The 60,994-nt window shown below is 38.2% G+C and overlaps 3 protein-coding genes across 3 annotated transcripts; 2 read left to right on the top strand and 1 right to left on the bottom strand.

Annotated features, from left to right (window-relative positions):
* Nucleotides 1-5,631: 5,631 nt before the first annotated feature.
* Nucleotides 5,632-26,406, top strand: LOC147323249 (integrin alpha-M-like). Its single transcript, XM_086303502.1, has 30 exons — nucleotides 5,632-5,736; nucleotides 8,703-8,805; nucleotides 8,968-9,071; nucleotides 9,427-9,497; nucleotides 9,898-10,012; nucleotides 11,842-11,969; nucleotides 12,091-12,236; nucleotides 12,654-12,804; nucleotides 13,589-13,733; nucleotides 14,314-14,387; nucleotides 14,557-14,677; nucleotides 15,441-15,580; nucleotides 15,700-15,840; nucleotides 15,949-16,161; nucleotides 16,286-16,419; nucleotides 17,064-17,206; nucleotides 17,308-17,462; nucleotides 17,544-17,669; nucleotides 22,291-22,364; nucleotides 22,533-22,674; nucleotides 22,764-22,862; nucleotides 22,965-23,044; nucleotides 23,116-23,202; nucleotides 23,319-23,388; nucleotides 24,466-24,564; nucleotides 24,697-24,777; nucleotides 24,885-24,995; nucleotides 25,133-25,246; nucleotides 25,322-25,432; nucleotides 25,612-26,406. Exons 1-30 carry the CDS (start codon nucleotides 5,700-5,702, stop codon nucleotides 25,711-25,713), a joined length of 3,417 nt encoding a protein of 1,138 aa, XP_086159628.1. The 5' UTR covers nucleotides 5,632-5,699; the 3' UTR covers nucleotides 25,714-26,406.
* Nucleotides 26,407-28,648: 2,242 nt separating this feature from the next.
* LOC147323248 (integrin alpha-M-like) lies at nucleotides 28,649-46,141 on the top strand. Its single transcript, XM_086303501.1, has 30 exons — nucleotides 28,649-28,726; nucleotides 30,670-30,772; nucleotides 30,897-31,000; nucleotides 31,152-31,222; nucleotides 31,307-31,421; nucleotides 32,704-32,831; nucleotides 32,982-33,127; nucleotides 33,431-33,581; nucleotides 34,180-34,327; nucleotides 34,999-35,072; nucleotides 35,194-35,311; nucleotides 36,048-36,214; nucleotides 36,322-36,468; nucleotides 36,577-36,786; nucleotides 36,895-37,028; nucleotides 37,263-37,405; nucleotides 37,516-37,670; nucleotides 37,794-37,919; nucleotides 38,289-38,362; nucleotides 38,438-38,579; nucleotides 38,669-38,767; nucleotides 38,862-38,941; nucleotides 39,021-39,107; nucleotides 39,188-39,257; nucleotides 39,358-39,456; nucleotides 39,566-39,646; nucleotides 39,763-39,873; nucleotides 45,171-45,281; nucleotides 45,355-45,465; nucleotides 45,647-46,141. Exons 1-30 carry the CDS (start codon nucleotides 28,690-28,692, stop codon nucleotides 45,734-45,736), a joined length of 3,432 nt encoding a protein of 1,143 aa, XP_086159627.1. The 5' UTR covers nucleotides 28,649-28,689; the 3' UTR covers nucleotides 45,737-46,141.
* LOC147323247 (zinc finger BED domain-containing protein 4-like) lies at nucleotides 46,056-49,670 on the bottom strand. The gene is made up of 4 exons (XM_086304881.1): nucleotides 49,617-49,670; nucleotides 46,773-47,370; nucleotides 46,359-46,577; nucleotides 46,056-46,069 (listed from the first exon to the last, which is right to left on the bottom strand). The coding sequence occupies exons 1-4, from the start codon at nucleotides 49,668-49,670 to the stop codon at nucleotides 46,056-46,058; spliced, it is 885 nt and encodes a 294-aa protein (XP_086161007.1).
* Nucleotides 49,671-60,994: the final 11,324 nt, after the last annotated feature.

The raw sequence follows: 60,994 nt of genomic DNA, 5'->3' as shown, positions 1-60,994 counted from the left end.
ATTTTGGTTGGTCTTCCTTGAGTTTGGCCTCATTGGCTCAGTGGGCATTATAACCTAAAATTCAATTCAATTCAATTCAATTTTATTTATATAGCACCAAATCACAACAAAAGTCGCCTCAAGGCGCTTCATAGATACAGAGAAAAACCCAACAATCATATGACCCCCTATGAGCAAGCACTTTGGCGACAGTGGGAAGGAAAAACTCCCTTTTAACAGGAAGAAACCTCCGGCAGAACCAGGCTCAGGGAGGGGCGGCCATCTGCTGCGACCGGTTGGGGTGAGAGAAGGAAGACAGGATAAAAGACATGCTGTGGAAGAGAGACAGAGGTTAATAACAGATATGATTCAATGCAGAGAGGTCTATTAATACATAGTGAGTGAGAAAGGTGACTGGAAAGGAAAAACTCAATGCATCATGGGAATCCCCCGGCAGCCTACGTCTATTGCAGCATAACTAAGGGAGGATTCAGGATCACCTGGTCCAGCCCTAACTATATGCTTTAGCAAAAAGGAAAGTTTTAAGCCTAATCTTGAAAGTAGAGATAGTGTCTGTCTCCCGAATCCAAACTGGAAGCTGGTTCCACAGAAGAGGGGCCTGAAAACTGAAGGCTCTGCCTCCCATTCTACTTTTAAATACTCTAGGAACAACAAGTAGGCCTGCAGAGCGAGAGCGAAGTGCTCTAATACGGTGATATGGTACTACAAGGTCATTAAGATAAGATGGGGCCTGATTATTTAAGACCTTGTATGTGAGGAGCAGGATTTTGAATTCAATTCTGGATTTAACAGGAAGCCAATGAAGGGAAGCCAAAACAGGAGAAATATGCTCTCTCTTTCTAGTCCCTGTCAGTACTCTTGCTGCAGCATTTTGGATTAGCTGAAGGCTTTTCAGTGAGTTTTTTGGACATCCTGATAATATTGAATTACAGTAGTCCAGCCTGGAAGTAATAAATGCATGAACTAGTTTTTCAGCGTCATTCTGAGACAGGATATTTCTAATTTTAGAGATGTTGCGCAAATGGAAGAAAGCAGTCTTACATATTTGTTTAATATGTGCTTTGAAGGACATGTCCTGGTCAAAAATGACTCCAAGGTTCCTCACAGTGTTACTGGAGGCCAAGGTAATGCCATCCAGAGTAAGAATCTGGTTAGATACCATATTTCTAAGATTTTCAGGGCCGAGTACAATAACCTCAGTTTTATCTGAATTAAGAAGCAGAAAGTTAGCGGCCATCCAGGTCTTTATGTCTTTAAGACATTCCTGCAGTTTAACTAATTGGTGTGTGTTATCTGGCTTCATGGACAGATAGAGCTGGGTGTCATCGGCATAGCAGTGAAAATGTATGCTATGTCTTCTAATGATGCTGCCTAAGGGAAGCATGTATAATGTAAAGAGAATTGGTCCTAGCACTGAACCCTGTGGAACTCCATAATTAACCTCAGTGTGTGAAGAGGACTCTCCATTTACATGCACAAATTGGAGTCTATTAGATAGATATGATACAAACCACTGCAGTGCAGTACCTGTAATACCTACAGCATGTTCTAATCGCTCTAATAGGATATTATGGTCAACAGTATCGAATGCTGCACTAAGGTCTAGCAGGACAAGCACAGAGATGAGTCCACTGTCAGAGGCCATAAGAAGATCATAAAACTCTTGCACCAATTTTGAACATAACAATGAAGCTGAAAAAATGTAGTTGTTCACCAGCATCGCAATTCCATTACTTTTTATCATACCTTGGTGTGGTTTGCAGAGTGCTTCAGAAAGATGAGGAAATCTGTTTCTTGCACCCATCCTGATTTATTTCCACTACCAGTACTTCCTACTGGTCCATCTCTGACACAGTGGTCTGCATAATGTATGTGTGGGAACACAAACAGTGGAGGAATTGTGTTGCCAATGGCATTAACCACATATACAAAAGTGACCAGTGAACCTCTCTCTGCTGATGTCGTTGCCCCAACTTGTTTAATATAAGTTAAAGTAATAGTGTGGTAAGTTGTAACATCTGCATTATTGTTACAACTAACCCAGACTGTTGCTGTTACAACTGACCCAGACTCCTATAGACATGAACTAGCTAACATTACAGCCAACGGCTAAAACATAAGCAGTAAAGACTTACACAGAATATATCCCCATAGACATACAAATAACACAATTTAAGTTTGATGAGTTTAACTGCAAAGCAGATAATGCTATTAGAAATTGAAATAAAGTAGAAAAACTTACTTTTTGGCATACAAATTACTTTTTTTCGTGTTAAATTGTCTGTGTTTGACAAAATGTGCTGATTTTTCACATGTGATAGCAGAACTGAATTGGGCATGCACAGGATGAGTCACATCATTTGAAACTTAGCCCTGATTGGAGAAATTGGAAGTGTTACAACTGACCCACGTTACAACTATCCCTGGTCTCCCCTAAATCGGTTTGGCTGAGATTAAAGTTATTAGATTAGATTAAATTAAATTAAACTTTATTAATCCCTCGGGAGGGTTTCTCCGGGGTTTTCACACAGCTGAATAAACATTAAACAGAAAACTAATTAAACAATGTGTGAGACGGTCGAGAGTTTACGCCAGCGCCCTGTTATATTTTAGATAGCAAGGAGCAGACGGCAGTTTCACTCCACCGAGGGAGCCTGTGACGTACTGCCCAGCTTTCTTTAAGCCGCGATGGCCGGGTCCTCAGGTGGAAGCAGCCTCTGAATTTGGACACCCCCGCTGTTTCCGGGCCGGCCAATAATAACGGTGACATTTAACGTATTTTATCTGATAAAGAAACACTGTAAAATGTATTTATCACCCCAAAACAGCCCTTTTGAATGTCTCCCTAATTCTGAGGTCTCAAGGTTGGCAAGTATGGCCACAACACCTCATTTTTTTGCCACATGTATCGCAAACCACGTCTCAGCTGTTTGTGGAGGTAAAATACGTCCGCACAATTACGCTCAGCCATTGTCGTGAGTGCGCACGCCAAGGGGCTGCAAGACATTTATACAGCCGTATTTCGAACATGACTATGAAATGCGGAAGAGGAAGTAGTTCCTTTGAATGTAGACAATCCGAATGTTATAGTTTCTTTCCACTGTGTTCCTGTTAATGATAAACTACAAATTTACCCTAAATTACTAAAATATCAATATTTTAATGTGAGAATCGTTTCTAGAATATAAATGACTGGTATCGGAGGAATCGATATTTCAGGATCGATCCGCACATTACTGGAAACCAAGGTAAAGAATATAGAATGAGACCATTGTGAGCTCGCTTCCTGGATCCTGTTAATATTCTTGCCGTAGCATTTTGTATGATAATCTAGATTTTTTTTGTTTAATAATCTGAGCCATTAAATAAGGTATTAGATTAATCTAATAATGACAAAAAGGCATGAATAATTTTCTCCATTTCTCCTAAAGAGACAATATGTCGCAATTTAGAAATGTCCCTTAAATTAAAAAACAGGAACGAAAAGTAGATGCTACATGAGTATAAGAGGTTAGCATTTGAACCATTTAAGAGCCAAATTTTAGACTATAAATCAGGAAGAGCTATGATCATGGTGCTAGTTTTGTTTGCATTTAGGACATGTGTCAGGTCTGTCATAAAAGCAGAATCCAAACCCAGGACTTCAAAAATAAAAGGTTTCAAATGAGAGACATGTAAAGAGTTATGAATTTTCAAGTTTCGAGGCAGGTTTAAATGGACCGACGTAAAGCCACGTCTCCTTGTCTGATCATTTCTTTCCTGTTTACAGGTTCGTATCATGCCCGAAATAGAATATAACAGCAATTACATCCATTATATAGCATAGATTAACCATGATGGTTGGAAACTGAAAGCGCACAACGTTGTGTAGTACAATAAATTAGACTTTTGTAAGTATTTGTTTCCAGCTTTAGCAGCATGCTACGGTTAGCATGTTAGTTTGGGTCACACACCTCCTATGCTCTGTGATGTTAGTGATCGGCTCCACCGTTATTGTGTATTGTTTTAGTCTCTTGTTTTCTGCCATAAAGTGTTTCCGTGAATTCAGTGCACATGTCAAGATGGTGCTGATTATGCCATTCTTTCAAACTATTTGAGATTTATAGATTTGTCTTGTTGGAATTCATTTTTAACAAAGTCTTTTCAAGAATATTGGTCATGTTTATGACGTTGGAATGTGTTCCCTTGGCAGTGCCAGGATTGTGAGTGATTGCTGAAAATGTTGAAATGTATTCACTCACTTTTTATTATTATTTGTAAATATGTGTGCAAATGGTTGGTTTTTTGTACTGTTTTCATCAATAAATCTCAGCAACAAAGGACATACACCCATGTGTGTTGATTTCTCCCTAAGATGGCAAACTGAAACACTCCAAGTTGGTGACTTTTGGAGATTTATTTCCCTGGATGATTGAGAATGCTTCAAGATGAAACACAAAAGGAAGTAAGTTCACAGCTTTTAGCAGCTCCCCCACCCCCTCAATCACACACCCCCACTCCCCTCCCTCCAGAATTCCCAGGTAACAACCTAATATACATATGAATGACTAGCCAATTTAGCTTCCACTTGGCTGAAGCTAAAGCTTAGCTAAAAGCCTACCAGCCATTTGGCTGCTCTCCGGCTTTTAAAGGTTGAAAGGTAGAAGCCTGGCAGTGCTAGTTTAATCAGTCTGTGTTTATCAGGTTACACATTCGTATCGTCAGGTTTTACTACACATTACATCGCTTTCAGTTTCTCTCATTCAAATAGCTTATGAAACAAAACACACATTTAAAAACATGTGAAATGTTGCACCTTGGATATGCTCAGAGCATCACGTGTAAGTTTGTGGTGTCAAAAATATACTTTAACACTGGTGGGGAGTTCGCATTAGGGGAGAGTGACTTCTTGTAGACTTCCTCATACAGCAAGAATCAGCTGGTTAGTCATCTACCAGTGAGGCGAGGCTCTAAAATGAACTATTTTTAGATGTTCAAAGTGATGCTAAGTACTGAAAATGTATTCACTTTATGTGCATATCAGGATAATGTGCTCACAAAAGATCCACACTGTTCAAGATTAGGATTATTAGGGTATGAAGAGTCAACCACACACATGAAGTAGGAACATAATAAATCCAGGCCTCTATGTCGCTTGCAAAACTGCCACGATACCAAATTTTCTCACTCATAGATGTTTAGAGGAAGTCGCATGAAAAGCAGAAACTGAATTTTTATTTTTAGATTTCTTTTTCTTAATTACAATTAAAAAATTGCTTTTAAATTTGATTAAGACCAACTTTTTACCAAAAAAAATATTTTCACACCAGCAAATAACAAACTGATAGAACCTTAGATTGAGGGTTTTTGTTTTGCTATTTCTTATCTTCATATTCATAATCACAGGGATTTTATCTTGTGGCTCAGAAACTAATAAACTATCCAATGTGTTTACTGTAAGTGTCAGTATTGTTTACTTAAAAAATAAGTGTTTGATTCACATTAAACAACAACATCACAGTGTAGTTTGGCATCAAACAGACAGTGCTGTCACTATTGTAGCTCCTCCCACATAACCAACCGTTCCTCTAAATAAAACTCTTACCCTTGAGGAACTCTCTTATGATTTCTGCATTTTGATTTCATCTCCTCCTCTGAAACTTTCAAGAGAAGTAACATTGAACTCCTGTGTTGTTTACATTTTCCATGTGAGTGACAGAATGGACTGGATAGTTAGTGCTACGCTATTCTTGTCAGGTAAGACAAGCTTGCGCATTTTGTGTTTGTTTTTTATTCATTAATAATAAATGTCTGAAAACAGTAAAAATATGTAAGTACGTTTTTCTACTAAATACACACAGCACAGTGACAAAGTGTCTTTAAAAAATATATTTCTTGTGGAATTAAAAACAAGTAGACACTACAGATTAGCAAGGGAAAGCAAATCATTTATAAATACCTTTGTAATGGCAATTTCCTTATTTGCATTTTTCTCCTTTATCTCTGCAATCAACTCAGTTAACTTCTGACTGCATCAATAGTTTAATTACTAAAATGTTTATGAGTTTATTTCCTGAATAGTCAAACAAAACAAAAGTAAGTTCTTACTTACAACCCAAAACCAACTGTAGAACTGGACATAAAATCCAATATACTTATTACTTCTTGTGTATATATCCATTTTCCATGACCATGTCCCTCAGTGGCAAAGCTCAGCGAGCCCCAGATACAGATCCAGCCGTGTAGGCACACACCCACACACACACACTTGCACACACACCCAAGCCATTCACTTACTTGCTCACACATATCCACCCATTAACAACACAAGCAGTGAACCAGATGCGAGCTCGTGATCTGTTTTGGGAAGGACTTAGTCCTAACACATGCATTCGGAGAGCTGTATAGATCCAATCTATGAAGAATGTGCCAAAAATCTAAATTTGTATAGAGCGGCTAAAAAAATTTTAGAGTTTACCCGGTCAAAGACTTTCTCTGTAGCTAAAAAGACAACTGCGGTTTCTAATTTATTGATGGAGCAATAATCTATTATATTTATATTATATTTATTAGTCTGTGTGTTTTTTTTAGTGTTGGAGTGTTTACCCTGTTTGATCAGGATGTATTATGGATCAAGTGATTTTATTCTAATCTTCTGACAAGGACTTTGCAGAGTATTTTAAGGTTAACATTTATGACTGTAATTGGGCGGTATGTTTGGAGATTACTCTGAATCTGAGTTACCATATACCAAAAAAAAAAGTAGGTGCTATCATAGGCCAAAGTTCTTTGTAACCCTCAGCTGGAAACCCATCTGGATCTGTGGCTGTGCCAGAGAGACTGGCACTGGTGCATAATCTCTGATAGTGATATAATGAAGCTGCTAACTAAAAACTAGTCCAAGCAAGAGTGTGAGTACTGGAGTACTGGTTATAAGAAGGTGTAATCCCTGAGAGTGGGGTAATGTTAATGCCAAGCATTGCAAAGACCAAAATCACTCATCTATTGTTTAAGAATGTCTGTGGACTGCTCATTCCTTTGACTCACTGCTGTACTGAGCCTTTAATTACTAGAAACATTTGATTCCTAGATACTGGCAATACATAAATACTGAGCCTGGATCTAAGTGGATCTAAGTTTTACAAATCTACCTTCTGGATCTGTAATAACAGTTGCTAACAGTAAGTTTATTCTTCTGCTTATTAGTATGGCTACACCTCTGGTTTTTGAGTTGTAACAAAATGAAAATGTGTGAGGAAAATGTGGATAAGTGTGTGCACAGATGTTTCGGACCAATGAGTCCACAATGTAGAAAGACAATGTTTGCCATTTAACGGGTTAGAAAGCTTAAGCCTCTTTTACTTCAAACCAACTTCCCATAGATGCCATGCGACAAATCTCAGTGTGGTCATGTATAACCTATCCTAGTACTAACTAGGATCAGTACAGCCATTGTGTGGTGTTTTAGTCATGATAAAGCTGCCCTTTGACATACAGCTTATTGACCACGATGACAGCCTGGGAGCCTCCTTGAATGAGCCTTTTTTAGACAGAGAACAGGAACTTGCATCACTCCAGCATTTCCTTTGGAAACTGCAAACATTCAAGTCTGTTCCTCTCAGCTCCTGGCTGCGGCTTTTTACCAGTGTTTGAATTTGTCCACAAAAGATCGGGATCTGCATCCATCTGCTCATTTACCTTCAAAACAATGAGCACGGTGTATGCTGATGTTTTTAACTACATCCACCCAGAGTTTCAGATAAGTCTGGATATCATGACTCACTGTTGTTTCTGGATCCTCTTCTGCCATCTCTGGTATTCCTGAAAACACCAAGCTATCCATCATGCTGTGAGCCTGCAGCTCAATAATAGTGTCTTTGATCTTTCAGTTTTCTCGGGTCATTCCTTCTCGATGGATTTCACCAACTCTCTGAGGATGGTGTTTACAGCAGCAAGTGTTTGCAGCCAGCAGCTGCTGTCTGAATTCCACTGACTCATTCAGCACTTGAAAGTCTTTTTGAAGGATTACCAAAAGGGCTAGCCGTGAATCACAGCTGCAGAGTTTTGTGCTTATTGACTTCAAAATGCCCACCATGTCACCGGTCTGTGGAGAGACCGGCTACAGGGAATCTTCATGGATGGTGCTGGTTTGCTGCTTGAGCAAGTCAGTGCGTTTGGGTTCCTGATAACAATGCGCTGAAACGCTCATAAATATAAGTCTGAACTGTCCAGATGTAATTTGCAGTCTTCCAGAGTGCTGAAGTTGATTAAAATATAGTTATAATTCTCATTTTTTATGACTTTTAAAGCTTTCTAGGTGTAAACTGGCAGAGAAAATTAGTGGAACGTTTGCAATTAGCAATTTAGCTCAGCTGCACACGCTCAGTGCTGCTGAGATTCTTGTTGGGTCTTGCATGACTACAGCATAGCCCTTTGACTTTGTTACGTATGGATGTTGTGGTATGAAATTTTCACTGTATGGTAATCAAATCAAAAAACGTTTAAACTTTCACAATGAAATCTAATAACTTCCAAGCAAGTAACTGCTTTGAGCACAATATTCTGAGCTTTTTAGTCGCTAGTGCTAATGAAAGGTTAAAAAAAAAACCACAGCCTACTTTTCTTAATGTGATTTGTAATTAGAGGCGCTATAACCACATTTTCATTCTTATGAAGGCTTTAAATAAAACTTCTGATATTCTTCTTTCTTCTTAAATTTTCAGTGTTTAGTGCCACACTTTGTTTCAATATTGAGCCCGTGGCTTGGAGAGCCCTGAGGAGCTCTGCTGCTGGTTTTGGTTACCAGGTGGTTCAAAGACAATCAGAGTAAGTGAACATTGGTTTCCATCTGTGTGTTTAAGATTATTGCTATTTATGTATTGATTTTGAACTACCATCTCTGTTATGCACCAGAGCAAAAAATAAATATATAAAACACTTGTAGTTTTGTAGTTTAACTTACATCATTGACTGAATTTATTTCCTCAGTCTGCTGGTCAGTGCTCCACTTGAACAGTATTCACAAAATGAAAGAGGGAGAATATATAGGTGCACCACATCTTCCCAAACCTGCCAAGATATCCAATTTGAAGGTAGGTAACTGGTAACAGTAAATATTTTGCTGTCAAAGAAATTTTGCACAAATCCAGGCACAGGAACTCGTTAAACCGGTTCATAGAGTACATATATCCAGGTATCTTAGTAGGTACCTTTCACTCTTCAAAAACAATATTGATTTACCAGTTAATAAAATTAAATAAGCAAAGAAAAAAAATCATTAAGGTTTTTCTTTTCTATTGTTTTCAACATTTTAAAATTACATAATAGTGAAATTTTATTCTGTTTTTCTTTCAATTTGTTACCTTCACCCTTGTGCTCTTACTTTTACAGTGTATTTTATGTTTTGTTTAAAAAAAAACAATAAAAAATGTAATGTTTTCACTACAGCACCAGGTTTCGCAGTCAACATGTCGCTTGGTTTGACAATGAAAAGCGATCAAAGAGCACAAAACACTGTGGTGAGTTACTGAACTGCAGACATTGCCAGTGCTTTGTTAAATTCTCTAAGGATCAAAATCTTCTGTCCTCTGTGTGTCAGATGTTTTGTTATAATCTCAAAATGCATGAAGGTCAATTCATAATGTACTTAATAAGTTGTGAAGGCTCTAAAGTGCTGTAAAAATGAAAAAATTAAAATCATGTTTTAAAATGCTCAAATTTGTCCCTTAACATAGAAATTATTAATCATATCAAGGTAAAAAAATTGCACGACTTCTTTAAAAGACTAAAGTTGGTTTTTTTTGTTTTTTTTAAATCACCATTTCTGAGCAGCCATATAAGAATTTGTTTTTTGTCAAATTGATTGATCTCAAACAATAAACCATTGTTTAATCACATCTTGGCTTTGTCTCCTCTCAGGTGTGTGGTCCAACCATTGCAAAGGACTGCAAAAGCATCACCATGTACAACGGGGTGTGCTTTCAGTTGGACCGTTACAATAGGCTTGGACCACCCGTACCTTCTTCTATTCAAGGTAACAGTAAAAGGAGTTTGGCAAAGAGACACTCTTTAACACATACTCTCTTATACATGTCAGCATAAATTAAGGCTGATCAGAAAAAGCAGTGGAGCAAATAAAAAAAAATTTTTTTGGAAGATGAGATTGCTGCAAAGGTAGAAGTGACACCAGGCTACATGTATGACTTGTATGATTTGGTGTAAAAAAAAAAAGAGATGACAGTCAAGGCCAAATATGAAGCCACACCCCTAAAAAATTTGCAAGAGAAAAACCCATATCAAGTTTAGATATTGCTTAGAAATCATTTCCTTCTCTTTTTTTAAAATTATTTTTTTTGAAAAGGGATTGTTACAGTAAAGTGAATTAATATTATTTAGTCAAAAGGAAAAAAAAAGACTTTTTCTTAGTCCTTTTGTTTTACATTCACATAACAAAAAGTGAACTCGGTGGCTTGACAGTGTATACATAATGCAACATATTTAACTTATTTACTTAAAGTACATTTAATACATATTATGAAGTAGAGGGTTGACCTGGCATTATACAATACATGGGAGATACACCAATTCAGGGTTGATGTTACCTAAATTCAGGGCGGATGGGGGACACAAAGCTAATCCATTTATTCCATATTTTGTAGAATTTATCTTTTTGAATTTTTAAGGAGAATGTCAATTTTTCCATGTTAAATATTTCAAAAACCACATTAAACCAATCCTCAAGTGTTGGAGGAGTTGGATTTAGCCAATTTTTCGTTACTGATTTTTTGCTGGCCACTCATAGTGCTTGTAAGAGCTTTGTGTCCCATCCCCAGACCCATGTACAAATTTACAAATTACAAGTTTTATCTTAAAGACCTCGCACAGAGTTTAATGGATTGCCTTGATGTGCCTTTTCTGATCCATATCTTCTCCAGCTTCTTGCTTTCATTTTCGTTGGTCTCTCCAAGATAGTGAACTTGTTGAGTACCAATGAAAATTACAAATCCTCTCCCAGTTCTTGTTTGTTATACCCATCCCTGATTCCAATTCCCATTTGGTCTTAATGTTTTGAGTAGTATCCTTCCTTGCCCGAAGAAGCACATTATATAGTTTGGAGATTGCCTTTCTCAGAGAAACAACATATGTTAATTTAACTATCTTAAAAATTCCTGACTCAACCGAGTTTGGGTTTGGGATATTGCAATATTGGTTAAAATAATCCCGCATTTGAAGAAACCTGAAGAAATCTACTTGTCTTAGGACATTTCTTATTTGTAAAGACTGAAAACTCTGTAGTGTCCCTTTATGTGTGGAGAAATGTTGTTAGCCCACTCTCTATCCAAGACTGAAATCTTTTATCACTTTCATTTGGTTTAAAATCTGTATCGTATGCACACCATCTAAATTCTTTTAGTATCCGTTCACTAGAAACATCACAAATTAGGTTTGTAATTATTTTCCTTTTTGAATGCATACTTTAGAGAGTCTATTTAGAGTTAAAGTTGAATCTTTTACATCAACTTTATTAAGAATTTACATTAAAGAGAAGCTTGTCTAAATGAGGTATTTATGGTAACCCCCACCCACAAAGTCCCAAGTCTTGTACTGCATTCAACCACTTCAAGCAACTTCTCCTTTTAATGTGTGCCTTCCTCTTCTTTGTTATTTATTTTTGTTGTCTTAGTATTTATATGTCCTGCACAGTTGGTGTGAGCAGCCATAGTTTCATTGTACATGTACAATATGCAACAAAGGGTTATTCTTTTCTATTCGATTCTATTGTTTATATAATATGAGTGTGAGGAAAATGTTAAAATTAACCCTTTAAAATGTATTTCATTCTGAAATTAATCTCTTTGATAGGGTGCCCACTGCAAACAGACATTGCCTTTCTGTTGGATGGTTCAGGCAGCGTGTCTCAGCCTGATTTTCAAACAATGAAGAGATTTGTGAAAGAGATAATTCAATCATTTCTCTCAAGTGAAACACAGGTAAGCAGCTGTTGTCACTCTGTCAGTAAAATCATGGCACATATATAAAATAGTTCCATTGTTATTTCTATTAAGTCCCATAAAAATAATGTTTTACATGTTTTAATTTCTGCCTTTTCAGTTTTCTGTTTCCCAGTTCTCCACTTATCCAGAGGTTCACTTTAACTTTAAGAAATTTTCCTCATCTGGATCAGTGGAGACTGACATCAATGGAATCAGACAGCAGGGGGGATCTACTTACACAGCTAAGGCCATCACACATGTTGTGTAAGTAATACAATGATATTACTGAAGCACTGCAGTTACCTCATTGTTTGGACTTCCTGTCCAGATGACTTTTTTTCTTTGAATCTGACCACACTAATTTGACTGTGACTGCAGGAAGCCTTTTAAATGGGACACTGTACTCAGACTTGGGTTTTAAAGCATCTTCACCAGAGTCATGGCACCCAAAAAGGCTAAATTCAAATGTTTGCAGATTTAAATTTGAAAAAAACAAACAAACAAACAAACAAACTTGTATTACATTGATTTGTACAAAAGTAAAAAAAAAAAAAAAAAGCAAAACAGAATGATGTATGCTTAAATAACAACCATGCAATTTACCTGATAGTATATCATTTACAAGATCAACTGTAAAACAAAACAATCTTTAGAAATTCGATTTTTTTTTTTATTTGACAGGAACAACGTTTTCACACCACAAAGTGGTTCCAGACCAAATGGGAAGAAGGTCTTGATAGTAATTACTGATGGACAATCTACTGACCGGTATGATCTACGAGATGCAACAAAGCGAGCAGAGAGTAAAAACATTGTTCGATTTGCTATTGGGGTAAGTACTTTCATTACTAAACTTGCAGAATGTTGCATTTTATACTAGTACTTGGTTTTGTTCACTTGTCACACTACACTCCCATTATAATGCACTATAGGGAGACAGGTCCTGAGCAACTCATTCACTACACCTTCAGAAGCTGCTTGGCCATAGAGACCCAGTCTATGAAGCTCACAATCTTTGTGCTGCATTAATGCCACAGGAGGTTAAAAGTGTTTTCAACTTTTACACTGAGTTGGCATGGCTCTAAAGCAGGGGTCCCCAATCCCAGTCCACGAGGGCCGGTGTCCCTGCAGGTTTTAGAGCTCACCCTGGGTCAACACACCTGAATCACATGATTAGTTCATTACTAGGCCTCTGGAGAACTGAAGACATGTTGAGAAGGTAATTTATCCATTTAAATCAGCTGTGATGGATCAAGGACACATCTAAAACCTGCAGGGACACCGGCCCTCGTGGACTGGGATTGGGGACCCCTGCTCTAAAGGCTTCCACTTTGAAATAATACCATTTATAGTCAATCGTGGAATATACAGGAGGGATTAAATTTCACAAACTGACTTGTTGCAGCAGTGAGATCATATTACAGTATCACACTCATATTAGCTAAGGTCTTTAAAATGACAAATTCTTTCTCAAATATTTGTTAAGGCTAAGTAATGGCTTAGTGATGTGTGTAAATTTTACTGTAAATCAGGTGAAGTATAAGGACTGTATTTTACTAAAGTGAGCAAATAATCTTGCTTAATATGAGGACTCAAACATATCTGTAAAATCATAGGTGGGCAGCGCTTTTAGGCTCCCTGATGCAAGAAAAGAACTGCGCACCATTGCATCCACTCCCTCATATGTGTTTGAAGTGGAGAACTTCGACGCACTTGAAGTAATAAGACAGAATCTGCAGGACAAAATTTTCTCCATCGAAGGTATGAACATGAATTTATTGTTTCAACTTAAAATTCCTGTAAATGTTTCAAAAATTCAAATAATTACATTATGTTAAATATTATTTTACTGCCTACCTATTCATAAGAGTTTTTTCACATCAGATGTCATTCCTAACATGATGATAATCTGTGTGTTTTACTGGAATTGAAGCAGTGAACTTTCATTTGTTGTGTAAACTGCTACACTATGAAGCAACTAAAATCACCACATTGTATCAACTTTATTATATTGTATTCATTAGAGTCACATTTTAAATTGAACATCCTGTAACTTTACATTAGAGAAATGAACAACAAATGCGGTTATAATAAACAGTAAAAATCATTTGAAATTATTTGTTATATTAATGAATGTAATAATAATGCTAAATTTGATGCTAAGCATGCTATTACTATAACGTTTTGAAAGGAAGAATCCATTTTCAGATACTTTTATAATAAACAAATTATTTGAAAATTGTACTTAGCATAATGAAGCATAGTGAGAGAATGAACCTGTATGAATGTATATGTTGTATTTTGTCTCTCTTTTACCTTCTCATTTATTTTTCTGACACAGGATCTCAAAGCAGTGGAGAGTCACTGGAAATGGAAATGTCTCAAGAGGGATTCAGTGCAGTTATTGTGCCTGAGGTAATTAAAACTACCTGAAACTCACCAGACAGCCGAGTCATAGAAAGAAAGATTCACATGTGCCTTGTGGGAGTTTTTAAGTTCTAATGGCAAATACAGGTTAAACACATTCCAGATTTTAAAGGTAAAATAAATTGGTTATAAAATGTATTTCCTGTCTGCACTGTAGGGAATTCAGATGTCTATTGTTGGTGCAAACCAGTGGAAGGGAGGCTACGTGCAATACACAACAGGAGGCCAGAAGGTGAAAACATATGAAGATGTGTCTTTGGAGCCTGACAGTTATCTTGGTAAGAATATTACAGCTTTAACAATCTAACTCATACACATGTGATCATGTATATACACAGCTCTGCTCCAGTTCTTTCACCCAGAAACACTAATGAGTTTGCAAAACGGACACAATTTTGTCATGAAACTGCTGTGTCAGGCAGGAGAAAGGACCCAAATGCAGAACTCAAAACACAGGGATGAACTGAAGGAGGCTGCTTTATTGCAGTGGCAAAACTTATACAAAAAACACTTATAAAACCAAACCAAAACCCAGAAACTGGCAACTAAAAACAAAACACTGGGAAACTCAGGATTGCAATCTCTGGGAGCACAACAGGAGAAACCCACAAGCATGAGGGGACGATGCAACGCTGACTGAGAGAAACACAGGGCTACAATACATGGAGGGATAACAAGGGAATAGGACACAGGAGGACACACACCTGGGAGTAATCAAACACAACAAGACAAGGGGAAGCCAAACTAGACACACTACCATGAGACACAGATTTACAAAGTAAAGCAGGAAACATAACACATAAACGCAGGCTTAACAAAGGGATAGAGCTGACAGGGGAGACAAAGCAACCATGGAACACAGAGACAAAAACCAGAATACTAAGAGCGCTAACACCGAAACCAAAAGACTAGAAATGATAAATACTGACAGAATCAAAGTTCAATAATAATGCAAAACACTGGGTCACTGACCCAGGACCATGACAAATTTAAATGGAGGCATCTTAATCTTTCTTCCCCCTTTGAATACCTAAATTCTAGGTTACTCTATGGCAGTTGCTAAAACCCAACGTGGCTCTCTGACAGTTGTTGGTGCTCCAAGATATAAACACAGAGGAGCTGTGTTTGCTGTTAACAGAGAAAACTTGAAAAACCAAAAGATTGAGTCCTTTTCGACACAGGTATGTTTTTGCAGGAAGACAAACCTGAATCATATTGTAAAATTATTTTCTCGAAAATAAAAGCTGTTTCAGTTACACAGTTTTTCTAATTAATAATTTTATTGCTTTAACATTATCAGACTGGTGCATATTTCGGGGCAGAGGTGTGTACCATGGACATAAATAATGATGACATCACTGATCTAATCTTCATATCTGCCCCAATGTACATGGAGCCTGATAGAGAGGGAAGAGTTTATGTTTGCAGATTAACTGGTCCGGTAAATATATTTAGAATATTTATAATATTTTATATCCTACAGTTAAATTAATCAGTTTATTTGCCAACTTTCTTAATGTTCATAAAATATTCACTCTCTTCCTTTTAGTTTGTGGAGTGTAATTTTGATGATCCATTAGTACTAAGAGGACGTGCAGCTGTCAAAGGAAGGTTCGGCTCTTCTCTTGCTGTGCTGCCTGATCTAAACTCAGATGGATTCAGGGATTTGGCAGTTGGAGCACCTTTGGAGAATAATGGTGAAGGCAGCATCTACATATTTAATGGCGAAGGAGGAGGAAGAATCAGTCCTACTTACTCACAGGTACACAACATCAAAGAACTCACAATGATGACTAAAATCATCTACCACGTAATTCCAATATCTATACAATCTACAGTTGGAATATATAATCTGATTAAAATATTATGTATATATATGTACACAGAGAATAACTGGCTCTGAGGTCCAGTCAGGACTGAAGTTCTTTGGCCTCACAATCAGTCAGTCATCTTTTGATCATAGTGGTGATAGACTGCCTGACTTAGCGGTGGGTTCAAAGGGTAGAGTTGTCTTACTGAGGTAAGTCAAAGATAGTGTAATCATACATTACTGTCGTTTATGATAATTCTATCATTTTTGTTGATGGTGAACCTTAATGAATTCACTAATGTATAAAAGTTTACATCAGTTTGAAATATAGAACAGGGTAAAGCATATTTATTTTTCAAAGGTCAAATTATATTAATGAAAGTTTATAATTTTCAAAACGTAACTAATGAATGGATTTCCTTTTTCTAGTTATCTTAACACTTGATTGAAAATGCTCTACTGGTTAAAGAAGCAATAAATGTGGTTGCTTAAGCATCTAGAATTATAGTCTGTGTTCAGTCTTGTTGTAACAAATGATTTCCATTCAGAAATTGAAATGCATGCATTACCCCAAAACAGAGGATTTAATAAAATAGTGTGTAGTAAAGTCATGTTAACAATATGAAATAATTATCATTTAGTAAGCCAATTGGTATGATAAAGTTACTTAACTGAAACACTATTGTTCTAGAGTTATGAAAATTCAATCAAAAAGCATTTCCTTAAATGTTCATTTAAGATTTGTTGTATAAATAATTTCAGCTTGAAAAAGGACATTTTTGGGTGACTCAAAATTCTGTAGCTTTAAGTTAAAACCCCAAATGTAATTTACATGTTTCCCCCCTACTTTCCAGATCAAGACCTATAGTAATGGTAAAAGCTGAGGTGTTATTCAGCCCAAACCAAATTCCTACTCAGAATGTAGACTGCTCAAAACCATTGGAGAACACAGCTGCAATCTGTTTTACCATGAGCAGAGTGTCTACAGTCAACACAGGTTCATCATTCACCTCACTTTTTGTAAAACAAAAAAGCCAGTGTCCATTATTTTAATGTTAATGTCTAAACATTTGTAACATGGAAATGTATTTGTTCCAGCTCAAGCAAGGATTGATTACACTTTAACACTGGATGCTTCTCGCAAATCTCCAACCAACCGGGCTTACGTCAGTGGGAAACAACAAGAGCAGTCTGGATCTGTTACTCTTGACTTACGAAACCGACAATGTTCAACTGTAAAATTCATTATCGAGGTAAAAAATAAAACATCTGAAAAAGTACTAAAACCAAGAGAGATTCAAGTCAGCAAACTTAACGTTGTTCTCTTCTTGCAGGCCTGTCCAGAGGATGCTCTTAATGTACTTTCCAATGAGCTCAAATTCATATTTGATGGGTTGCCATTAAACACAAACCTCAGGCCAAGTCTTGCCCCACAGAGTCAAACAGCAACTATTTTTCCTGTAAGTAACCCAAGAAAAAAAATACCAACCAACTAAAAAACAAACCCAAAGAATATTTGACTGGATAACTGAGCCTAGTCAAAGTTAAGAAACAGTTTTAGTTTTGCACTTTCATTTTCAAATGCCTTGTATTATTGGCATGCAATTGACTTATACCTATTGGAGACACTTCTACTGAAGTAATGGAAGTAAATGGGTTATATTTACCCCAGTGGTGTACCCCTACAATACATGCAAGTTGTGCAAAGAACAGCTTTCTGTGTGCAATTTCTTTTAGTCTTTTAAAACACGTTTTTAACACAGAAGAGAACCTATATAGTTCTCAGCTGCTTCCACAGTAGTGACAAATTTCAAGTTTAAAAATAAAAAATGTCACAGACTACCCGTCTGCCTGCAGCCATTGTTTGTTGTCAGATGAGGACAGCGTCAGAAACACATGATACATCCAGTCTTTAGGCTAATCTTGCGTGCTGTTGATAGTCCATCAGTCAACTACTGAGAAAAGCGAAGTTATGACATCCAAAGAGCTGAAGTGAAACCAAGTGTTAAAAACAAAGTCAAGTGTCCATGGCAGCCACTGTGTGTACTTTGCACAATCTATTTTTGACCTTTTATGACTTTTTTTTCTCTTTTTTTGCATATTTGATCTATTCCTGGTGAACTCTACTGTTTCCCCTTTCCCTATTCTGGACCACTTGTCAACAAATCAGCATTCGACTGATGCATAGGTGATTAGGGCTGCTCAATTAATCGAATTTTAATCACGATTACGATCTGGGCTTTCAACGATCATTAAAAATGACTGAGCCGTTTATTAGCCCCTCCCTCGTGCCTTACTCTCGCGCTGCTCCGTGTGGCAAAGCGAGCGCACCTCTCTGCATTTCGAACACGTGTCACAACAATTAAGAGCAGAGGTCCCCAACCATTTTTGCGCCACGGACCGGTTTGTGCCCGACAATATTTTCACGGACCGGCCTTTAAGGTGTCGCGGATAAATACAACAAAATAAAACTAGTACCGGTACCGAAAAAAAGAAAATTTATTCATAACACACGTGAAAAGACACAGGAAAACCGAGTAAACGATAAAAACGATAACAAAATAACGCTGAAAACCGATAAAAACCCTGAAAACTATACATTTCACACCTGAGCTTCAACTCTCGCGGCCCGGTACCAAACGACTCACACACCGGTACTGGTCCGAGGCCCGGGGGTTGGGAACTGCTGATTAAGAGGACCCAAGGGAAGCTCGGAAAGCTAAGCAGAAGTTATTTGGAGAGGAGAGTGACTGCCGTTGGTTGAAAAGAGAGGTAAAAAAAAACTTCAGTGGTGTGGAAGCATTATTGGTTCGCGGAGTCAGACGTGGATCAAGTAGACATAGTGTGTAAACTTTGCTACGGTGTCGTAGCTGCACCACAGAGCAACACTGCAAAGTTCACTAAACATAGATGTTTACATTTTTCATTTACTTTTTATATTGCAAACATTTGCACTGTTATCAGTTTTTTTCACACTATTTTATGACAATCTTTAAAGTCATTATTCAATACATTGTTATTGTTAAATAAATATCGTCAAATAATCGAGATCTCAATTTCAGTGAAAATAATCGTGATTATCATTTTTGCCATAATCGAGCAGCCCTATAGGTGATTTTGTCTAGCGATATGCAATTGGGATTGTGGAGGGCTGCACAGGAGCACATTTGCAGTGGTTGAAAACCAGCAAAGTGGTATACTGACTTGCAAACTGCCAAAACGTCTGATACTGTTTTTGGAGTCTGCATAAGGAGTTAAAAGTATGTCTTGGACACTTGCTTGCATGTGCTTCACTCTCTTTGTGGTTGCATTATGTCCTCCAGACCTTTTTTTTTTTTTTTTCAGTTGAAAGGTGACGGGGCTCTTCCACTTATTGGTCATGTTAAAGATCTCAGCATTTCTTCCTAATGGATGTGGCAACTGTCTCCGTTTGACTTACAAAAATTGCCTAGTTGGAAGGAAGAATATCTACTTGGTACCAGATCAGATGTGTTTTTTTTTTTTTTTTTTTTTCTTTTTTTTTTAAATGACATCAGAAACAGCAGTATGCGACATTACGTGATGGCAGAGCTTCAGTTCATCCTTTGTCATTTTTTTTTTTTTTTTTTTTTTTTAATTAATTAATTAATTTATTTTTTTAATTTTTTAATAAATAGGACAGGGGGAATGAATGAGAGAAAGAGGGGGAGAGAAAGAAAGAAAACCAAAGGGGAGAAGAGACGGTGAGAAGGGGGGGGAAGAGAGAGAAAAAAAAAAAAAGAACTCCTGGGTCACCTGTATGGAGAAAAAAAAAAAAACAAACAAAAAAAAACAAACAGAGGAGACAGCAAACAACAAAGAGCAACATAATAATAGAGAAAACAAAGCACCATCACAATAAACTAGCTAGTCATAGATATCAATATTTACTAAATAATAAACGATATTGTGCAGCACGCAAGATAGACAGCGCACAGTGTGCTTTGAGGTAGCAGCCAAGAAAGCTTTAGTCCGCGTCTGTGAATACCCATGTGTGCATACCTGTGTGGATCAGCATGCTTGCATTCCAAGGGTTTCTCCATGTAATGATCTGCTAGGGAGTGTGGGGGGGCCACAGCCCCGTCCTCCAGGGTGTGAAGCGGGTATGGAGGAGATCAAAACTCCAGACATCCAGAGGCCCCCAGAACACAAGAGACCATGGAAGACCAACAGAGGGGCAGCCGCGCCACTGTTCCAGTAAGAGCTGAGGAGAGTCCCAGATGAGAGCTCGCCCAGCAGCCGCGGAGCAGAAGTCAGGGGGAGTTGCAGTGACGCGCCCGTGAGCTCCGCCGGCCCCCAGCTGTGCCTGAGTGACCGAGCCCCAGGCCGAGAGGCCGGGGGCACCCCACCTCCAAAGGGGCCCGAGCGAGCCCCAGGCCCCAGGCCCCGACAAGCGGCCGCCAAGGATCAGATCAGATGTGTTGAGCGGCTCCTTGGCTCCATAGTCACCGTTGCAGATGAGAAACTAACTTCAGCCTTCCCATGCCTGGATGTAGCTGCCACCTGGCATTTCACCTTTTGAACAAGCTGGGAACTAAGCCAAATGCCTAGGCTAGCTCCATGTCTTGCCAGAAAATCTGAGCCTAATTCTCTATCCTGAATAAGGATGATTTCCACGCTGCTGGTGATAACTACAATCATACTCCATCTGTGGGGTGCCGAATCAGAATCCTTTAATAAACAGACTAAAAAATGATGTGGTCACAGTTGGTGCAAGACAGTAAGTGGCCTTCTGTAGTTGCCTCCATCTGGCAGGTGTCCATCTCCCTTCTTGACCAACTTTTCTGGGACCAACCTCATCACTGTGGCCAAGTAGCATTCAATTCACCCCCTGCCCTAGTGATGCTCTTCCCAGTGTTAGGGTGGTCTGCATGCCACCCACCCAGTCATCCAAACTCTGGTTCACTCTAGCTCTATCTAGTTGAAGAGCTACTGTTGTTCAAGAGACACCCACTAAGTGAACAATTTTATTACCTTCCATAAAATAACAGATCTCTTTAGAAAAGATCAAATTTGTCTAAATATGAAACTATGGCAGAAATATTTTGTTTTTGGTCCAAAAGGTCAGAAAAAAAATTCTGTTCATATCAATACTATTTTTTGGAAACACATCTGGAATCTGGGCATAATTTTTGTGTTCTCAGTTTTGATAAGAATATTAATAAGGCCACAGTGACACGGTTTTGTAAACGGACTCAGGCGCAGACCAGGAGACCTTTGCAGAAACTGATAGTGCGTTTATTTACAGTGGTGTCACCGGGTGATTATATATATACAAGGTGCTCGGGGAAGGGGTCCGGGGCTCCAGGGGGGAAGGGTCCAAAACCACACTCTGCTCTTTCATCCAACAATCCCACTCTTTTCCCACTCCAGTCACTCTTCTCGCTCACTCGGGGGTACAGGGATGGGTCCGGGGGGAATCTACGCACACAAACAGAAAATCCAATTAGCACTAGATCACAAGGAAACTCACAGACTTAGGCAGATTGCTGAAGCACTAACGCAGGTGACTCAATGTTCCAGCGACGAGTAGTGTAGGTCTGCCATCTTAAAAAGCCCTTCTGATTGTGGTAACCAGCGCCAGGTGTGATGATGAGCACAGGTGTGTGGGCCAGGGGTGGAGCCCACAGTGAGCACCGGGGAAAGAGAGAGAGAGAGAGAGAGAGAGAGAGAGAGCACAAGAACACATGTTGCCTAACACGGAATCAGCTGGTGAGGCACGGGGACCGTGACACACATATAGTTCTTTTTTTAATCACTTAAAGATATTTATCAAAAATTAAATAATTCTCAGCTAAAACTGACTCAGAGAAATTAGTCTCTGCTTAAGCAGGTAAGACTAGGGATGATATTTTATTTACAGGATTTTCCAGATAATCCGTATTATTACGTCAACTTTTTCGGAATATATCAGCCACAGACCTTACATGTACATGTAAATTTGAACATATTAACCTGGTACTGAAGTCACTTAATTGGCTCCCAGTTCAGTTTAAAATCTACTAGTTCATAAAGCAAATAATATATACTTTATTTACGTTTCCATATTGCTCTCTTTCACAGTTAGGGTTTGAGATCAACTGTGGTACTGACAACAGATGTGTTGATGACCTTAAAGTGGATTTCGGCTTCACCAGGTGAGGCTTGCTTGTGTGAGCACAGTTATTGTTGCCATATTGTTTGAACTGAAAAATAACATGGTTTATCAGAGCTCAAAGTACATTATATTTGATGCACTGTGGCATTAGTATGACTGTAGCCTTGTTTCCTCTCTCTTTTTCTCAACTTTCTCCATGTGCTACCAGATCCTCAGTGGTTAAAGTGGGCATTGATGAATTTCTGCATGTCACAGTCACAGTGGAGAACAGAGGAGAAAACTCCTACAACAGTCGTGTTATTCTCACGTACCCAGCTGGACTGTCCTACAGGAAGTTCACGAGTCAGCAGGTAAGGCACCAGGATCACGTCTGTATCGGTTCATCACTGATCTGTTGTTGTTCAAATGCATCCAGGAATCATTTTGTTTTTTAATAAAGGGAAGAATTGAGTGCAACTCCTTGGACAGTGAAGATGATTTATCCCGGGGATGGACACACTGCACTATTGACAAGCCAATTTTCAAGAGCAAAACTAAGGTGTTTTTTTGTAAATAACATTTTTTTTATCAATTTTTTTTTTCTGAATTTTGCACAATTTAAAGGCAAAGAGAAGTCACTCATCTTTCTCATTCAATTAAGGCTTCCTTCATTGTCTCCTATGGGATTGACACCAACAGTCAATTTGAGAAGGAGATCTTTATCACTGCAAATGCCACCAGGTAATGTTCCTTCCTCATTTAAGTAACAGCCCCATGTATACATTACAAATATGTTCACTTCTCTCTTTCAGTGGAAATCAGGAGCATGCCCCTACAAGTGAACTTTACAAAAGGAAATCAATTAATGTAAAATACAGCATTTTTATGACATTTGCGAGGTATGTGTTGTTTTGTTTGTAACTAAAGAAAGAATTACATGTAGTAAGTAACAAATAAGTATGTAATAACAAGTATTATATATATTTTAAACATTAAATATACATTATCTGTTTAGCTCACTAAGCTACAACAATTTCACATTTGGGAAGAATGATTTGAAGAAACCAGTCCAACAATCAGTTAAGGTACATTTAAACTTCTACAGTGGTGTGAAAAAGTTTTTGCCTCTTTCCAGAGTTACTGTTTTTTTTTTTGTATATGTCTGTCACACTTAAATGTTTATCAGATAATCCAAAAAAATGTTGTTATTAGACCAAGATAATAGAAAAAAACATTTATGTTAATTTTATAACACAAGTTAACTGTGGTGTATCACATTTTTGGAAAGTTGTACAATTCCTCTAGCCACACCCAGGCCTGATTACTGCAATATCGTTTCTTAATTCACTTAAATGGGACCTGCCTGACAAATTAAGTAAACTAAAAGATCCTCAACAGTCAGACATCATGCTGCGTTTCAAGGAAAATCCAGAACCAACAAGAAACAAAGCAATTGAGATCTCCCACCACTTACCTCAGTTAGGGTCAGAGTTCATGACTCCAACATAAGAAAGAGTCTGGGCAAAAATGGCCTGCATGACAGAGCTCCAAGATTAAAACAACTGCTGAGCAAAAGGAACAATAAAGGATTGTTTCAGTTTTACTAGAAAACATCTTACCGATCCCCAAGACTTTGGGGAATATACTCTGTGGACTGATGAGACAAACATACCAAAACATCATGAAGGAGAATGTTGGGCCATCTGTTTATGACCTGAAGCTGAAGCACATTTGGGTTCTGGAGCAGGACAAGGGTGCAAAACACACCAGCAAGCACACCTAGTCCAAGTCCTGACCTGAATCCCAAAGAGATGCTGTGATATGACATTACAAAGGTGGTTTTAATTCTCAAAAACCCTCCATTGTGTCTGAATTACAACAATTCTGCAACAATGAATGGGCCCATGTAGGTTTGGATATTTTTTCCTCTCAAACATAAACACCTTCATTTAGAAACTGCCTTTTGTATTTACTTGTTATTTTTGTCTAATATTTAACGTTGTTTGATGGTCTAAAACATTTAGGTGTGACAAACATACAAAAAAAAAAAATAGGAATTCACTTTTTCCCAACACTGTATCTATATTTTTCCATTGTATGAGTCCATTGTATCATTTAGACCTAAATTTAATGGTTGATTGTCCGTTTCTTTACTTGTTTAGGTTTCAAACTATATCAGAGCGCTTAATTTCATTGTGGTGATCAAAGTTCCAGTGAAACTTGGTGAAAAAGACATTTGGGTGGATTTGAGCAGTCTACAGGTATTACATTTGTCAGAAGTCTTAGTTTTTGACTCCACAAATGGCTTAAATTTTGATATGGATGGATGGATGTGGTGAAATTAGAACTAATAAAACTATCAAACTGTTTTTTATTTGATAAATCAAACACAGATTTCAGATTGTCAGAGAGGAAATGATGAAGAACCAAGTGTCAGAGATTTTGTTCCAAAAATACAAAAGAATAAAGTGGTGGTAAGTATGCCTTGGTACTTAACTGTTCATATTTACCCTAATTGTAGATTTAAAAAGAAATCACATTACACGGTATCACAGCTTATGTTGCATTTTCTCACCCTCAGGACTGCTCTGTAGCCAGGTGCAGAGTGTTCAAGTGCAACTCATTCTTGAAAAGACTGCAGAGTAGGACATACGAAATCTCTGCCAACATTAGTTCACAATGGATAGAGCAGGTAGTTGAAGGGAAGTTTGTGTTGTCTCATTAAGATTTGTTCCTGAGTATGTACTAATAACTTTTTTTAAGATAAGTATGTTTCCTATTAAATCAAAAAACACCCAATTTTGGCTCATTGTGTTCCATTTTTCTTAGATTGGACTGCAATCTACCAAATTCCTCTTGACCAGTACAGCCACTGTGGAGTATGACCAAAGCCAATACATCTACTTTTCAACAGTGTCTAACAACAATCCTCCTGTTCACAAGGTGATTACATATTTTTTTTCTCTTGTCTGAGTTGTAAAAGATCTTGAATATAATCCATATTCTATTATCTCTCAGCTTGAAGCAGTGGTTGAAGTATATTCTGAGGCAAATTTCACCAAAGAGATCATTGGAGGATGTCTGGGAGGGTTGGCTTTTCTGGCTTTACTCACTGCTGGTCTGTATAAGGTAAAATACACTTTTTAGACTTTTTTTCAATTACTTGCACAGCTTTAAAGTTTTTAGATAACATGTTCAGTTAAAAATAGTTTAAAGGTTAGTATATTCACTCATATAGCTTTGTTTTTTTTCACTAATCTTTTTAATGGATGACTGGTGCATTTTTATGTTTTTCCTTGCAATTCTAGGCTGGATTTTTTGAGAGTAAGTACACGCAGATGATAAATGACAATGCAGAGGACGGTCCAGATCCAGGGACTGATGGAAGTCCATCCCCGGCAGAAAAATAAAGATCACATTTGTAGTTGCATGTTTAAACTATATGAAAGCTATAGATCCTCCTTATAATTTTAGAAGTCAACATTTTGTGTAAAAATGTCAATGCTACCACATTGGATTAATTAAACCAAAAACAGCTTGCTATATCTGACATCATTCTTTCACCCACTCATTCAACACTTTACACTTTACTATACAATGAATATTTCTGAGTTTGAATTGCAAACATTGTACAGTGAATTAGAATTTTTGTGCTTAGTGCAGTGCGATACATGCAAATTCTTGTTAGTTTTTGTAGTTTTGTGCTGATAGTTTTGGCGCAACTGTCTCTTTAGCACCACCAATAGGTGATTTTGTGAATAGTTTTGACACATAGTGACACTGCAGGAAGTGGAAAGAAGTAGGAATTTTTAAGGAAGCTACACATGACTGCAACCAATCCACATGCATCAGCCATTAATCCTTAGACCTTTCTGGCATCATCTGTATGTATATTGTTTATATGATCAAAAACAAAAATAATCCCAATACAGTGTCATGTACTGTTTAAAACATAGTGCTGTCAGTATTGTAGCTCGGTGTACACAGGGCTTCCTCTAAATCACTGACGTAACTCTGAACAGTCACCCTGTAACTTCTGCATTTTGGTTTTCAACTCTGACTTTGTCAGCAGAATCAATACGTCACTCATTTCTCAAACTACTTTCATGGATGTAACACAATGGACTGTTTAGTGTGATGCATGCACAATCATTCTTGTAACAACATCCTAAAAAGTTGATTCTGTTCATCTGTTTGCAGTGTTTTAAGTGGAAGAAACATTCATAAACTCATCTAAGTGAGTTTTTCAGTCTCAGCTGTCTGCAGATTTCAACAACCTTATAAATTAGGGGTGTCAAACATAAGGCCTTGGGACTAGTGTTGGCCTGACAAAGACTTTAATCCTGCCCACTGGACACCTTGAAAAAGAGGGCATAAATTTTAGACTTTTAACTGTATATATCTATTTTATAAGTGTTAAAGATTTTCCTACAGATAAACACACACACACACACAACCTGCAAATATCAGCAAGACCTATTTAGAGACAGGACTCAAAAAGTTCAAAGCAGTTGGAAGGACCAGTCTCCACAGGGCTTTTGCTTAGACCCAGACTCATGTCAATATTATCCCAGAGTCCACACCAGAGTCACACACCACTCAACAGCTCGCAATTTCCAAATCCTGTGCACATGGACAGACTGATGAACATAACTTTACAACAAATCCAAACAATAACCAAAGTAGGAGTAGCACTTCACTAGCTGCTTTCAAGGCACCAAGCCATCATAAGCTGATGCACTGCTGCATCCTTTCAAAGCTGCCCAAACGATCTCATCAGAGCGAGTGTGTGATTGCCACCAGGTATGTGATCCTGAAGGAACATAGGCCAACGCGCGCGCGCACACACACACACACACACACACACACACACACACACACACACACACACACATAGGGAAAATGGAGAATGGAGGCACAGACTTGAAACCAAAAACAGAGAGACAAGGACACAAGAAGAAAACATCAAACAACATAACATAATATAAACATGATATGATATACTGAAGAAGATATTAGAGAAAACAGAAAAACTCACACACGGGGAAATCAAAAAAACTAATAGAATAGAAACAAGCCCACTTTTCAGTATTAAAACAGCAATGAGTTAATACGATTCAAAAACTATTCATACTAAATAACAGTAATCAAATACAAGGGGTCTAGAGAAAAAAGTAAGAACAAAAAGTGAACATTTTCTGTGAATTAACAAAACCTATGTTAACTTGATTTAATTACCTGGAAAATTTTCCCATGATTAAATTGTGTTCAACAGATTATTGTTTTGAATGAGACCATGTCATCTAGCTATATTTTTGTTATATTACTACTACTACTGTTACTTGTGAGTACAAATGGTTGTCTGTCTCTCTGTGTTAGTCCTATGACAGACTGGTGATGTGTACCCCACCTCTCGCCCTACGGCAGCTGAAATATGCTCAAAACAGGAAATGGAAACCATGACATCTTCTTCTGACAAATGTGTTCCAAGTCAGGACACTCAACATACTTGAAATAATAAAGCACTCTTTTCAGGATAACATTTAATCCATTCAAGATTAAAAACAAATTCCTGTAAATGTTCTAGTTATAAAAAATAGTTCGTTTTTGTACATTAACATATTTTTGGCCATTGAAGAATATTACATTTCTTCACCTTGAATAATTTTGTTGTTTTTACACTGCATGACTTGAGTCCGTATTGAGTCACAGTGACGTGCTGTGAAGCATTAGTGGTAATCCATGAATGTTTAGTCAACACACTGGAACTGAAAGGGCGTTGTCTAAAGTAGAGGTATATTTGCACCCATGACCCCTCATCACTGCTCACACCCATTTTGATGTGAAGATGCAACAGCTTTCCCAAATGACTGATCTCCTCAACCATATCTCAGAGGAAGTGAATTTCCATTGTATACATCCATAAACACAATCTTTCAGTCACTAATAATTGATTTGCTCATAGATGTTCTTAGAAACACAGATCAATAAATCGAGAGCTTTCCTTTCATGCTCTCTGTTTACCATGACAGACTAGTACAGTCTCCACACCACTCCAGATGCTGTACCAATCTATTGGCAACAAAAACTGAAGTTAGAATAATAAATAGCCAAATAAAACCTTTAATTATTATTTACATGAGTTGATTTTGTTGCCTAGAAACTAATAAACGTTTCAGTTGTTATAAAAATCAAGTGCTTGAATCACTGGATAAGACTTAAGCAATACCACCACAGTCTAAAGTGTCATAAAATAATGATGTAACTCCTCCTACATAATAATTCCTTTAAATAACTGTCTTATCTTTGAGGAAGCACTGTATCATTTTTGTATTTCTGGTTTCAACTCTTCTCTGACACTATCAGCAGATGTAACATCTCACACAATGGACTGGATATCTAGTGCTACACTATTCCTGTCAGGTAAAACAAGTTTGTGTGTTGTGATTTTATCTATTATTTTCTAATTATGAAGGTCAGCAAACAGTAAAATTATGACTGGCATTTTGATGAAAACTGTGTTTTTCAATCATAAAACTAAAACAGGTTCAAAAACTGTAATAAGTCCATGCAATCGTTATACATACATATCTGACTGTTATGTACTGTTAGGTTTGGTTTAGCCCTGTATGGGGCTAAACCAAACCTGAGGCTTTTTACATTAATGTCACATCATATGTATCTGTCCAGTTTATTCTGACATGTTTAATATCATGTTTATTCATGTCTGTATAACAATTGAGCAGAAATGTAAATAACATGAAAAATCAAACAAATTCTAAGCGGATTGATAGTTTTTAACTATTGTTGAAACAATAATGATCATATTAATATGGCTGAGTCATGGTGACAAGAAAAAAAATGAGTGCATGTAATAATGATGAGGTATATTTTTCAAATACATGTACATTATGGAGAACAAGCACTATATGATATACTGGTTATTTCAGACAGCTGTGTAAAGCTAATGCCCAAAAAATGAAGGCAAAAATAAGGCCGGTCATTTCAGGGGGAAGCCCTCTACAGGACATTCAATTTGCAATGTAAAATTAGATTGTAATTTTATGGTTTTCATCTGAGAAAAAATTTGCCTCTCTGTATTTTTTGAATATCAAAGTTAGTAATCACAGTTTTCTGATTTCAATTTATTTTTGGGATTTATAGAAATGCTATACAAACCTTACTTATCTCAGACATTTTCTGACTTATGTGTGTGTGTTTTTGTTTGTAAGTGTGTGTGTGTGTGTGTTGGCCTATGTTCCTTCAGGGTCACATACCTGGTGGCAATCACACACTCGCTCTGATGAGTTTGTTTGGGCAGCTTTGAAAGGATGCAGCAGTGCATCAGCTTTTGATGGCTTGGTGCCTTGAAAGCAGCTAGTGAAGTGCTACTCCTACTTTGGTTATTGTTTGGATTTGTTGTAAAGTTATGTTATGTTAGTTATGTTAAGTTATGTTCACCAGTCTGTCCATGTGCACAGGATTTGGAAATTGCGAGCTGTTGAGTGGTGTGTGACTCTGGTGTGGACTCTGGGATAATATTGACATGAGTCTGGGTCTAAGCAAAAGCCCTGTGGAGACTGGTCCTTCCAACTGCTTTGAACTTTTTGACTCCTGTCTCTAAATAGGTCTTGCTGATTTGCAGGTTGTGTGTGTGTGTGTGTTTATCTGTAGGAAAATCTTTAACTCTTATAAAATAGATATATACAGTTAAAAGTCTAAAATGTATGCCCTCTTTTTCAAGGTGTCCAGTGGGCAGGATTAAAGTCTTTGTCAGGCCAACACTAATCCCAAGGCCTTATGTTGTGTGCGTTTTTGTTTGTAAGTGTGTGTGTGTGTGTTTTTGTCATAACTTGATGAATCTGACATAGTTCAGGAGAGCAGGATGTATGTGCACACAGGTGTGATTGTCTATTTAGCTGCATTTTTTTCAATACTATAAATAAGCAAATTATACAGTATAGTAATGATATGTTTTGATACTGTGGTATACCTGATAAATATCTGGAGCTTTAAAAAGTACTACAATATCTTTTCTTTAAAGTTTATGTTTCAGCACTTACTCTTGGACTGATCGATTAAAATACAACAATCAAAGACACAAAACTGATTCCAAATTAAAATATTAAAAATGTTTTTTAACTGAATAACTGTTCTGAGTAACAAAATTCAGAGCTTTAAAATGTTGGACTTTGGTGCTCTCTAGTGGTCATAAAAGAAACATTGTGGCTGCATTCAAGAAATACAATGAAACTAACACAGACTGTATACTGTTTCTATAAGTGATTATAGATAGTGCTGATAAAATCACATTATTATTCCATAATCAGCTTCAATAATGTTTTTCTTTCTTCTTTAATTCTCAGTCTTAAATGCAGCGCTTTGTTTCAATATCGATCCTGCGGCTTGGAAGACCCTGAGGAGCTCTGCTGCTGGTTTTGGCTACCAGGTGGTTCAAAGACAATCAGAGTAATACTTTTGCTTTTTTGTCAAAGAAATATTGAATCATGTAATCCATATTAAAACAATGGGAGCTTTTTCACTTCACCTCATCCACCAAACTTGTATCTTATGTTTGGTTTTCTCTCGTTAGCTTGCTCATCAGTGCCCCACTAGAACAGTATTCACAAAACAGAAAAGGGAAAATATATAGGTGTACCACCTCTGGAGAAAACTGCCAAAATATACAATTTCAAGGTAGGTAGTTTCTTAATGTCTCAACAGAATGTCCTGAAACTCTGACAGCATTTTTCAAGTATTCATTAAATCATATTCAACTTTTTTTTTATAGTGATCACAAAATGTATTTTATGAGTGTTTTAACATCTAATGAATGCTTCCAATCCAGAGCCAGATTTTGCAATCAACATGTCTCTTGGTTTGACAATGAAAAGTGATCCTGGAACCCAAAACACTGTGGTGAGTTGGTGAACTGCAAATACACTGGCACAGGAAAATAATCAGTTAACTCTAATCAGAATTTGACCTTTTCTTTCTTTTCAGGCATGTGGTCCAACTATTCCAAAGGACTGCAAAAGCTACACTATGTACAATGGTGTGTGTTTTCAGATAGACCAGTACAATATATTTGGACCTCCAATCCCTTCTTCCATTGACGGTAATTAGCATACTTATATTATTTGAAAATATACTTATGTTTCATGCATGCCCACACATACAACATGGGCTGTGGGGGTCACAGAATGAACAAAATCTAATCACTTTCTTTTTTTTTTTGCAATGTAAGCTTTGATTGATACAAAGAGGAGTTTAGTTGAGACAACATAAAACAGAGTATAATACTTATTGTCATTGCATGTGCCACATATAATAGAATTACAGTGTCTCTTCATCAAGAACTGCAAACCATACATGTACATTTGAACCCCCACGCCCCTTAAGAAGAGAAACAGTGCTTGTATTCAGCAGACTGATTGAGTTGGCAAATAGGACAAAATTTGTACATTTTAGTTTTTTTTATTAATTGTAACTACATGTTACTAGTTTGAATTTGATTGGGTTAATTAAAAAAAGAGTTTTTTGTTTTTTTAATTTTTCTTTGTTTAGTTTTAGTCAACTTAAACAACCATGGTCTGGTGTCACAGGCTGGGTCTCTGAACCAGCGGTCTGAGTATATTTTTTTATTCATCTCATGTTAGATTTGTGATTATATCATGATCATGTGTTATTCCTATTTAGCTTTCAGTTGAGGTTAAAGTCAGCCATTATTTATGATTGTCTCCTTGGTTTCTGCGTTTGTGTCTTGTCTAATTTATCATAGTCTGTTATTTTGAGTCATCGTTTCTCATAGTCTGTCATAGTTTGCTCATAGTTTTGCAGTTTGTTCATCGTTTCCTTAGTTTTCATGTTTCCTCCTTCCATCAACCAAATAAAGGCTCGCTTTCTGTTTGAATTCAGGTTCTGTTCTCCTGTGTCTGCATTTGGGTTCACATCTGAAACGCACCGGCTGCTCAGCCGTGACAGTCTAAGAGTGACATGTTTCCTTTTCTTTGTTTGTGATTTCTTATAGCTTCTAGAAAGAAATACAAATAACTTCAAAAACTAGTGTAACTAATAAAAAAGTAATTTTTTAACAAATAAAATTAGAAATTAAGAAGTGAAAATTTTTGTTTTAAATTCACTGCAGACCACAAAGAAAGTTGTTTTATTTTGTTATGCGAGTTGTGCTAAGTCTTAAGTGGTGTTAAACATTCAAACACAGGACTCAATTTCAAGTTAAATAGGGCCCAAAAAAGAAGTGAAAAGGAGATTTAAAGGGAAAACAATGATGTTAATATTATTCTTCCAGAATACCAAGAAATTCAGTCTTTTCCACAAAAAGGGCACAGAGAGCAGTTCAGAAACACTAAAAGAGCATTCCTTGCCCATCTGTTTGACAGAATGCCTGATTGGAACAGACATCGCCTTTCTGTTGGATGGTTCAGGGAGTGTAAAAAGTCAAGATTTTCAAAAAATGAAGACCTTTGTGAAAAACCTCGTTGGGTCATTTCTCTCAAGTGATACAAAGGTGAGGAACTGCACTGCTATTCTCAGTTAGACATAGACATTACAAGTACATGTAGCTTTTTTAAATTTCCATAAAAATATGTTTTTTTTTCTTATGTTTTCCACTTATTTCCACTTTCCACTTATTTCTCTGTGCATGTTTTTTCTTCAGTTTTCTGTTTCCCAGTTCTCTCATTCACCAAAGGTCCATTACTACTTTAATAATTTTTTCTCATCTGGATCATGGAAATCTAACATTGATAGAATTACACAACTACATGGAGGAACTTACACAGCTAAGGCCATCGAACATGCTGTGTAAGTGCTGCCAAGATTTTGCATGTTTATTGTGTGATCTTTTTATCCAAAACACTGATGTAACCTTTTTCAAAAGAGTCTAGTGTTTGTGGATGTCTATACAGTTAATGGAGCAAGTCAGATATTAGATATAAAAACTGTACTTGTAGAGCTATATTTAACTGAAATCTAAATTCCCTGTTATGTTAGAAGAAAATACTGTTAGAAAGCAGGGTATGATTGTTATTTAAGAGGTTATTTTACTTAACCTCTAAGACAACAAGATGAAAGATGAACTGAAACTCTATTTTCTTCATTCAACAGCCAAAATGTTTTTACACCACAAAGGGGATCCAGATCAAATGCAAAGAAGGTGCTGATAGTTATAACTGATGGAGAATCTCAAGACTCAAATCGCTTACCATATGCAGCACAGCTAGCTGAGAGTAAAAAAATAGTTCGATTTGCTATTGGGGTAAGTACCTGTTCATTGAGCCTGTAAAGTTAACCTAATTTATACATTCCCAGCAGTTCCTGAGGTCACGTGACCAGGGCTGGTCGTCCAACATGCGAGGCTGAAAACAAAAGGCGACAGAGCTTTTGTAACTGTGGCCCCCAGATTGTGGAACTCTCTCCCTTTGAGCCTGAGATCTGTGGACTCCGTGGTCGCTTTTAAAAGACAGCTAAAAACTCATCTTTTAAAACTTGCTTTTGGTTGACTTTTATTTTTAGGTTTTAGCTTCTGTGAAGCACTTTTATCTTGAAAGGTGCTATATAAATAAAATTTTACTTACTTACTTACTAATTTTCTTATGCAATTTAAAAAGTACAAACATTGATAGGAAACTGATTGCTATGGGTGATAGATATGTAAAAACGGCTATTATAATGTATTTAGATGTTAGCATCTATAAGAGCATTTTGTTATTTTGGGGAAATTATGAGAGTACAGTATACAAACTCAGTACTCATTGCAAATGCAAATATACTTGGATCCCTTTGGTTTAATAGGGAAACAAATCCACACAATATAATAACTTCAATGTGTGTGTGTGTATGTATTTCCCCTCTAGGTGGGGGATGCGTTTAATAAACCTGAGGCAAAACAAGAACTGGACACCATTGCATCTTTTCCCTCAGACAAACACGTGTTTCAAGTTAGAGACTTCAACGCACTTGAAATAATAAGACAGAACTTAGAGAAAAAAATCTCTATCGAAGGTACAAACATAAACTTGCTTTGTTGACATTTTCTGGAGTAAAGGCCTGGTAGAGCATTACAATGGAGAAAAAGGAATTTGGTGACTGGTGGGATTTGTTTCTAAATTACTTTATTTTTGGAAGTTTCTGATTAATAAATTAATTTATAATATTAGGAATCCTGTGTTTTCATTATTCCATTGTTTGTTTTTGGCTTCTCAGATATCCCTAGTACTTGAGATCTCCAGTTCTGATTAAATTTTAATACTCTCTATAGTATTCTCATCAGTGTTTCGGTGCTGTGTCTTCCCCCCTCTATTACATGTCTACAGACATGTCTGTTACGCATGTCTGTGCTTTTTTTGCTGTTTCAGTTGTTATTTACTTTTATGAATATGGTTATTGTCTTTATTTCAAACAACTTGAATCAAAGCTGAAAATGTGCACAGCTTGAGTCATTGTCCAGAAACTCGTGGTCCTAACTGTATTTAAAATTTATAGCAATTCTTCCATCTGAAGTTGATAATTTTATCTTTGTCCATTTGTAAAATGACCAAAATACACTCTGACATGCTTTCAATAAACAGCAAGTCATTATTTAGAATTATACCATTAAGTCATAATAATAGCATGAATGAGCAAATCGGAATTTATTACAGTCTTTTAAATTTGTGTTTATTTTTGTGTTTCAGGATCTCAGACCAGTGGGGAGTCACTGAGAATGGAAATGGCTCAAGAGGGATTCAATGTAGCTTATGTGCCTGAGGTAATTAAAACCACTTTAAACTAACCAGACAGTCAAGTGATATACAAAAAAGGGCAGCCAAACAAACTTCAGATTTTAAATTAATTTCTATGAATTCAATATATATCTATCTACACTGCAGGGAATTCAAATGTCTATTGTTGGTGCCAACCAGTGGACGGGAGGCTATACTCAATTTACAACTGGGTATGACAGGGTGAAAACATACGAGATGCCATTGGAGCCTGACAGTTATCTTGGTGAGAATATTACACTGACAACAAACTAAGTGTAAACATAGCTATGCTGTAATTATTATTATTGGATGAAATATAAAAACTGAAAAAAATATTCAAAATGCTGAAGGTGTATATGCTAAAAACATTTTAATATCAGTCACATTGTTTTGATTGTCTGTTACTTAACATAAAATATGAAACAAATGGCTACAATTAAAATAATAAAAACAATAAATAAAAAAACCTGGAAAACCCAGAAGACTGGAATATGAAAAGACAACAATAACAAATAAATTTAGGTTTATTAAATGACCAAAAACTGCCCTCAATAGTAAGATGATAGACAAATGGATGAATGTATGGTTGGATGGATATGCTCACTAGTAAGTATGTTGGGGGTTCCTTTGTGATTCAGAGTATAGAAATTGTAATCACTTTAAATATCAAATAGATTCAGAATAAAATTAGGTGAAGACTTCTTTTGGTCTGCAGACATCTGTAACATGCAGTAGGCTTAAGGCAAGAAAAGGGTATGTTGAAATAGAAGGCTTCTTACTGCAAATGATGGCTGAATTATAGGATACAAGTAAGTTTTTTTGTTTGTTTTAATCTGGTATGTTAGACAGTTGTTGAAATATGTAATTTCAAACTTTGCTCCCTGCAGAGGTACTTTAGAAAAATCTATACAATTTGTCTATGTTAGCCACATTTGATTTTTTTAACTAATGACTTTGACTGCTTGACTGTTAAATTCTAGGTTACTCCATGGCAATTGCTAAAACCCAGCGTGGCTCACTGACAGTTATTGGTGCTCCAAGGTTCAAACACAGAGGAACAGTGCTTGCTGTGACATGGAGTTTACAGTTCTCAACAGCTAACAGACAAAGCTTTATGAAACAAACGATTGAGCCGTTTCCGTGGCAGGTACAGCTTTACAGTATAAGGCGGACATGAAAAATAAACTATAATCAAAACCTGTATCATTTTTATGTATCTGATGTTTTTTCTTTAATAATTTGTTCCTTACACAGTATCAGACTGGTGAATATTTCGGGGCAGAGGTGTGTGCCATGGACATAAATAATGATGACATCACTGATCTAATCTTTATATCAGCCCCAATGTACACGGAGCCTGATAGAGAGGGAAGAGTTTATGTTTGCAGATTAACTGGTTCGGTAAATATATTTAGAATATTTATAATATTTTATGTACTACAGTTAAATTAATCAGTTTATTTGCCAACTTTCTTAATGATCATAAAATATTAACTCTCTTCCTTTTAGTTTGTGGAGTGTAATTTTGATGATCCGTTAGTACTAAGAGGACATGCAGCTGTCAAAGGAAGGTTCGGCTCTTCTCTTGCTGTGCTGCCTGATCTAAACTCAGATGGATTCAGGGATTTGGCAGTTGGAGCACCTTTGGAGAATAATGGTGAAGGCAGCATCTACATATTCCACAGTGAAGGAGGACGAATCAGTCCTACTTACTCACAGGTGCACAGCATCAGAGAGCTCACAATGATGTCTAAACTCATCTATCATGTAATCTCAATATTGACAAAATCTGCAACTTGATTAGATAAAATATTTCCATGTACACAGAGAATTACTGGCTCTGAGGTCGAGTCAGGACTGAAGTTCTTTGGCGTGTCAATCAGTCAGTCATCTTTTGACCAGAGTGGTGATGGACTGCCTGACTTAGCGGTGGGTTCAAAGGGCAAAGTTGTTTTATTGAGGTAAGTCCAAGACAGTCCAATCATGTGTTATTGTTGGCAATGTTTCTGCCATCTTAAAAATATTATTAAGTGACCAAAAACCTTTAAGCAGTAGTGGTTTATAAAATGTGTTGTGCTTACTTTTGTGAAATCGTGTTACTAATTCTGGTGAGAACACCACTAATGATACCATATGTTAGTATGTTATTAATTATGAAGGTAAAAGTAGTTCACATGTATATTACTACTTTCCAGATCAAGGCCCATAGTAATCGTGAAAACTGATGTTTCATTCAGCCCAAAGCAAATCCTTACTACGAATGTAGACTGCTCAAAACCACTCGAGAACACAGCTGAACTCTGCTTTACCATGAGCAGAGTGTCTACAGTCAACACAGGTCCATCATTCTCCTCTCCTTTTCTAAACTACAAAGTCACTGCCCATCAGCTTAATGTTTTTTATTTATATAAATTCATAGCATTGAAATCCATTTGTGATTTATTCCAGCTCAAGCAAGGATTCATTATACTTTAACAGTGGATGCCACTCGGAAACCTCCAAACAACCGAGCATACATCAGTGGGAAACAACAAGAGCAGTCTGGATCATTTACTATAGACATAAGAAACAGACAGTGTTCAACTGTAAAATTCTATATTGAGGTAAAATCTAACAATATCTGGAAAAAAACAAAACAAAATATAAACAATACAATACAATCAATCGATTTCAATGCAAAGAGTCCTTTAACACTGAATCTAAACCATTCATCCCTCTTCTTGCAGGCCTGTCCTGAAGACTCTCTCAATGTGCTCTCCAATGAGCTCAAATTCACATTTGATGGTTTATCTTCCAACACAGATCCCAAACCAAGTCTGTCCCCACAGGCTAAAACAACAACCATTCATCCTGTAAGTCTATTAACAAAACAACTTGCTCCACACCCTGAATTCTAATTCTTTTGTCTACACGCATAGGCATCAGTTTTTGGAAAAATGAGTCCTACTCTACATAGTTCTTTACCTTAAAATTATAGTTTGTGTCTTAGATTATACACTTTAAATTGTTTCCCTGAGCGTCCAGAGGACCAAGATGTCTTCCATAAATGGAACAAGAATATTAACAAAAATTGTTTTGTTTCCTGTAACAACAACACAAAGCCTCCACTAAATGGCAGCACACAAAAATTGGTCATTGGATTTGGCTATACAATGTTCAAATTGCAATCCGTAAATAAAACGTCATGTAAATACTTTTTTCCATCATGCTCTCTTCCACAGTTAGGGTTTGACATCAACTGTGGCAATGACAACAAGTGTGTTGATAACCTGAAAGTGGATTTCAACTTCACCAGGTGTGGCAGAATTACAAGACTTTGCTTGGCTGCTTTCCCTTTCCTTTGTTCTCATCCTCCTTTATACTCTGCCAGATCCTCAGAGGTTAAAGTGGGCATTGATGAGCTTTTGAATGTCACAGTCACAGTGGAGAACAGAGGAGAAAACTCCTACAACAGTCGTGTTATTCTCACGTACCCAGCTGGACTCTCCTACAGGAAGTTCACGAGTCAGCAGGTAAGGTATCAGGATCAAGTCTGTATCAATTCATCACTGATCTGCTGCTCTTCCAATCCATCTAGCAGTCATTTTATTTTATAATAAAGGGAAGAATTGAGTGCAGCCCCTTGGACAGTGAAGATGGTTTATCCCGGGGAAGGACAGACTGCACTATTGACAAGCCAATTTTCAAGAGCAAAACTAAGGTTTGTTTGTTTTCTTTATACATAAAGTATATTCTAAGTTCTGCATAATTTAGCAAAAATTATTACTCAGTCTTATCTCTCTCATTCAATTAAGGTTTTCTTCATTGTTTCCTATGGAATTGACAACAACAGTCTACTTGAGAAGAAGATCTTTGTCACTGTGAATGCCAGCAGGTACTGTTCATTTTGGTACATGTACTCATTAAAGCAATATCCCAGACACAATACAAATATTTTCAATTCTCTCTTTCAGTGGAAATCAGGAGCATGCCACTACAAGTGAACTTTACAAAAAGAAATGGATTGATGTGAAATACAGCATTTTCATGACATTTGAAAAGTATGTGCTGTTCTATTTAAATCAATCTATCTATCTAATTGTTTTTCTTTGTATTTAACCTTAAAAATATATCTGTTTAGCTCCCTCAGTTACAACAATTTCACATTTGGGATGAATAGTTCGCAGAAACCAGTTCAACAGTCAGTCACGGTGAAATATACCTTCTCCATAGATTTTTATTTTTTTTTAAATGTATTGTGTTATATAAACCTAGCTATAAAGCTTGTAATTCTTTTCTTTTCTTGTTTAGATTACAAATGATATCAGAGCGCTTAATTTCACTGTGGTGATCAGGGTTCCAGTGAAGCTTGGTGAAAAAGACATTTGGGTGGATTTGAGCAATCTACAGGTAATTTATATTCCAGAAGATTTAGCTGCTGACCCCAAAATGGCTCAAGCTTAGCTGTGGGACAGATGTATGTGAGGACCAATCACACTGGCACTTAAATGTATTCCAGATCACAGACTGTCAGAGAGGAAATGATGAAGAACCACCTTTCAAAAATCTTGTTCCTCAAATACTGACAAATAAAGTAGTTGTAAGTACACCTCTGCACATTAGCTACTGAAATGTAAATTCACAGTAGATTTTAAAATTCAAATTGCACTGGGTCAAGACAAGTGTTCCGTTCAGTCTTCTTTAAATCACCAACAGGACTGCTCTGTAGCCAGGTGCAGAGTGTTCAAGTGCAACACATTCCTGGAAAGACGGATGAAGAGGACATATGAAATATCTGCCAACCTCAGTTCAGGATGGATAGAGCAGGTAGTTGAAGCGAAATTTGTGTTACATGTTTCATTAATATATATATATGTATATATACTGTATATAAAAAAAATTCCCCTCTCGCCCCTGCGGGCGGTCTATCCTTCAAGCGACTGTCCTCTACCATAGGCCTGGGAGCTTGAGGGTCCTGTGCAGTATCCTTGCTGTTCATAGGACTGCGCTCTTCTGGACAGAGATCTCAGATGTTGTTCCTGGAATCTGCTGGAGCCTCTTGCCTAGCTTGGGAGTCACTGCATCTAGTGCTCTGATTACCACTGTTACCTTCACCCTCCGCATCTTCTCAAGCTCTTCTCTGAGCCCTTGGTACTTCTCCAGCTTCTCATGTTCCTTCTTTCTGATGTTGCTGTCATTCAGGATTGCTACATCTATCACTACAGCCATCTTCTTCTGCTTTTCTACCACTACTGTGTCAGGTTGGTTAGGCATCACCATTTTGTCCATCTGTATGTGAAAGTCCCACAGGATCTTTCTGGATGTCAGCCACTTCCTCTGGTGGTACATACCGTGCAGGGGCCTGTCCTTCCATGATGGTTCCTCCTCTTGCTCCTCATTCTTGGGTTTCTGCTGCCTGGGGTATTCACTGAGCAAGTGGTTGGTTGGGGCCACTTTCATTATGCATTCATGGATGTTCTTTGTCTCATCCTGGAATGTGGTTCTGACACTCACCAGTCCCCGGCCTCCTTTCTTGCACTTAACATACAGCCGCAGGATGCATGCAAGGTCAGGAACTTCCTCATCTTGATCTAAATGACTTCTATCTCCTCCTTTGGCAAGCTTATTATTCCAGCAGGGTACCTGATCATGGGCAGGATGTAGGTGTTGATAGCTTACTGTTGTTCTTACCGTTCAGCTCACCCCTCTGGACTTCCCTGACCCGCTGCAGGTACTTTCCTAGCATTATGTTTGGACACACTTCAAAACTATGAATGAACACATATGGAATTATGTAGAAAAAAATGTTTGAAATAACTCAAAACATATATTTTAGATTCTTTAAAACAGCCACCCTTTGCTTTGATTACTGCTTTGCATACTCTTGACATTCTCTCGATGAGCTTTGTGATGTAGTCACCTGAAATGGTTTTCCAACAGTATTGAAAGAGTTCCCAGAGATTCCAGTCACATCCAACTACCAGCCAATAACCACCCTCAGTACCACATGGAAGCTACTGTCTGGCTAAAATGAACAAGCACATTGCTCAATACATGAGCAGGGCACAGAAGGGAATTGGCAAGAATACCAGAGGCGCAAAACACTAGCTACTGGTAGGCAGAGCAGTCAGCCAAGACTGCAACACTAGGGTGACCAACCTGTGTGCTGCCTGGATTGACTACAAGAAGGCCTATGACTCGATGCCCCACACCTGGATCCTGGAATGTCTACAACTGTAAAAGACAGGGCTCTAGACTAACTTTTTGCCATGGGCGTACCAGTACGCCTAACTTTAAAAAGTTAGGTGTACCGGCACAAAAGTTAGGCGCACACAAATTTTATAATAATTTATATAATATAATGTGTTTTTCTGGATACACTGTGCTTTTTCAGCATTCAAAGATTGATGACACCGTGTCAGAGCACTGGCTATGAATTTCAGAAGGATCAGGCCTTAACTTAACCCTCCTGCCATCCTTTAAAAAACTCACACCCATTACCCTAGGGACCATTCTCAGCCACGCCCAAAAACGCCATAAAAAGACCATATATCCATATTTTATTCCACTTTAAATTAGCCAACCTTGTAAAACTACTTCTCCCTGAAATATTCATGTAAAGTTTTAATTATATTGTCGTCGTTTTAACCCTTCAAATCCCAGTGTTATTACATGAGCGCCCTGTGTTATAAGCCCCAAAAAATGAAACTAAATATTTCCACAAAAAACCAGTTGAAGTAATATGTAATTGTCATTATAAGTAGGCCTTTAGATGGACCAAAGATTGGCACCAACATACATTTTGACCTGCCATTATTTTTTTGCATTTTTTTTGCAATTTAAAAATTAAAACTTCAAGGCCCTGAGTCTTCATTGACATCCAAGAAAAGAAGAAAAAATAAAATCATATAATGATAATTTGGGGATGAAAAATAGCGTTTATAATGGAAGTCAATGGGCAGAAAATGGTCCCCAGGGTGATGGGTGTGGGGATTTCTGCTGCTCAGCCATTTTAGGCTGATTTAAGGAATTCACACTGGAATATTAACATTGACAGGTAAAAACTATCCTGTGGCAAGTTTGGTTATATTCCACTGAACACAGTGGAAATGGCAGCCATTTAACACATAGCAGTGGCACAAAAAGGTCCCAAGAAGGCAGGAAGGTTAACAGAAAAGTTAGCAATAGTTCTTTTCCTATTACAGCTACATACACTTCTGTCGTGCCTAGGCTGCTCACTAGGGCTGGGTATCATCACTGATTTCTATAATCCATTCGATTCCGGTTTTCAAAGTCCTGATTCGATTCAACTTAGCCTCAGACAGTCAGAAATATTATAATTCTGATCATTTATCAGTACTGACTTCATCAGAATTGTGAACATCACAGCAGATGCCTTTGTGTGAAAGTAACTGAGAATAAAACACAGAAAAACATGAAGGAGATTTTCCTGGTCTGGCTTTTTATAGCAGATAACCTTAAAAATATTCTACAATGTTCTGCATATAAAGTTTAAATTTCTTCAGTATTGAACAACAGAAAAAATAGGCTTTCTTGTCCGAGGTCATTTAAGTGAAAAAAGAAAAAGACAGCAGCCACAGCGTTGTAAACAGCGGTAGACTGGTGGGTAATAAGCGAACGAATAATACAGAAAACAGAGATTGGAGACGGGAAACTGTTCTTGAAGTACAGAGAGAGATAGAGAGAGAGCTAGCTGTGCATGAAGTGTGGTTTTAATAGTCGTGGAAGCAAAACAGCAAAATTCATGACGACATTGATCAAATGTGAAGCGCAGTTTGCTGCTTCTTTTGCTGCTGGCTTTTTGGATGGAGAGAGACAAAACCTGCAGCTCAGAATCAGCGCAAAAAGACGTAATCACAGCGCGGACCGGACACATCAGAACCGCTAAGCTCCGACAGCGTGTCCGTCTACGGGCCGTCGGGTGAGAAAGCCGAGAAAGACAAAGTTGATTCTGATGCGTCGGGTCCGTTCAGTGTTTACGTCTTTGTGTGGAATCCGTGTACCTGCTCTCATTTGCTGTTTGGTTGTTGTTGAAATGGTTTTGTGAGCTTTAATCTGAGAATCTGGCGTTTCTGGCAAAACAGTTATATTTAAAAGTTGATTCAGAATTTAATGAATTGATATCGCTTTATTCAAGCTACTCACCTCCCTCTTCCACCTGCACTTTCTACTGGACCACGGCCAATCAGAGAGGTCCCGCCCCTGACTATCTCTGATTGGTTTAGTCCACGATAGGGGTATAATGTGTGTCTGTTGTTGACCACAGCGAAGGTTGCAGATTTTTTATTTTTTTTTGCTACCGGAACAGTTGGTCGTACAGGTGCAACCAAATATATTTTTTTAGTCGCACCACTGAAAAATTTGGTCGCATTTGCAACCAAATTGGTCGCACTCTAGAGCCCTGAAAGATCAACAGGACTCTAGGAGCCTTCATCATGAACTGAATGGGAAAGTGGCATACAACACTAGAAGCTAACTTCAACCCCATCGCACAAGTCACCATCAAGTGGGAGATCTACCAAGGATATGCACTGTTGGGCACAGAGTGACGAAACCTGCAGCTTCAGAATTTGTGAGGTGTCGGCTTTCAGCTCCCGCAGCATGTACATGTATGTGCTGTCGGGTTAACGATCCGCTCTTTGTGTTTATATCTTTTTGCGGAATCTGTTTACCTTCTGGGCGATCGTGGCTCAAGAGTTGGGTGTTCGCCTTGTAATCGGAAGGTTGCCGGTTCGAGCCCCGACTTGGACAGTCTCGGTCGTTGTGTCCTTGGGCAAGACACTTCACCCATTGCCTACTGGTGGTGGTCAGAGGGCCCGGTGGCGCCAGTGTCCGGCAGCCTCGCCTCTGTCAGTGCGCCCCAGGGTGGCTGTGGCTACAATGTAGCTTGCCATCACCAGTGTGTGAATGGGTGGATGACTGGATATGTAAAGTGCTTTCGGGTCCTTAGGGACTAGTAAAAGCGCTATATAAATACAGGCCATTTACCATTTTACCATTTATTTCTCTCATTTGCTTTTTTCGCTGTTTGGCTGTTGTTGAAATAGTTTCGTGAGCTTTAACCTGAGATTCTGATGTTTCTGGCAAAATACATTTATATTAAAATATCAATTTAGGATTTAATGAATCGATATTGGCTTATTAAAACCAAGACTGATTTGAATCTGGAAATCTATTTTTTAAACTCATCCCTAATTCGAAGCTCATTCAGATTTGAGTGATGTAGTCCGATGGTAAAAATGGCATTCTAATTTTCACCCATCTAAACGGTAACTGTAACAGAATACAGTTACTCATATTTTGTATTTTAAATTCTTAACGCCGGTACATCTATTCTGTTACTCCCCAACACTGGCTACCCTACTGGGGTAATAATCTTGCCAAAGGAGGAGAAGCCACTGATATCAAGACGAGAAAGCGCCTGACCATGCATGAAGGGTTTCAGCCCAAGTCCAGCATCCTGAGGCTGGACTTGGCGTGCCTAGCAAAAGAAGTTTGGGAAAAACTGGTATACAGAAACATCTGTGTCAAGTATGGGCTGGATATCATGAGGTCAAAATAGGAGACACCCCCTAGGGTGGTCAAGAATGACCGAGCGAAGATCCTGTGGGACTTCCACATACAGACAGACAAAATGGTGATGGCTAACCAACAAGACAGCCGTCTTCCTCTGGACAAGCAGAGGAAGACGGCTGTAGTGATAGACGTAGTGATACCAAATGACAGCAACATTAGGAAGAAGGAACTTGAGAACCTGGAGAAGTACCAAGGACTCAGAGAAGAGCTTGAGAAGATGTGGAGGGTGAAGGTAACAGTGGTCCCAGTGGTAATTGGAGCACTCGTTACAGTGACCCCCAAGCTAGGTGAATGGCTCCAGCCGATCCCAGGAAATATCTGTGCAGAAGAATGCAGTTCTCGGAACAGCAAAGGGACCAGCAGGACCCTCAAGCTCCCATGTCTCTGGTAGCAGACCCGAGCTTGAAGGATAAAGACTGTCCACAGAGGCGAGAGGTGAACACACATTGTTCCTGTATATGTATGAGTAACTTGGTAAGTGAAATAATCTAATTTATGGCCAGCTCATTCTATTTTTTTTTTCTTAGATTGGACTTCAATCTGCCAAATTCCTCTTAACCAGCACAGTCAGTCTCGAGTACGACAAAAACCAGTACATCTACTTTTCAACAGGTTCTGACAACCCTCCTGTTCGTAAGGTGAGTACACATTCTTGTCTATTGTTTGAGTTATTAAGAGCTTCTTTGGCATCGACATCCTGTTTTCTCTCAGATTGAAGTTGTGGTAGAAGTGTATCCTGAGCCAAATTTCACCAAAGAAATTATTGGAGGATGTCTGGGAGGGTTGGCTTTTCTGGCTTTACTCACTGCTGGCCTGTACAAGGTGAAAGACACTTCTTACACTTTTTCAATAATTACAAAGGTTTAAAACATTTTAGTGAAGATTTCCAGTTAAAAAATAATTTAGAGGTTACAATATTCATTTATGTAGCTTGGTTATTTATTTAAATTTTTACTGCCACTGAAATTAATGATTGCTTGATTTTTTTCCCTTGCATTCCTAGGCTGGATTTTTCAAGAGCAAATACAAACAGATGATAAATGAAAATCCAGCAGACGTTCCAGGTCCAGGGACTGATGCAACAGCAGAATAACAAAGATCACATTTTTTAGTTGTAGGTGTGAACTAAATTAATAGGATGAATATCTGTGAATATACCCTCCTGATATTTTTAGGAATGAATATTGTCCATATAAATGTCAGTGCTACCACGTTTGATTCGCTAAACACAAACAGCTATGTCTGAAATCACTCCATCCCTCACTTACTCTGAAGTACTCTGAAGTATTATGGAAGTTTTGTGTTTTCAAAGTGACTTTACTTTTTTGCTCTACAATGAATCTTTTTGAGATAAACATTTTGCAAACATTGTACAGTGATTGTTTAAAATTCATTGCATGTAAAAAGAAATTTCATGCCATGTGTACTGTAAAATGCATGAAATCCGGTATATACTGTAGCTAAAAACCCTTTGGTTTCTTCAAAAAAAAACTAACCATGTGACATTTGACTTACTTGATTCAGGAATAAATGACAGCATATACAACTTTTCAACTTTGTGTTTGCAGTATGTAGCCAGAATATAACAGCAGTGTAGTTTATAGAATAAGCATATACTTGTTTAACTTGTTTATTTATAAATCAAATTATCATTATACAACATAATCCAGTCCAATTGAAAACAATTGAAATTGCCTTTGAAAACACTCGCTCACAGGGCACAGATGAGGCAGGGGTACACAGGTATGTCAATGCTAACTTATATAAGTGAGGGTAGACATATTGCTGTCTCTCCCAGTATTTAAGGGGGTCCTCCAGCCTTCCAATATTTGGCTCCATCGTGTACCGTTGGACCTCAATATTTGCGTCTGCTGTCACATTTTGTGTCTGTGTCTGCCTGACACTCTCATCCAGGCGACGCCACAGTTTGTTACCTAAACAAAAAGGAGAGTCTTATGAGATACTACCAATTCAATTTTCAATTCAATGTTATTTCTATAGTGCCAAATAACAACAACAGTTGCCTCAAGGCGCTTTATATTGTACAGTAGATCATACAATAATAGATACAGTGGAAAACCCAACATTCAGTTTATATAAATGCAACTAAAATGCAATAACAATGGTACCGTGGGAAACAGCCTTAACAGATTGTGACGTTGATGGCTGTGGTGGTGGTGCGGAGGAAGAGGTGGTGGAGGCCCTCATTACGGAAGCACATTCTGCTTTCAGTCTTTTTTCTGCTTCGCTAGCTCTTGCAGGGCTGAGAAACCCGAGTTTTCTGAACCTTGGGTCCAGCAGTGTCGCAAGAAACATAATGCTCATGGTCTGTATTTTATCTAGCTTCTCTCTCAATAGCATCCTCAGCTTCTGAGCCAGAGAAGATCCAATGGATGGTGGTTTTTCCATTTGTTTATTGAGGCAATGATCCAGCATAGTGAGCAAAGGTATGACCTTTGACCCAGACACCCTTTTTTCCTGAGAGAGCTCAGTGGTTGCATCGTTAAATGGTGATAGGACAACCAGACACTCTGAAATTATACCAAATTCCTCAGATGACATAGGTGGGATGTCTGTTGTGAGACTTGCCAAAGCAGCACCCACTGGCTCCCTTTGCTCGAAAAGTCTTTGCAGCATATTGTAAGTGCTGTTCCAGCGGGTTTCCACCTCCTGTAGTAGTTTGAGTTGAAGCTTCCTTAGTTGTTCCTGCACGACTGAAAGCCTCTCCTTACAAAATACAATTTAAAAAAGCATACATTAGATTGCAGAGGTGGGACCAAGTCATTGTTTTGCAAATCTCAAGTAAGTCTCAAGTCTTTATCCTCAAGTCTCAAGTCAAGTCTCAAGTAATGTCAGGCAAGTCAGAGTCGAGTCTCAAGTCACTGGTGCAAAAGTCCAAGTAAAGTCACAAGTCTGAAATTTTGAATTTCAAGTCCTTTCGAGTCTTTAAAAAAAAAAACGAAAAAAGCATGTTGCAGTTATATGCTAAATGTAAATATTAGACCATGTAATTTTTAAATCTGTGTTTTTCTCAACACATGACAAAATAGTGAACTTAGAAAATATACACAAATTGTGAAATTGCACCTCTTTAAAATGCAGTTCAATTAAACCTAGCTCCAAGAATAATTTTCACCGACAGTTCTGAGATAAGTTGCATGTAAACTGGTTCTTCTCTCTCCCTCCCTGTCCTGCTGCTACTTCAGTGATAAAACGGCTTAATGATCAGCTGATGGGTTTTTCTGTCGCGAGTCCGTCTCTCTTGTTTGTTTTTGGCCCACTTTGCACCAGAAAGAGGAAACCAGTTCAAAAAGGAGTTCAGTTTGTAGTTCAGTTTTGCTGAACTATAAAATATTTTGGGTGCAGTGTATTTTTTACATACAGGTATAACAGAATAGCTTTAGTGTTGTTGAGTATGAACTTATACAAAATGCAGCAAGATATTAAAAAAACAGTTTTATTGATTAAAACACACTATATCGGAGTCATATCGGTATCGGCCGATATCCAAATTTATGATATCGGTATCGGACATAAAAAAGTGGTATCGTGCCATCTCTAGTACAAATACAGCTGCTCTGTGACGGCCTAAATGTTCAGATTATTTTGAGTATTTGACTAACCACAGAGTGTTGTATGTTGAACTTTAGTGGGAATGATTTTTTTTTTGAAGCATTCAACATTTTTAAATGGCAGCACATAATCACACCTGTGGTCCTCAGGGGACAAAAATGTCCCCATCTGGTTTGATTGATACGTAATTAATATGAACTGGATTTTTCCCCCACTTTTAATTAAAACTTAACTCAAACATTTCAACACTATTTCTTTATTCAATTTCAAATTTATGTCTGATAAAATCTAATTTAAATGAAATGTTTCTTTATTTTGGGGTAAATAAAATCAATAAAATCATCATATATTGTGATTATCCTTTCACAACCAGAGTTGGTTATTTTAACAGATTATCACAGACGGGTAAATTTCAAAGTTAATTTAGGAAGCTGTTTTTAATTACTTCTAGTTTTTTACTGGCAGCAAATAATCACATCTGTTGTCCTTTGGGCTCAAAAATGACTATTTATAAAGCAATAAGTATAAAAGATCATCCATCTCTGTGTTTCAAGGTTTTATTCAACTTTATTCCAACTTATTACCTGACATTTTTCTATGTTTTGGCATGGTAGGACACCAGGGCATGGGTCTTAGTGAAGGCAAACTTTCATGAGAACAAAGGCGTGTCCATATTTGACACACGTGCAGGAGGAAGCTCAGGTTTATTCTTCTGTACTGGTCCCATCATGGACAGCTTTCTTTTCTGCAGTTGCAGGCCAAGGGCATATAAAGTAAACAAGTTGTTACACGTAATTGTTTTCTTTTGGAAACCTTCTTTAATGTTAGGGACAACTTGCGTGCCCTGACTGCAGGCCAGACAGTTTGCCATCGTACACTAGCATGTTCCATGTACAGATGGACCTGGCATCACATACTGCCCATGTTTTTATCTCATAGTTACCTGGTTTACTTGGGATGTTCTGTTGGAATGGACACAGTCCTCTGAAGGGGACTAGGCGCTCATACACAGTCACATCAGTACCTGGATTGTACATCAACAGCAGGAGAAACACTCACTTGTTCCATACACATCAATAATTGTGTCATGAACGACGATCATGTATTGTGTCTTTATCATGAAATTATGTCCTTTTTGCTATTCTATGATTATGTCAATCACGGTACCATGAAAACTTCCCTAACAGACTTAGGATGTCATAAACTGGCCATAGCGACTTTACTGGATGCACGGCAGTAAGAACCACATACCTACATATGCCTACAGCTGCATTCGATCCATTTTTTTTCCTCTCTCGTTGTCCCTCCTTTTTTGTCATTGAGTTGGCTGTAGAGCAGGTCATCTACTAATTGGATGGTTGTTGGTTCAATCTCTGTGTGCTGTAGTCTGGAGTTCTTACCAAAGTGTCCTTGGGCAAGTTACTGAACCCCAACTTGGTCTCTGATGCATCCATTGGCATGAAAGTTGAAAGTTAAAAAGCATAATACAAGCAGAATACACTGTGTATAATGCATTCAGTGCTCAAGTAGAAAAGCAACTGAAGGAGTATGGGACCTGGCATATGTGCTTGGACCGTGGTAGTTCGTCTTTCTCTGTGACGCACGAGAGAGTCATGCATCTTCTCTCACACATCTTCTATTTCAGTTTCACATTTTGAAAATTCAAGAAACTTCAAAAAGCCAAGTCACTTTTTTTTTATGTCCCATTTGGATCTTTAGCCATCAGAATTGTTGTCTTAAGGCCAAGAAAGATGCCAAGTGGATTTGTTTTACCAAGTGGATCATCATGGCCTTGCCATATTGGTCCATTTGATTGACCTTTATTATAATTATGTATTTATTTTATTTTCGGTTGCTACAAACGGGACAGACATGACTGGGGGATAGGACAGGGAGAAAGAATGAAAGAAAGAGGGAGAGAAAGAAAAACAGAGGGGAGAAGAGACGGTGAGAAAGGGGGGAAGAAAGAAAGAAAAACAAACAAAACACCTGGATCACCTGGATGGATAAAAAAAAAACAGAAGAGAAAGCAAACAAAAGAAGAGCAACATAATAAAAAACAGCACCATCACAATAAACTAGCTAGTAGATATTAAACGATATTGTGCAGCACGCAAGATAGACAGCGCACAATGTGCTTTGAGGCAGCAGCCAAGAAAGGTGTAGTCCACGTCTGTGAACACCTGTGTGTACACCTGTGTGCACACCTGTGTGGATCAGCATGCTTGTATACCAAAGGTTTCTCCATGTAACGATCTGCTAGGGAGTGTGGGGAGCCATAGCCCTGTCCCCCAGGGCATGAAGCAGGTATGGAGGAGATCCAGGCCCCAGATATCCAGAGGCCCCAGAGTACGAGGATCCGAGGAGGACCACCAAAAGGAGGGGAACCGTGCCACCCTCCTGGGAAGAGCTGAGTAACGAGAGGTCACCCAGCAGCTACAGAGCAGAGGCCAGAGGGGGTTGCAGTGGCGTGCCCGCGGGCTCTGCTGGTAGCCAGCTGTGCCAGAGAGGACCGAGCTTCAGGCCCAGAGGCCTGAGGGCACCCCACCCCCCGGAAGGGGCCCAGCCGGGCCACAGGCGCCAGGCCCCGCCAATCGGCCACCAGGAGTGAGCCGGTACATACAGTCACTTTCTTTCCAAGCTCCTTAGACTACCACGTCCTGGATGCCTGAGAACCTACTTGAACATAGTTCAGATTCTTCATCACTTTCCTTCACTTTATAGTCTTCTTCCACTTCTGCGGGTGGGTGATGTGCTTTTTTAGAGAAAGGGTAGGATGTGATCTAAATACTGGTAATATGTTCTTCCTGAACATTGATTCTTCCTCCTCATTATACTAAATGACAATATATGCATTGTTCTACTGGTCATTCCTTTCCACAACATTGTAAAAAAATGATCTCACAAGCCTCCAGTGCAATGGAGGCTTGTGAGCATACTTTGTGTATTATTGTAGGGTCTACCTTACAATATAAAGCACCTTGATGCGACTGTTGTAGTGATTTGGTGCTGTATAAATAAAATTGAATTGAATGTAGAGCGCCTGTTTCCTCATTGTGCTGCTTGTTGTTGTTGTTATGACCATTGCTTGACCCCACACATCAGTGATCCAAGATCCAAGATATCTGAAAGCAGTATGGTGTGAAAATATGGCCCTTTGCAACACTTTGTACATTTTTGTCCACGAGGACATCAGGTGTTATAAAATCTAATAAAAACCCCATAAATAAATCAAATTACTTAAAATGTATTCCAATCATGCATAGCATACTACTTTTGCGTTTTAAAAGTCGGTGTTAATGTCCTTCCACATGTGGAAAGCGAGAGAAAACACGCTGCTGTTTGCACATATTTAATAATCAGCTCTGAACAGGAGCAGAAGCAGAGTCCAGCCTGTTGCTCTTACAGTATAATACTCATAATAAAAGTACAGTAACCGTGGTTAGTCACTGAGCAGCCCGGTGCGTCTCTCTTGATTTCTTTAGTCAGGGTAAATTCATTCACCTGCACGGGTTAGCTAAACGAACTTTACAAAAGAAGTTTCCCCTACAGCTAGGGTTGCCAACCGTCCCTTAAAATACGGAATCGTCCCGTATTTAGAAACAAAAGTACACGTCCCGTATTGAGCTAATAAGGGACGCACTTTGTCCCGTAATACAGTGAGAATCAAAAGTAGTCTATAACTTTTAATGGAATTAACACTTTGTTTGAAAACATAATTCCCAGCCCCTCTCCTGCTTTGTGACCAATGAGCTGACAGCACACTTATGACAATTCGAGTATGACAATTCAGATTAACGCTCATCTCATTGGTCGAGGAAAGGTCGCTTGCGGAGAAAATACCGGAAGACAACAGATGACCACAACAAGAAGCATGGTCAACAGGGGAACAAACGCCGACTCTGCGGTGCAAGTCTCGGACGACAGTACACCTAAAGCTGGGCAGACACTGTGCGATTTTTTCAGTCGCGTTATTCAGCTCCTGCTCAAACTGCACGATTGACTCGCAGGGGTTAGAAGTTGGTAGGTCACGATGCAGGTCTCACACTATACGGCCCGATGCGACCTGAGTGCTCACACTGTGCCTCCATAAAATGAAGGTTATAACAGAAAATCTGTCGCTCGCTCTCTCTGTCTTTCACTCACACAGACACGCAAACCACCACCATCAACTTTGCTAAATTGCTAATGAAAAACATTGATCAGGCAGCTGTGATTGAGCAGCAGTGTAGATCCAACTATTTTCACGGTTGTTGTGGTCGTGATAATTTTGTGATGCCACATGGAAAAGGCTCGGATGAGCTTTCCAAAGTTCTACAAGTTGTGCCTCCATCGCTTGTGTCCAGATCACACGCAGCACTGCCGTGCTGCTCCGTCTTTTTCACCGACGTTTACGTGTTTGCGCGTGAGCAGTGTGAGTGCCTGTGGTGACGCCCTCACGAGCGATTGATGATCGGGAGCTGGTCGTGAGGTGTTAATCACTTCTCGTTACCCCACGTATACTACACGACGCACGATGAAGGCCAAAATCGGTCCGATCACTCAAAAATCGGCTCAAAATGGGCCTAAAACCGCACAGTGTAAGCCCAGCATTAGAGCAGCAATGTTTGTTCCCCTCAGAGAAAGGGAAGAATGGGAAAAGGAAAACACCTGGCTGGAAAAAGTTAATATGGGCATGTGCAGTGATTATCAGCGCTATGTGGCCAGAAGTGTGATAATATAATTTATTTTGTGTAATAAACAACTGTAAGGATAGATGATTACAACAAATAGATGACTAATACATAAAAGTAATACATAGATGAGTAATGATGCGTAATCATGGGAACAAGCGGGTTTTCAAACAGGAGCAGCTGATTAGCATTAGAAAAGCTGAAATAATACCTCAACTGAAGCCAATTGTACTAAATGCACTAAATGTGCACTGTTACAAGAATATTTTTCTTTCTATTGTTTTCTTTTATTTTAAGTTAAGCAGGACAGAGTTCTTTTAAAGAAAGATTTACTTATATTCTCAAAAGTTAAGCATGACAAGCTTCTGTTTAAGAAAGAGGCCTGTTTTATTGTGTTAATGTTGTCATTTTGAGCTAAAAATAAATGGCTAAATGATCATTTGTTTCACATGTGTTCATATCACAAAGAATTGAATATGCATCTACTTAAATCAACTTCAAGTCAAATGGTTAAAAAAATAATTTCACACACAAAAAAAGAGCTAGAAAATTCACCACACTGGGAAGGGTGAAGACAACTGGGTCGCCCGGCCCTGGCCACGAGGTGTCCCTTATTTATTTTTCAGGGAGTTGGCAACCCTACCTACAGCCGAATGCTCATCTTAGCTAGCTAGGTAGCTAGTTAAGGACCTAAATTACAGATTCGCTTACAAACACATTTAACTTACCAAAAATAATGCGGTGGGGCCTCAGGTCCTCCTGTCCGATAGTCCAATTTACTGAAGAACACCTCAGGCTGTCACTTTGAAATAGTCGGTAATGTAAACGCTGGACCTCTCAGCATCTGCCATTCCCAAACAGACACATGCAAGTTTGTCCGTGACCGCAGCCTCTTCGTCCGTGTTTTCTCCAGTCATTGGTCAGCATTATAATATATGCAAATACATTTAGGTTGGAATCCCCGTCCCCCCGCCCCCCAGCGCGCCCCCGGATGCTAAAACAGTGCCAGCAGAGTGAAACCGAAAAATGGATGAAACCGAGAAAAAAAACTGGATTGAAACCGAAAAAAAAAATTGTAAGCGAAAACACAAAAATTACAGTTTCAATTAATTGTTTTTCACTATCATTTTTTTTTTCAGTTTCAGTACCAGACTTTTCAGTACATTTATTTCAGTTACAATATTTTTTTTCGGTTTCAATATTTTTTTTGGTTTCATTTCAAGGTGGCATCGTTCTGATCCCGTACAGGAAGCTTTCACGATGTCTTCTCGGGCGCTGATAATTGGCGTCTGTCTTGTGTCAATAACTTCAATAACTTCAATAATTAAACCATCAACGTGTCTTTTAGACCCCATTCCTACAAAACTGCTCAAAGAAGTCCTGCCATTAATTAATTCTTCGATCTTAAATATGATCAACCTATCTCTAATGATCGGCTATGTACCACAGGCCTTCAAGCTAGCTGTAGTTAAACCTTTACTCAAAAAGCCATCTCTAGACCCAGCAGTCTTAGCTAATTATAGGCCAATCTCCAACCTTCCTTTCATATTAAAAATCCTTGAAAGAGTAGTTGTCAAACAGCTAACAGATCATCTGCAGAGGAATGGTTTATTTGAAGAGTTTCAGTCAGGTTTCAGAGCTCATCACAGCACAGAAACAGCTTTAGTGAAGGTTACAAATGATCTTCTTATGGCCTCTGACAGTGGACTCATCTCTGTGCTTGTCCTGCTAGACCTTAGTGCAGCATTCGATACTGTCGACCATAATATCCTATTAGAGCGATTAGAACATGCTGTAGGTATTACAGGTACTGCGCTGCAGTGGTTTGTATCATATCTATCTAATAGACTCCAATTTGATCATGTAAATGGAGAGTCCTCTTCACACACTGTGGTTAATTATGGAGTTCCACAGGGTTCAGTGCTAGGACCAATTCTGTTTACATTATACATGCTTCCCTTAGGCAGTATCATTAGAAGACATAGCATACATTTTCACTGCTATGCAGATGACACCCAGCTCTATCTGTCCATGAAGCCAGATAACACACACCAATTAGTTAAACTGCAGGAATGTCTTTGTCATGGTCCTGGGTCGGTGACCCAGCGCTTTTAGTTTGTTATCATTTTCTAGATGATGATTGTTTAGGTTCTGTGTTATATTCGGTCTGCCTCTGAGTCTGCGTCTGTATCTGTCTGTCTATGGTGTCACCCCATCTGTTTGTGAATCTGTCTGTTTAGTTCAATGTCTTGTCTGGTTCCATGTGTCTGAGTTTCCTGTTTTATTGTGAAGGTCCGTGTCGTATGTGAGTGTGATCAGTTTACGTTTCCCCTGTCCCGTCAGCCCAGATTCCTCCCAGCTGTGTTGCCCTCTTGTCTCTCATCCCCTGATTACTGGTGTGTGTATTTAAGCCCCGTGTGTTTTCCTGCCTGTTGCCGGTTCGTCTGCGTTCCTCCGTGTATCTCTGCATTCATCTGCGTTACATGGTGTCCTGTCTATGCGTCTCTCTGCCCCGCACCCCTTTTGTATGGTCTCAGGTTTGCTTTTTAGTTTCTCCCAGTTTAGGTTTCCGTTTGTAATTGTTCATGCTGAGTTGCCTGTTTTTGCCACCACCACCACCTGGTAAATAAACATCACTCTGTCATCAGTTTGCTGCATCTTGGGTCCTCCTTTTCCTCCACACCACACGGCTCCCTCCGCCAGCCGTGACAGTCTTAAAGACATAAAGACCTGGATGGCCGCTAACTTTCTGCTTCTTAATTCAGATAAAACTGAGGTTATTGTACTCGGCCCTGAAAAGCCTAGAAATATGGTATCTAACCAGATTCTTACTGTGGATGGCATTACCTTGGCCTCCAGTAACGCTGTGAGAAACCTTGGAGTCATTCTTGACCAGGACATGTCCTTGAATGCACATATTAAACAAATATGTAAGACTGCGTTTTTCCATTTGCGCAACATCTCTAAAATTAGAAATATCCTGTCTCAGAGTGACGCTGAAAAACTAGTTCATGCATTTATTACTTCCAGGCTGGACGACTGTAATTCATTATTATCAGGATGTCCAAAAAACTCACTGAAAAGCCTTCAGCTAATCCAAAATGCTGCAGCAAGAGTCCTGACATGGACTAGAAAGAGAGAGCATATTTCTCCTGTTTTGGCTTCCCTTCATTGGCTTCCTGTTAAATCCAGAATTGAATTCAAAATCCTGCTCCTCACATACAAGGTCTTAAATAATCAGGCCCCATCTTATCTTAATGACCTTGTTGTACCATATCACCCTATTAGAGCACTTCGCTCTCGCTCTGCAGGCCTACTTGTTGTTCCTAGAGTATTTAAAAGTAGAATGGGAGGCAGAGCCTTCAGTTTTCAGGCCCCTCTTCTATGGAACCAGCTTCCAGTTTGGATTCAGGAGACAGACACTATCTCTACTTTCAAGATTAGACTTAAAACTTTCCTTTTTGCTAAAGCATATAGTTAGGGCTGGACCAGGTGACCCTGAATCCTCCCTTAGTTATGCTGCAATAGACATAGGCTGCCGGGGGATTCCCATGATGCATTGAGTTTTTCCTTTCCAGTCACCTTTCTCGCTCACTATGTATTAACAGACCTCTCTGCATTGAATCATATCTGTTATTAACCTCTGTCTCTCTTCCACAGCATGTCTTTTATCCTGTCTTCCTTCTCTCACCCCAACCGGTCGCAGCAGATGGCCCCGCCCCTCCCTGAGCCTGGTTCTGCCGGAGGTTTCTTCCTGTTAAAAGGGAGTTTTTCCTTCCCACTGTTGCCAAAGTACTTGCTCATACGGGGTCATATGATTGTTGGGTTTTTCTCTGTATCTATGAAGCGCCTTGAGGCGACTTATGTTGTGATTTGGCGCTATATAAATAAAATTGAATTGAATTGAATTGTCAGTGACGTAAAAGACGGATTTAATGCGACATGACCGTTCAAACAGCAGTCGCTTTCTAAAACATCGGATATGTATCGGATTCAGTACCACATACAAAAGTGACCCAGATCGGATTTGAAAATATTGGATTTGTGCCGTTCACACTGTCATACCATGATCGGATATGGGTCGCATAGGGTCAAAAAAAATAGGATTTGATGTGCCTTCGCCTGCAGTGTGAGCGTAGCCTTAGATTGGTTCTATTGAAACAGAGCATAACCTCTCCCCAGTAAGAGTGAGTCAGCCTAATAAATGAAAAGTCAAACTGGACATTGCATGCCTTTCATTGTCCCTCTGATGTTGATTAAATATGATTTTTGTCCTTTGAATGTATTGTATTGTATATTGTGTACATTGGTCCCACAAGATTGGAATTCGGAGAACTGAAATACTAATAATATCTAAAAGCATCTATTTTAAAAGCATCTTTATATATTAAAACAAAAAAATCAACATTTTTTTTTTTTTGTAAAATGTTGTGTATAGTAGAGAAGTAGTAAACTTATCCTTCTCAGTCTTTAGTATATGCTGTTTCTAGCTGCAAGACCATGAAGAAGGCAGGCATAGCCCCTCATAAGTATGCTTAAATTCTGGTGACTCTGGAGGTATAGAGTAAGTATTCGATTGCAGCAGCTATTCTATAGTTTTTCAAGTTTTGTAAGAACAAAGGACAGTCCTGATGCCCTCGTATGTCACAGACATTTGTGTTTTGTGAGTGTATAACATTCTCACTGCGTACTCGTCAGTGAATCCTTGGATATAAGCAGGAAGTATGCAAGTAAATATGGCACCTCAATTATGTGTCAGACTGTGTATCAAATCAAAAGTGACTGAACATTGGCCAAAATGTCCTTAAGATGGAAATCTCAGAGTCAAGTAAAGTCAGTATGCCAGTATTGACACGGCCACTGAATAGAAATATTGATTCATCCAGCGAGGACAAGTATAAGGTAGTCCCTGAAGTGGAAGTTACCTTGGCACACTGATGCACTCCAGGTAGGTGTCTCTTTGTTCTGTATTCCATCCACTGATGAGAGGCTTTTTAATTTCCAGACTGTGCATCCATAAACCAAAGCTTGAAGTTAGTGCTTCTTAACATTGTCTTTGTACTGTACCTCACTGATAACTTCTGCAGTAGGTCCAGGAAATCCACTTAGAGTCAACCTTTTACAGCTTACGTCTGTCTCTCAAGATTACTATGCAGAAACATCACTGGACATTTTAGTCAGTCAACGGACTGCAAAAGAGAAAGTTTTAAAAGAATTGATGCATATAAATTCATTAAAATTTTATTTATATAGCATGAATTCAAAACAACAGTTGCCTCAAGCACATGATATTGTAAAGTAAGGACCCCACAAAAATACAGAGAAAACCACAACAATCAGTTTACCCCCTATGAGCAAGCATTTCTGTAAGAGTGGGAAATGGAAGAACTTCCCTATTCTTCATGCCTTTAGCATATCAGTTATTTTCATCCACATTCAGTGGAGAAAAAGGGGGGAGGAGAAAATGAAATACAGTTGAAAACAAAATTATTAGCCCACCTATGAATTTTTATGTTTTTGTTAAAAAATTTCCCAATTGCTTTCATAAGGGATTTTAAACATAGCATTCCCCATCATACTTCCCCCTGAAAAAACTGACATTTATATTTAGCCAAAACTGCTGATGTGCAATGATGTGCTTTGTAATGCTCTAATCTTTTAAATTCAAGTTAAGACTAGGAGTCATCTTCCAATTTACACACAGTATAATGTTACGTTTCGGTGTTGTCAGTGTGTTGTTTTTGGCGTGACTGTTATGTGTTTCCTGTTTACTTTGAAAGTCTGTGTTATCTTAGTGTTTTCAGTTTACGTTTCCCTGTCTCGTCAGGTCTAATTTGCCCCAGCTGTGTTTCCCTCCTGTTGTCCATTTTCCTGATTGCTCCCTCTATGTATTTAAACCCTGTGTTTCAGTGTGTCATGGTCGCGATCTCCCCCGTGTTGTAAATAGTTTGGTGTTTTGTTGTAAATAAATAGTTTGTTGTAAATAGATTTGTCGATACTTTCGTTTTGGGATTTTGGTGGTGAGCTTTAGTGGGGTTTTTTGTGTGTGTTTTTTTTTCTTTATTTTTACTTTTTTTCGTGTTGCACTCCGGTTGCCTAGGCCGGGGTGTAACAATAAAAACCTCAGTTATGTTTTGTGTTGTCACTTCAGAGAATATCATACCCAAAATTAACAAAATTAGTTTAGACTTGAGAAAAAAAATGTTGATGATAAAGCAACATATCTAATATAGGCCTATTTGACCAACTCACACTGTATGCATAATATAGAATTAGCAAATTATAAGATTTTCTGACTTACAGGAACTGGATGAGAGTGCAAAGGAAGTCAGGCAAAATTACCCTTTTTATTTTTAGGCTTCTTGTAAGGAGGTTGCTTTAAAGGATATCCTGCTGATTTTGTCAAACAAGCATGAAATGAAAACCATGCAAATTCTTTTATATGCATACTATAAACTGGAAATTGATTCTCTACAATCATTCAATTATTTCTTATGTACAATTGAAAGTGACAAAAATGGAGTATCATCTGAGTAAAACCATCTATCAATTTATTTTCACAACAGTTAACAAGAACTGAAGTTAGTTGGTTAGTTATTTTTTTAATTATTATTTATGATTAAAAATAACTTCATATGGGCGCAAAAGTGCTATTAGTGTTTATTTTAAAAAAGGACTGGATCACCCCCTGCCCCCCAAAAAACAAAACAAAAAAAACTGACAATACTGTCAGTATTGTAGCTCAGCCTACATAGGACTTCCTCTGATCATACGTATATGTGTAAATGTATGGGATCAGTCTATCCCTGTTAATGAGGTACATACCACTTGGACTGGCAGTACTATTACTGAAAATACAGTCACTTGAGCCAGCTGTATAGTTAATCTCCAATTCCCTTTTGTCTAAAACATTTTCAAAGAGTAGTTGTTGTTGAGTCTGTGCTTCCACAGACCCTGCTAGTTTAGAGACTTATTCCTCATGAAGAACGAAAACAAGACAGAACATCTTCAACCAGTCTTTTACTCGCTAATGAGGAAAGGCTAGTTCAGAACCAGGCTGTGGAGCTTAACACTCCTCACCTGTCTCCAGCCCAACTCTCCAGCTATTATGTTTGCTGCACAACTTGAATGTGGTCTTCTAAAATCAATACTAAAAAGATGAAATACAATAAAAATCAAATACATTTCAGCAAACTTAAAAAAAAACACTAAAAGAAAAACAGCCTGTACTTTGAACCTCTGCAGAGATTTACAATGACAGTTTATGTAGCAGACAATGGAAACTTCTCAGGCTCTTCAACTTCTCCATTAACCATTTTTCACAGCCACTTGTCAGTGCTGCTACTTCTTCTTTTATATCCTCTCTTGGGTCCCCTGGGTCTTAAAGCCGTCCCCATTACAGTTATGCTTAACTTGTTTGATTAATATTCAAAACTTAACTTAGCTTTAAATTAGAAAGAGAAAAAAAATAGAAAAAAAGACTTCAAAGAAAAACAATGGGACATTGTGATGTTTTCTGATAATGATTCACCTCATAAATCATGTCACAATGTTCTTACCTATAGTTAAGTTTAAAAAATATTGTTAATGGTACTTTATATATGCACTACTGAACCTGTATTTACTTAGTATTTGATCGATACCAAAATCAACCATATCAACCATACCAAATTCAATATTGCTCGCCAACGCTTCCCAGTTCCAGTGGCAATGATACCCTTACCTCCTTCAAGTAGGAGGGGGCAAGTCTTTCTGACTGAAAGTCATGGCTTCATATTTTGGAGGTGCTGTAATTCATTTTTCTTAATTTCTTTTACAAGAAGAGGCTTTTTTAATCATACTATATGGTCAGTGGGAAAGATATTGTAATCTGGTCAAATGTGGGGTTTTTTTTGGCTATTGATTATTCTAATTATTATTCATGATTACAGTAATTTCATCTTGTGGCTCCAAAAGTAATAAACTTCCAATCTTGTTTGTTATATCTGTTTTTATTGTTTAATTAAAACCAAGTTGATGATTTTTTAGATAAAATGTAAACGACACCACCACAGTGTTGTGTAGCATCAAAGACACAGTGTTATTAATACTGTAGCAACTCCTAC

The sequence above is a fragment of the Aulonocara sp. 'chitande type north' Nkhata Bay genome, linkage group LG8, assembly GCF_057382095.1.
Source record: "Aulonocara sp. 'chitande type north' Nkhata Bay isolate Kocher_YH1m ecotype deep benthic linkage group LG8, A_spYH_male_GT1.1, whole genome shotgun sequence".
NCBI classification, from domain to species: domain Eukaryota; kingdom Metazoa; phylum Chordata; class Actinopteri; order Cichliformes; family Cichlidae; genus Aulonocara; species Aulonocara sp. 'chitande type north' Nkhata Bay.
This window is presented reverse-complemented; position numbering and strand designations above follow the sequence as displayed.

Coding starts and splice junctions, on each gene's coding strand:
- LOC147323247 (XM_086304881.1), bottom strand. CDS start 49,670: ATGGATGCATCAGAGACCAAGTTGGGGTTCAGTAACTTGCCCAAGGAC. Junction 47,371..49,616: donor ACTTGCCCAAGGACACTTTG/GTAAGAACTCCA, acceptor GTATTTTGTAAG/GAGAGGCTTTCAGTCGTGCA. Junction 46,578..46,772: donor TGTTAAGGCTGTTTCCCACG/GTACCATTGTTA, acceptor CTTTTTGTTTAG/GTAACAAACTGTGGCGTCGC.
- LOC147323249 (XM_086303502.1), top strand. CDS start 5,700: ATGGACTGGATAGTTAGTGCTACGCTATTCTTGTCAG. Junction 16,420..17,063: donor GGTAGAGTTGTCTTACTGAG/GTAAGTCAAAGA, acceptor CCTACTTTCCAG/ATCAAGACCTATAGTAATGG. Junction 23,045..23,115: donor ATCACTGCAAATGCCACCAG/GTAATGTTCCTT, acceptor TCTCTCTTTCAG/TGGAAATCAGGAGCATGCCC.
- LOC147323248 (XM_086303501.1), top strand. CDS start 28,690: ATGGACTGGATATCTAGTGCTACACTATTCCTGTCAG. Junction 30,773..30,896: donor GTGGTTCAAAGACAATCAGA/GTAATACTTTTG, acceptor TTCTCTCGTTAG/CTTGCTCATCAGTGCCCCAC. Junction 39,647..39,762: donor TACTGACAAATAAAGTAGTT/GTAAGTACACCT, acceptor AATCACCAACAG/GACTGCTCTGTAGCCAGGTG.